We start from the raw sequence: 72,089 nt of genomic DNA on the forward strand, positions 1-72,089 counted from the left end.
CAACGGTCATATCCCAATCGATTGGTCAATCGATTGGGGAGGCTTGAATCGATCAGATGATTGATTTAGAGCGCCTCTGTGCTCTCGCTGGAAAAGGCCTGAATCGATCGTTTGATTGATTCAGCCTTCCTCGCGTCGCGCTAGAATTCCAACCCAATCGATTGACGGTGCCTAATTGATCGGTTGATCGATTGGGCTGCATTTTGTGCTCGCGATAAACACTCCCAATCGATCAACTAATCGATTGGGCTGCTGTTTACCGCAGCACTCTCCCAATCGATCGGCTGATCGATTGGCTTTGGTTCAAATGATCGGCTGATCGATTGACCACCCTTAACTTGCTTAACTCAAGCCTAAGGGTTCCCAAATCCAACATCCGATCAACCGTGACCTGTTGGAACTCCTCGTGCCAAGTGATCAGTCAACCTTGACCCACTTGGACTTACCATCTCGTGCCAAGTGTCTGGTCCTCCATGACCCACTTGGACTTACCGTTTCATGCCAAGTGTCCGGTCCTCCATGACCCGCTTGGACTTCCTTTCACCATATGTCCGGTCACCCTTGATCCATCTAGATTTCTTTGTGCCAAGTATCTGGTCACTCCTTTGACCTACTTGGACTTCCTTCCACCAGATGTTAGGTCAACCTTGACCCACCTAGATTTTCATGTGTCTGACTTCATTCACCAAGTATTTCCATCTGCTAGTTTCACTCACTAGGACTTTCCATCTGTATGACTTCACTTGTAACAACCCAAATTTCCTCATTTCGAGTCCTAATAGTACTTAAAAATATTTAGAAATGCTTTAGAAAAATTCTAGAGATTTTTAGAAATTTTTAGAGTATTTTTATGTAATTTTTGGAGTTCGTTTGGTATTTTTACCAAAAGAAACAAGTTGCAAAAAATAAAGAAAATTAGCCGAGATTCGAACCAGCAACCTCTGGCCGAACCAAGCCTTAAGCAAATCCGGCTGACCAAGTGGTCAAGCAAGCAATTCTGTTTAGAAAAGGTAGCAAAATTTATTTAAGATAGTTAACAGAATATTGGATTATAAAAGGGATAAGTTGATGTTGGATTTGTCTGTTTAGAAAAGGTAGCGAATTTATTTAAGATAGTTAACAGAATATTGGATTATAAAAGGGATAAGTTGATGTTGGATTTGTCTGTTTAGAAAAGGTAGCGAATTTATTTAAGATAGTTAACAGAAATATTAAGTTATAAAAAGGGAGAACTTAGGGATTATTTTCCAAAACCTAAACCTCTCCTCTCCTTTTCTCTCCCGACGGCACAGCGTCTCCTGTTTGGGAGAAGGAAAAAAGGGGGGGGATCTAGGGTTCCCCTCCGGCGGCCGGCCAAGGGAGATTTCCGGGAGATCTTCACATGGTTGTGATCCTCTCGTCAAAGGGAAATCATGAGCACGAAGGAGGGGTCGAAGCTTGCAATTCCCGCAAACCCTAGAAGTTTTCTTTCCGGTTGTAAGCCCAAGAACGCAAATGTAAGTGCTTCTCACCTGCAATAGGAGTAGTTTCGGACCTTTGTTCTTCTTGAATTCGAAGCATGAGGAGCGCTTATAGTGCAGATTTTAATTAAGCTTATAGTGCAGATTTTAATTAAGCTTATAGTGAAGATTTTAATTAAGCCTATAGTGCAGATTTTAATTAAGTTTATAGGTGCAGATTTTTACTTAAGCTTATAGTGCAGATTTTAATTAAGCTTATAGTGCAGATTTTAATTAAGCTCATATGCAGATTTTTATGTAAGCTTATAGTGCAGATTTTAATTAAGCTTATAGAGCAGATCTTAATTAAGCTTATAATACAGATTTTAATTAAGCCTATAGTGCAGATTTTAATTAAACTCATAGTGCAGATTTTTATTTAGGCTTATAGTGCAGATTTTAATTAAGCCTATAGTGCAGATTTTAATTAAGCTTATAGTGCAGATTTTTATTTAAGCTTATAGTGCAGATTTTAATTAAGCCTATAGTGTAGATTTTAATTAAGCTTATAAGTACAGATTTTTATGTAAGCTTATAATGCAGATTTTAATTAAGTTTGTAGTGCAGATTTCTAAGAGCTTAAAATGCAGATTTCTTTAGAGCGGATTTCTTTAGAGCTTGTAGTGCAGATTTCTTAAGAGCTTATGGTGCAGATTTCTTTAAAGTTTATAGTGCAGATTTTTGGTGAAACTTGTAGTGCAAATTTTTGGTGAAATTTATAGTGCAGATTTTTTGTGGAACTTGTAGTGTAGATTTTTTGTGAAACTTATAGTGCAGTTTTTAAAGAAAAAGATTATAGTGCAGTTTGGTTAAGTATTATAGTGCAAAATTTATGTTTGCATAGTATGCAGAAATAGTGTAGTATAGTATGCAGAATTTTGATTAGCATAGTATGTAGATTTTTGTTTAAGCATTTCAAAGTTAGAATTTGCTTAAACATTTTAGTTTCTTTTTAAAGAATCATTCTTTTAGAAGTATTAATAAGTATAAGAAAGATAAAGAAAAGAAAGAAAAAGGCCAAGGCCTTAAGTAGATCCCAAAGTCAAGACTTTAAGGATTTTGGCACATAAGGTGCTTGTTAAAATGCCGAGGCATTATATATTAGAAGTATTAAAAGATAACAAGTATTTTACTTTTATCAGTGGCACTGTGCTGGACTCTCAGTTGTCCTTGGGTTGGGCTCCCATAGTCGTCCCTAGGTTTAGATAACCTAGTAGTAACGACACGGCCGACGGTCGACGACCCGAGGGTCGCCAAATAGGTCGCGTCATTACAATAGTAAACCCTACTAGATTCGGGACTAGCTACCTTGGGTCTAGTTAGGGATGCGCGCATAGCAAGTACAGTTGTCGGGCCCAAGAAGAAAGTTGATTATTATTTTGAAGTATTATAAGTATAAGTTTTTTTTTAACAAGTAAAGTAAGTTTTACATAAGTATAAAAGTATTAAAGAAGAAGTTTTTAAACAAGTGAAATAAAATAATAAGTTTAGAACAAATGAAATAAGTTTCATTTTGTTTTAAAAGCAGCAAGTTGAGTTTTCTTTTATGCTAGCATGTTATTTAGATTAGCTTACTGTTCTTTGCTATTTTCTAAGCATGAGTAGCTTTACATGTTTAGCATTTCAACTTGTTTGATTCCTTTATTATTAGATGAGCATGAGTAGTCTTCAGTAAGTAATTAGTTAGATCATATTATAGATATATGTACATGCATATCGAGTTTTTGTGAGTTAGATAGCGCTTACTAAGCATTTTGCTTATAGTTTACATTTCCTCTTACTGTAGATACAGGAAAAGAAAAGTTATAGCAAAGGAAGGCGACAAGGAGGTGCGAATGGATGTGTGATGCCTGGACTATAGAAGCCTTGATATTTAGCATAAGAATTTATTAAGATTGTCATTTATTAAGAATGTATTAGATGAGTCATTTAGTTTTCCGCTGCTAGTTAATTGTATGTTTTGAGTTCTCTGAGAGTTTTACGAATTACTATCAACAAGTGAACAAGGATAGTTAAGTAAAGTTAATAGTCCAGTAGCGCTCCACCCTCACAGACTAGTAGCGAGGAGGGTGGGGTGTTACTGTTGGTTGCTACTCGGAAAACCTAGAGGTTCCACTGTACAAAAATTTTGTACAAAGGTCTGAACCTTTTCCTAGCTACCATGTGTTCTTTTAAATTAAATTTTGGATCGCCTGCGGAACTTAACACGTTTGATCCAAAACTTAATCTATTCGTTCTTTTAGGTTTTGACTTGGGTCTCCTGCGGAACTTAACACGTTCGACCCAAATCACCTTAAGTTATTAATTCCATTAAATATTAATTTCCATAATTGGTTCCCAGTACTGACGTGGCGAGGCACATGGCCTTCTTGGATATGGGAGCAACCACCACCGACTAGACAAAACCTTTTATAGAAAGGTAATATTTAATTTCCTAAAATAACTTTAGGTTAACCGAAAAGAACAATCAAATCACAAGGAAAAGAAAAAACAAAAGAACACAACATCGAAAAACATATTCGAAATTCTAGAATCGTAAGCCTCTTGTATTTTGTATTATTTCCATAAATAACTAGCATGATGCGGAAAGGAAAAATTACTAGTTATACCTTCTAAAAGACCTCTTGATCTTCTACCGTATTCCTCTTCTAACCTCGGACGTTGTGTGGGCAACGATCTTCCGAGATGAGAACCACCAAGCACCTTCTTCTTCCTTACAAGTTTCGGCCACCACAATTCTCCAAGAGAAGTAGAGGTCCGGCCACCACCACCAAGCTCCAAGGGATGCAAGAAACAAAACCACCTTTCTCTCCTTCTTCTCCTAGCTAGAACCGGCCACCATCAAGAGCTCCAAAAGAGAGGTTGCCGCCGGCCATAAGAAGAAGAGAAGAGGAAGAAGCTAGGGCCGGCCACCAAGGAGGAAAAGAGAGGAGAAGAATAATAGAGTTGATCACCCATGAAGGCACCTCTACCCCCTCTTTTATAATCATTGGTCTTGGCAAATAAGGAAATTTAATTAAAAACTTCCTTAATTCTTTTGCCATGGAAAAGAAAATTTTATTTAATTAAAAACAATTTTCCTATTCTCAATTTACATGGCCGGCCACCATCAAGCTATAAACAAGGAGAGTTTTAATTAATTAAAACTTTCTAATTTGTCTCCAGAAATTTATAAAAAATTTCTCAAATAATTTTCCCTTCATGGTGGTTAATAAAAATGAAATTTTATAAATTAAAATTCTTCTTTTAAACATGTGGATAATTTCCAAAAGGAAAATTATCTCTTAAAAATTAAAATCTCTTTTCAATCTACAAATAAGGAAAGATATCAAATCTTTTCTTAATCTTTTGTAGAAACTAATAAAAGAGAATATTTAATTTTTAAACTTCTCTTTTAAATTATTATCATGGTTAAAAAGGAAAGTTTTCCTTAAAAATAAAATCTCCTTTCAATCTACAAATAAGGAAAGATTTCAAATCTTTTCTTAATCTTTTGTAGAAAGCTTTTAAAAGGAAAGATTTAATTTTTAAACTCTCTTTTAAAACTATGATATCCACATAAGAAATCATTTTAATAAAAAATCCTTTTTAATATGATGTGACCGGCCACCTAAACTTGGGCTCCAAGCTATTCGGCCACCTTAAGGCCAACCTTTAGGCTTGGCCTAAGCTTGAGCTTCAAGCTTAGCTGGGCCCGCCCCTATTGGTTGGGTAAGAAGGTGGGTATGTGATGGGTATAAATCTCTATATACAAGAGGCTACGATAGGGACCGAGAGGAGGAATTGGTTTTGGTCTCCCGATAAAATTAAGCATCCCGTGTTCGCCCCGAACACACAACTTAATTTTATCAATAATAATTCATTCCACTAGAGAACTATTATTGAACTACCGCACCAATCCCAAATTACATTTTTGGGCTCCTTCTTATCATGAGTGTGTTAGTCTCCCTGTGTTTAAGATATCGAATGCCCACTAATTAAGTGAGTTACTGACAACTCATTTAATTAATATCTTAGTCCAAGAGTAGTACCACTCAACCTTATCATCATGTCGGACTAGGTCCACCTGCAGGGTTTAACATGACAATCCTTATGAGCTCCTCTTGAGGACATTATCAACCTAATATCTCTAGGACACAGTTTCCTTCTATAATCAACAACACACACTATAAGTGATATCATTTCCCAACTTATCGGGCTTATTGATTCATCGAACTAAATCTCACCCATTGATAAATTAAAGAAATAAATATCAAATATATGTGCTTGTTATTATATTAGGATTAAAAGCACACACTTCCATAATAACCGAGGTCTTTGTTTCTTTATAAAATCAGTATAAAAGAAACGACCTCAAATGGTCCTACTCAATACACTCTAAGTGTACCAGTGTAATTATACAGTCAAGATAAACTGATACCTAATTACACTACGTCCTTCTAATGGTTTGTTCCTTTTCATTTTGGTCGTGAGCTACTGTTTATAATTTATAAGGTACTGATAACATGATCCTCTGTGTGTGACACCACACACCATGTTATCTACAATATAAATTAATTGAACAACTACATTTATCATAAATGTAGACATTTGACCAATGTGATTCTTATTACTAGATAAATGTTTATACCAAAAGCTAGATTTTTAGTATACACCCTAACAATCTCCCACTTATACTAAAAGACTAAGCTGCCATATCTGCTGCCATACATCTAATTCCCAACCCTTCAACATGTCCATCAAAAGCTCTCGCCTTAAGGACCTTAGTGAAAAGATCTATAGGTCATCATCTGATGCATTCATTTACAATAAATTGTAATAATCTTTGGACAAACTAGAAATCATATCTAAGTCTATCTTGAGGTAATTAAGTTATTCAGCTTTTATGGCTTCCTCAGAGGCTTGCCATATACTAAGCTTCTATGGTGGAGTCCAGAAAAACACCTATGTTTATCACTCTTCCATAGTTATGACTTTACCTCCTAAAGTAAACATAAAACCCCGAGGTTGACTTATTATTGTCCCTATCCGATTGGAAGTCAAAATCCGTGTAACCCACAGGGACCAAATTAACTGTCTTGTAAGATAGCATATAATCTCTAGTGCCTCTAAGGTACTACAATATATGCTTTACTGCAGTCCACTGTCCTTGTCTAGGGTTACTTTGATATCTGCTAACTATGCCTTTGGCAAAACAGATTTCTGATCTCGTACATAGCATACATTAGGCTTCCAATAGCCATAGCATAAAGAACTGCCTTTATTTCCTTTATCTCCTTTGATGTCTACAGAGACATATCTTTAGATAAAGTTACTCCATCCTTAAAAAGTAAGAAACCTTTCAAGGAGTTTTGCATGCTTAAAACGAGCAAGGATTTTCCGATGTATCAAGCTTGGGATAAGTAAAATATATTTTTCTTTCGATCCCTTATTATTTTGATCTCAAAAATATATACATTCTCCCAAGTCCTTTATATCGAATTATTTGGACAACCATACCCTTACTTCTGACAACATTTTGATATTGTTTCCAACTACCAAAAATGTTATCTACGTATAGTACAAGAAATACCACCACGCTTCCATCACACCTTTTGTATACACAAGACTTATCCAGTTACTAAATAAATCCATAGATCTGGATTACTTTGATAAACCGGATGTTCCAAGACCTTGAAGCTTTGCCTCAGTCCATAGACTGATTGAGCTTACACAAGATGCTCTTAGCCCTTTGCAATGAACCCTTCTGGTTGTTTTATATGGATGTTTTCTTCAAAACTTCCATTAAGGAATGCTGTCTTGACATCCTCTTGCCAAATAGATAAAAGAATCCGGATAGACTTAAGCATAACTACCAGTGAAAAAGTTTCCTTTTTCATCAAGCCTTGCTTTGAAAGTTACTACCTTCCTGTCTATCTCTCTTTTCCTATTATAGACCTTTTTATACCCAACGGCTTTTACACCATTTGGTGATTCTACAAGCTTTCAGATTTTTATTAGAATACATATATTCTAATTCTTTTATTCATTACTCTTTGCCAAGATGCTGCATCTTTATCTTGGAGTGCTTCATCATATGACCGGAGATCAGGTTCATGCCCTCCAGGGATCGAGTCCAAAAACTCTCCCAAAACATGAACCTATTTAGGTTGCATAACAACCCTCCTACTACAATAAGACACTTTCTGTAATTGTGTATCAATTTGTGATACGTGTTTCAGTTTTCTTGTGGTATCTCATCTTGTACAGTTGGTACTAGGTTAGACATGTCCTTTTATTATTTCCTTAAGAACAAATTTACTTATGAGCACGTGGTTCATTATATAGTCCTTTTCTAAAAAATCAGTCATTGATGCTAACAATGACCTTCTGATTTTTAAGACTATAAACTTTCTTTTGTTTATCTAGGATAACTTACAAACAAGTGAACTCCTATCCAACTTATCATTGTCTCTCTTTAACATATGTGCTGGATTACCCGAATCCGAATATGCTTCAAAATAGGTTTTCACCTATTCAGCAATTCTATATGAGTAGAGAGTTCTAACTTGGAAGGTACTATGTTCACTTTCGTTATCAGAGTTTATCCTTAAAACAAATTTGATAATTTTCTAAATAACTCATCATCTATCTAATTATTTAATAAGAGTCCTTTACCTTCTTTCTACTACACCATTCTGTTGGGGTGTACCAGGTGCAGTTAGTTGGGATTGAATCCCTACTTTTGATAAGTGACTCCTAAATTCTCCCAAGAGGTACTTGCCACTACGATCTTACCATAGTGACATTTACTTTAACATTTCTCCGTATCAGCCTTGTACTCTTTGAACTAATCAAAGTACTTAGTCTTGCGATACATTAAGTAAATTTATTTGTATCTTGAATAGTTGTCTATAAAATAGATGAAATATTCAATACTACCTCTTGTCTGGATAGTCATAGGATCACACAAATCAGAATGAACCGATTTCAACATATCTTTGACTCTATACCCCTTGGACTTAAAAGCTTCTTGGTTATTTTCCTTCCAAGTAAGACTCGCAGGTTGGAAAGATTTCCACTACTAATGAACCCAAAAGTTCATCAGCTACCAATGAATCCTACTTAAGTTAATATAACCTAGCCTTAGATGTCAAAGATATAATTGGTTCATTTTTGAAGGTTGCTTTCTCTTAAGTTAGAAGATGTGTTATTAATTTCCATTTGTTGCATCATGGGAGTTATTGGATTATAAATTGTCAACCAATCATATCAGAATAGATAACTTGCCTATTTTTCTTGATAACAACTTTGTTATCAAAATAGACACAATATCTATTCTATAATAGTTTAGAAACTGAAATCAGGTTCTTTCTAAACTTAGTATGTAAAGACAATTTCTAATAATCCAAATTTTATTCCTATTAGAGAATAAACCTCTCCCACTGCAACAGATGCTACTTTTGCAATAGTGCCCATGTGGACGGTGTTTTTTATTTTCATTTAGTTGTCGGATTTCCTGGAACCCTGCAATGAATTGCAGACATGATCAGTGGCTCCCATATCTACACACCAGGTACCGGTAGATAACTCCACTAAATATGTATCAACTAATGAATAAAATACACCTATATTGTTCTTAGTTCTAAGAGGACAGTCTACCTTAATGTCCAAATTCTATTTCCAATCAATTATAATTGGGACCACTAAGTCTATCCTAAAGTATATCAACTAGGGATTGACCATCTTCCTAAGAATCACAAAAATATTTGGTTAAGACCAGCTCCTTAAAAATCCCCATGAATTTTGTATGACACGTTAGTGTGGACGTATACAAATTCAAAGAGGAAATTTTATCATTTAATTTTATTATCTCGTCAACCTTACTTTATGACGAATAAAATTAATAGTTGGTATATCTTTAATCAAATATTTGGTTAAGACTCTAAATTTAAAATAATATTGATTCCTCTAACAATACTATATAAATTTACCAACACCTCAAAACACCGTGAATTTTGCATGCCACGTTAGTGTGGACGTATACAAAATCAACATTTGTAAGAGGAGGGTTTTACCCATTAACTATCTTGTCAACGTAACTTTATGACAAATAAAATTATCTCAAACACCGTTAATTTTGTATGCCACGTTAGTGTGGACGTATACAAAATCAATCATTTGTAAGAGGGGTTTTAACCCTTTAATTTTATTATCTTGTCAACCTAGTTTTATGACAAATTAATAGTTGGTTTCATTTGGTCACACAAATAATAGCAGTGACTCCGATGGGGAGGATACTATTAGATGTGTCTAAGTGTATACCATTACTTGACACTAAGTCCATTAATAAGATTATGCCCCTTCCGTTGGGGAAGATCACACGCTCTTAATTAACTTCCTATAGTCATCCAAAAATGGAAGTCTATTCTAGTGATCCGCAAACAAGCTCATCCGTTATGGAGGAAGGCACTCAGAGCCAACGCGCAAGCTTGTTTGCATCACTTACAAACCAGTAATGGAGACCATGGGATTTACTTAAAATCCTCTCCCACTTAGTTATTTATTAATGAGGAATTTTAACTATGCTAGCCTACTAAACTTGTAAACTAACATGGCACAATATAAAAGCAATAAATAGAAAATCTAATTTTCAACTATTATGGCTTTTATCTCTAGTTGTCCTCCGTGTGTTGTCATCCCAAGCTGCTGCCATATTTGGCCACCGCCACCAGGTCTAGCTGTCGCATCCATCTTGCTCCTTGTTCCGCTGCGCCTCTGGTCCTTAGAAGGTTCCACGCTTTGCAAGATTCGATCCATGACATAAATAGAATTTTACAATTTTGATCCTATATTTCATAAAAGGAATGTACATGTATCTAGATCAAAAATAAAATCATAATAAAACTAAATACGCCTGCTGTATTTTATAATACAATCACGCACACACATATAAATGCCCTTGACATGTCCAAGGGTCCAATCACACACATAAACTATAAGCCATAATAGTTGGATCCTGCGTCCACAAAGTTAGCACATCCTACTATTATCCCGCCTAAATTATATGACATATGCATAATTAAACTAATACCAAATACAGAGGCAAAACCCTAGCTCGATACCAATTGTTGGTTGCTACTCGGAAAACCTAGAGGTTCCACTGTACAAAAATTTTGTACAAAGGTCTGAACCTTTTCCTAGCTACCATGTGTTCTTTTAAATTAAATTTTGGATCGCCTGCGGAACTTAACACGTTTGATCCAAAACTTAATCTATTCGTTCTTTTAGGTTTTGACTTGGGTCTCCTGCGGAACTTAACACGTTCGACCCAAATCACCTTAAGTTATTAATTCCATTAAATATTAATTTCCATAATTGGTTCCCAGTACTGACGTGGCGAGGCACATGGCCTTCTTGGATATGAGAGCAACCACCACCGACTAGACAAAACCTTTTATAGAAAGGTAATATTTAATTTCCTAAAATAACTTTAGGTTAACCGAAAAGAACAATCAAATCACAAGGAAAAGAAAAAACAAAAGAACACAACATCGAAAACATATTCGAAATTCTAGAATCGTAAGCCTCTTGTATTTTGTATTATTTCCATAAATAACTAGCATGATGCGGAAAGGAAAAATTACTAGTTATACCTTCTAAAAGACCTCTTGATCTTCTACCGTATTCCTCTTCTAACCTCGGACGTTGTGTGGGCAACGATCTTCCGAGATGAGAACCACCAAGCACCTTCTTCTTCCTTACAAGTTTCGGCCACCACAATTCTCCTAGAGAAGAAGAGGTCCGCCACCACCACCAAGCTCCAAGGGATGCAAGAAACAAAACCACCTTTCTCTCCTTCTTCTCCTAGCTAGAACCGGCCACCATCAAGAGCTCCAAAAGAGAGGTTGCCGCCGGCCATAAGAAGAAGAGAAGAGGAAGAAGCTAGGGTCGGCCACCAAGGAGGAAAAGAGAGGAGAAGAATAATAGAGTTGATCACCCATGAAGGCACCTCTACCCCCTCTTTTATAATCCTTGGTCTTGGCAAATAAGGGAATTTAATTAAAAACTTCCTTAATTCTTTTGCCATGGAAAAGAAAAATTTATTTAATTAAAAACAATTTTCCCATTCTCAATTTACATGGCCGGCCACCATCAAGCTATAAACAAGGAGAGTTTTAAATAATTAAAACTTCCTAATTTGTCTCCAGAAATTTATAAAAAATTTCTCAAATAATTTTCCCTTCATGGTGGTTAATAAAAAGGAAATTTTATAAATTAAAATTCTTCTTTTAAACATGTGGATAATTTCCAAAAGGAAAGTTATCTCTTAAAAATTAAAATCTCTTTTCAATCTACAAATAAGGAAAGATATCAAATCTTTTCTTAATTTTTTGTAGAAACTAATAAAAGAGAATATTTAATTTTTAAACTTCTCTTTTAAATTATTATCATGGTTAAAAAGGAAAGTTTTCCTTAAAAATAAAATCTCCTTTCAATCTACAAATAAGGAAAGATTTCAAATCTTTTCTTAATCTTTTGTAGAAAGCTTTTAAAAGGAAAGATTTAATTTTTAAACTCTCTTTTAAAACTATGATATCCACATAAGAAATCATTTTAATAAAAAATCCTTTTTAATATGATGTGGCCGGCCACCTAAACTTGGGCTCCAAGCTATTGGCCGGCCACCTTAAGGCCAACCTTTAGGCTTGGCCGGCCCTAAGCTTGAGCTTCAAGCTTAGCTTGGCCCGCCCCTATTGGTTGGGTAAGAAGGTGAGTATGTGGTGGGTATAAATCTCTATATACAAGAGGCTACGATAGGGACCGAGAGGAGGAATTGGTTTTGGTCTCCCGATAAAATTAAGCATCCCGTGCTCGCCCCGAACACACAACTTAATTTTATCAATAATAATTCATTCCACTAGAGAACTATTATTGAACTACCGCACCAATCCCAAATTACATTTTTGGGCTCCTTCTTATTATGAGTGTGTTAGTCTCCCTGTGTTTAAGATATCGAATGTCCACTAATTAAGTGAGTTACTGACAACTCATTTAATTAATATCTTAGTCCAAGAGTAGTACCACTCAACCTTATCATCATGTCGGACTAGGTCCACCTGCAGGGTTTAACATGACAATCCTTATGAGCTCCTCTTGAGGACATTATCAACCTAGTATCTCTAGGACACAATTTCCTTCTATAATCAACAACACACACTATAAGTGATACCATTTCCCAACTTATCGGGCTTATTGATTCATCGAACTAAATCTCACCCATTGATAAATTAAAGAAATAAATATCAAATATATGTGCTTGTTATTATATTAGGATTAAGAGCACACACTTCCATAATAACCGAGGTTTTTGTTTCTTTATAAAATCAGTATAAAAGAAACGACCTCAAATGGTCCTACTCAATACACTCTAAGTGTACTAGTGTAATTATACAGTCAAGATAAACTGATACCTAATTACACTACGACCTTCTAATGGTTTGTTCCTTTCCATTTTGGTCGTGAGCTACTGTTTATAATTTATAAGGTACTGATAACATGATCCTCTGTGTGTGACACCACACACCATGTTATCTACAATATAAATTAATTGAACAACTACATTTATCATAAATGTAGACATTTGACCAATGTGATTCTTATTACTAGATAAATGTTTATACCAAAAGCTAGGCTTTTAGTATACACCCTAACAGTTACATCACTCACCAGGACTTTCACCTAACTTCACTCACTAGGATTTTCACCTGACTTCACTCATTAGGATTTTCTCACTGCCCAACTTCACTCACCGGGGCTTTCACCTATTTGACTTCACTTACCAGGACTTTCACCTAGCTTCACTTATTAGGATTTTCACCTGACTCCACTCACCAAGATTTTTGCCACTGTCCGGCTTCACTCACCGGGATTTTCATCACCAAGTGTCCGGTCAACACTGACCCACTTGGATTTTTACTTTTGCCAACCTTCCTATTGGGCTTACGTTTACCTAACCTCTAATTAAGACTTTTCCAATCAAGTAACCAGTCAACCTTGACCTACTTAACTCTTTTTCACATCAAACTTGGTCAATTATTGATCAGAAGGGAATTGCACCAACAATCTCCCCAATCGGATGATTGCACCTGTAATATCCATATGTCAAATATCGAAACTCACACATCAATACTCAAGCTTGAGCCAACTCAGGCTTAGTCAACTTGGTCAACCCTAACCGAGGGATATTGCACCAACATACAGTTCTGACTTGAGCGTCATAGTGCCTACGCAAGGAACCCTTTCCCTGGTTCTCGTTCTAATGTTCCTGTTTGCTCTCTTTGTAGTGTGCATAGGTCCACGACTTCCAACTCCAGATCCTTCCTCTGTCAACATTCCTACCTTCTTATCAGCCACTCGTCTACTCAACTTCCATACGAGATCAAATTTGGCACCGTCTGTTGAGCGAAATATGGAAGTATTGACTTATTTCAAATAGAAAGTGAGGGATAGGGAAGCGCAAATCATCCTAAAGATGATCTTTGAAGAAGGCAATGCAGCTCGGGGGACGATAGCGGGGACAGTTTTGAGGGCCAGGAATGAGAATGCACAAGTTTTTAGAGATCTCCAGAGCTAGAAGGACCATCTTAAGGTCGCAGTTATCAAAATCAAAACGAGTAGACATATACCAAGGGGTAAAGATTTTTTTGGGTCATGGATAAACGAATGAGAGATGCAAAGAGATAAAAAAAAATACTTACTTAAAAGATCCCGAGAAAGGGAGCATAGTCGGTAGAAGTCGTTGGAGAAAATAACTAAAGACAAATGGATTGTTTCCTAAAACACTTAGGGTTTTTGACAAGAGCCCTGAGATATCTTTAAAGCTTAACCGTCTAATAAAAAATGGCCTAATTGATTGCAGTCGTTAGATCGGAAGAGAGGAATTACTATATATTTGTATGAAAAAATGTACGTTAGTTGTTGCATTGGAGGAAGGGGGTTGGTGGAACACATGGTGGTTGGCCTGAGATACGACCGACACCAAGATCGACACTCCCATCATAAACCCAATCGGTCCCAGTGTCGGTCGTATCTCCGGGGTTGAGCTTCTCACTTCTCATAGGTATAGATCCCAGTGTAAACTCAATCGACCCAGAATCGATTGGACCTTCGAGGCTCAGCTCCTCACTTCTCATGTGCATGACTCTCAGTGTAAACTTGATATGTCCTAGAGCCGGTCGGATCTCTAGGGCTCGAATCCTCACTTCTTGTGCGCATGCCTCCTAATGTAAACCCAATTGACCTAGAGTTGGTCGGACCTCTGGGGCTCAGCTCTCCACTTCTCATCGGCATGGCTCCCAGCGTAAACCCGATCGGCTCCAGACCCGATCGGACCTCCAAGGCTCAGCTCCCCACTTCTCATGGGCATGACTCCAAACATAAACCTGATCGGCTTCAAGCTGATCAGACTCCATCTAGGAGATAACATTGTTAGAGAATTGCAATCACTTGTTAGAGAATAGTGGTTACTTACCAAAGAATATTCCACTACTTTGACATATACACACAACGGAACCTTCCTCTGCCTAGGGGAAGACTATTGTACATCCTCCACTATCCGACATATTTTAACATCAGATATTCTCTGATACCTCATTATTGCAGAGATTATGAGAAGCGGTATAAAATGGGTTCATCTCCGTTGACCAAGTAAGCGCACTTACATGCATCCATACTAATATTCTACTGTTCATTTTTTTCTTCATTTTTTGTCAGGACTACGGATCTGACTTAAGTGTCGATGTGTCTACGCCAAGGACTCCCTTCTTGATTCTCGCTTCCTTTATGGGGTGTGCATAGATCCGCATTTCTAACTTCAGGTCCTTCATACTAGAAATAAGATCTTTAAGGACACACATAAATATTCTTATTGTATATTTTTAGTGACATTAAAGCTATGGTGACATCATCAAAAAATATATTGAAATACGGTGTTAGCATAGACTGTCTGTTATTCCTGACATTTGTATGATGTCATTATAAAACATCTATACTAACTTCAAAAGTGTCTTAATTCTAGAGATATACTAATAATCGAAAATGTCAGGAAAGATAATTTATAAGGTCATTTTAAATTGTCGCTTTAACTAATATATAGTAACATTATTAAATATCAGTTATAATAATTTATAAAGATATTAAAAATGATCACTAATATTTATTCAAAATATATAATTTCAATTCAAAATTTACACATCATCACAATTCACTCATCACATAGAAAAGAAAAATTTACATCCAATTCATCCACCACATCATCACCATTCATCACAATTTATCACATCCATCACATGTAATTTTTATTCATCCAATAATCATTTGAGTCAAATTTACAAATGCAATACAAATGTAAAAGTATTGACTCCAACACTAGCTAAATACTAATAAAATGAACTCAAAACATTAAGTTTTAGAACAAACAAAGTCTTGTAAAATAAAAACTCTAACTAATTTAATATGAATCATCTTCAACCATCATATTATAAGCAAAATCCAAGTACTTGTCACCTACAAATACAATGCATTTATTTGTGTAAGTAAAATAAACAATGAAAATATAAAATTAATAAAAATAATTTAAAAGATTAAATATCATACCAAACGAGAAATAGATGAAGTATCATTTCATATGCACCAATTGTAGTTTTATCTTATTGTCAATTGCAAATACATTTCATATTTGTTTAAAATTTTAATAACATGATAAATATAATATAAAAACTTAATAATATTTCACTAAAAAATTAAAATCATACCAGATGAAAAGACCAAACTATCATTCCTCCAAGTGCATCCTCCAGATGATAAGTCCAAGCTATCATATTTGCTTTTCTAGTTAAATGATGGTAGAGGATTGACATTCTCACAAAAAACCTTGAGATATATTTCTAGTTAAGTGATTGTCGAGTAGATTGTGATCAATCCCAGTGAAAGTGTACCTAATTTTCATAGTGTTCAATTTTCATTCTGTAGCAACAACAAGTGTTTTAGTAATCTTTGTCAAAATTAAATGTTAATGGAATATTGATAGTAAAAGATAATAAGGCATCAATAAGAACAAACTCATGACTTAATATACAATATCTTATATAATCAATATTCACATTTCACTATGTGTTACCATGTCATGGTTGTGCCAGCAGAAATATTGATGCTACTATTTTAGAATTCCACAACATCTTCCCATTGTGATATTTGTCCAACAAATATGGGCCCGAATTTAAGTTGTAAAAGCATGCATTGATTTGCAAATAAGACGTTGCTATAAGAATGTTATCAATGTGATGCATCTTAAGCCTAATAGTTATGTACTATCTACCACCTTATCATCTCCGACCAAGTTTTATAAATCTTAATGAGAAATAATCTAAAGAATTGCAAGAGTTGATAGATAGCGCACCAATTTTTGAACATCTGCTGAAGGATCTTGAGCAAGATGAAATAGGCCTTGAAAGTACTTGTCCATGGACATAAACAAAGCTTGAAAAAATGATTCAAACTAGATTATGGAAACTTCAACTAAGTCCAGCATTGAAGAACAAGTATGACATTGTATTTCACTTAGTGTAGGCATGGCTATAATAAACTGATTCATAGAACCCAATGATAGTTTCCTCAATATAGCATGTGGAGACTGAAAAAATTGTGCGAGAGATGAGAAATGAACAAATTTTCAATTGTTGTCCTAGTTATTGTTACTCATAAACACCTACAAAGCACTTCCAGGGAGGTAAACAAATCCCAATTTTCTTATAGTGCACAGGCAAGAAAATTGGGATTTCACTACAAAGATAAACAAAGGCAAACAATCATTTATATAGATAGTAATAATTATAAACAAGAGCAAACAAAGGCAATAAAAACAAAAAAAAAAAAGCAAACAAAGGCTATATATATATAGCCTTTGTTTGCTCTGCGCATCATTTATCTAATAATGACACAAGCATGACTAAATAACCAATGACATAGAAAGATGACCTAGTTAAATGGAATCATTGCACCTAGTCTTCAATAATCTCCTAAGTTCCAACAACTCTTCCCATATAGAGGACGAGAATAATCATGTAGAATTAACACTTGAGTTTACTTTTTTTAGTACCAGGATATCCTTAAATAGTGTCTAAAAAATGCATACTATTTGATCGAGGAGGTGGTCCAACAACCAAAACTTCAGATAGAAAATCATACTGAATTAATGGATGCATCAACCTTGTAGCAATGTCAGGGTATCCTTTAGCAGTGATTATAATTGATTGGTTTGGTCGAAAAACCGGTCTTCTACTAATTGTTGAAATATAGCATCATACTCAATTAAATAATATTAGTGGAATTGAGAGGATTTATCACCATAATTTGTAAAATGTCTCAGTTTGCCTTCTCTACTATGATGATATATCTCACATCATAATTAAGGACAAATATGTTCAATGCATAAAGGTCTCCGGTTATAGCATAGCCAACTTGTCCAAGCATAGAACAATCAACATTCTATTCACCAAGCTCCTATAAACATACAATAAATCAACAATCAAGTAGTTTGGATAAATCAAAAGAAAGGGAAAAAGACAACACTCATATTCCAATGTTCATTTAATAAGTGAATAGCATTCACATAAAAGGTGAATGCTACGTCATATATGACACAAGTAATATAAACTTGAAATATAAATCTGGATCACTTAAAACAAAAAGTTCCAGAGTTGCACCTCTAATAGGAATCTCCCAACAATTGTAACTTTGCTAGAAGCCATGATACCTAGACTATGTCGAGTGCACTGGAGCAATGCAACAACATCTGCAACAATTATTTGAGAAAGTTGAGCAACTAGGCGCAAAGTAAACTTAGATTATAGTTAATACTCAATACCAATATGAATGATAGAACATGGTGACCTTGTACTGCTCTGTTGACTTGATCCTAAGATGTGAAATAGCCAGGCGAGTCACAAAGAAGCTTATAGAAAAGTTTTCGTTGCGTGACAAGCTTCCCCTCCCCGACAATGCGGAAGCACATCGCCATGACCATCTATACTGCAGAGAAACTCAACAAGAACAAGAAATTCATGCTATGTGTAGAGTGCGAGATATTGGGAGTTAATTACATAAACTATATCTCTTGTGAAAGGTTTTGCATCCTGTGCTCTCATGAAAGATCTTGTGCAAACAGAGTGCGATAGAATAGATTGATGAGACCTCACTCAAGAACCCCTTGATGGAACCCGTTGTCATTAGATTTGTTGTTAATCTATCACGTCAGATGGGATTATTAGTGAGCAAACTGTGATCCCAAATCACTCAAAATAAATGACGTATAGCTACAACAAACACGATGAACCCCTAATAATGAAACTGCGGTTTAATTATAATATCAAGGAATGGATCCAAAATCAAATGGAAAACCCTAAACCCTTCACAAGCTTGCAAATCGAGAAAGAGGCACACCAATGCCAGATTTGATACGACTGGGTTGGGAGCGGTGAGGGGTTTCAGGAAATTGAGGATAGCGACTTCGATTAGTGCTCTCACCTCAGATGATTGCAAGGAAAACCTAGATTCACCGTTCGAGAAACACATATAGAAGGATAAAGATCGAAGAAAAAGCATCAAAATGTTGAAGAAGAAGAAGAAGAAGAAGAAGACAAGCGAGGTATTCAATCTAAAGACCATGCACAGAGTGAGGATTTTTGCAGACCAAATGCGCTGATCGATGAAGAAGCGCGATGATTTCAAGAGATCCTGCTCCATTTTCCACTTGAACTGGTAGGAGAAGTAATTAGCAGGCGATTTGAGCTCTCCAGAGTCGCTTCTTGCGGTGATGAGAAGAGGAAAGGAACGATAGTGGAAAGAGAAGTCTAGGTCAGTGAAAATAAATAGGTTGGATTAAATTGTAATGACATTTATAAATATTATCACGATAGATGATCTAATAAAATATTTTATTTTTATAATAATCTATTTTTAATGAGTGTCATTAAAAAATATTTTTAATTAAGTGTCACTAAGAAAATGTCATAATAGACATTATTTATAGTAATGTGCATTTATCAACATTTCTACTTTTTTTTTTTTATCGGCTAGTCATCTATTCGTCGTCGGGATGAGATCAAATATGTATCTTTTAAATAAAGAAATAATACGTGTTTCTTGAAATGCAATGTGTTGGCAAAGAGCTGGAGTAAATTTGTCAAAAGGTACTAGAGTATGTATTTTAGACCGAATAAAACAAATTGTCCTAAAAGTTTTCCCGGCACTGCTGATGGCTTTGCAAGGAATTGCTTCCCCATCTTTGCCGACTCTACAGAATAAGAATTTTCAAGTGCATTCATTCCCTTCAATTTGGGGTTTAATTCTCCTTAATTCTGCATCTTTTGCGTGGGAATCCGCATGGTGGTTGCTGCTCCAAGCAATCACCATCAACCTAATCAATTTGAACCTCACTGAAGACTTCGCGCGTCTAGTTGCTGACAGATAAATCGCCGAGCAGCACCAGGAGACACACCAGGGATATCCAAAGTTGCACGCTGTTCAAGATCGAGGCGGAGTCGCTTTCTTCCGTAGATGGAGGAACAGATGATCCATAAACGTCTGATCCCGAGGGAGAAGGATAAGTTGCGGGAGAAGGGTAAGTTGTGTTGACGACTGGCGATGGGCTCGTGCTGCTGTCAAGGGAAGTCAACTCCTTTTACAACTTAAAATGAACTCTTTAATTAGCTCTATGGAGTTTAATTTACAATTGGGACGTACCTGGTCGACGGATAATGGCATGTCGAAGTACCTGCGAGATTGAAGTTTCAGACAGGGAATGCATCCGATGAACATATAGGTTTATAATTTGGCAGCTTATAATCAATCTTATGCACCACTACTCACTCGGATCCGCATTGACAATGCTAGCTGTTCCTCCAAAATCGCAACTGGTAGGAACCGGATTCCTCTGGTAGTAATCGTTGAACGCATAGGAAGCATGGTCACGCAGGGTATCAGGATCGAAGCAGCTCCCACCTTTCTGAATCGCTGAACAATCTGCCCCTCCATATCCACAGGCGTAGTCCAGAGCCACCTGCAGCGCCGTCTGCGACGCAGTTTGGCTAGCCACGCACCAGTTTTGCCCCGACGGAGTCATCATTGCCGGTGTCGAGAACGGGTTCGTGATCGGCGTTGGAGTGACCGGAGATGATATCGTCGGAAATGGATTGTAGACAGGGGTTGTCGTCGTAGTAGGGGGCGTTATGGTAGGATTGATCACTGGAACTGTGGTTATCGGTGTCACAACATCCATTTCTGCTTCTTTTGCAAGTAGTGCTGCAGAGTGAATTAACATATATGTATATTGTATGGGTTAAGAACTAAAAATTTCTACAAATTACTGAGAAAAGAAAGGGGAAATTGCTGAAACTGATCACCGGAGCAGGAGAGAAATAATCCCAGTAGAATGATCACGCGCATCTTCATAATTATAACTCGGCTCGATCTCTTCTGCCTTTGGGAAGAGTGTTTAACAGGTGACTACTTAAGCTGTGAAAAAGGAATCATCTACCGTCCTTGATAAAAATATATAGCAGGACAGGATAGGAGCTTCCTTGGTGCATCAGTTTAAGGAGAATAAGAGGAAACTTAAGAGGGGAGAATGGGAATGTTGGACGAGCACGCAAGAGGTGGAGAAAAGGTTGGAGATCTGGGAATTAAAGCAACGGATGAATGAATGAAGGAATGAAATACATCGACGATACAACTTAATCAAATACGCTCTAGAATCTAGATCATGCTCAACATGAGCTAGCAAAATCTATTCTAGCCCGGACTAGATAATGAGTCAAGCCAAATGGCAGGGGATGCTCAGCTTGAATACCTTGGACGACACGAATTTTAAGGGTTCATGTAATTGATGTAAAGGCTGCCTAAACTTAAGCTTTATGCTTGTGAAGGGAGGGCACTTTTGCTGTTGCAAGGGACTGACTCTTGCACTTTAGAGATCTCTCTTTTTGGAGTCTAATATTTGGATTGGATATCATGTTTGTTTACTTTTGCAGTTTAAATTTCCTTCCTTGCTTCAGGTGGAGACAACGTATCAATGGCACTGAATGCTGACGCAAGTTTAAGATTGAATATATGAAAGCTCATGAAAGGATGAAGCATGAGTTTGTAAAGAGGAACATCAGCGCATGAACTACTCAGTATTAGTAAGCTAATAAAACTCAAAACAAAAAAAAATCAATTCAGCAACTCTCAAAGGTAGAAATTAATTTAACACACGGTATGATCATACATAAACATCAGAAGAGGAAGCAGCTGAATAGGAATAAACAAGTAAATAGAAGAGTACTGATAATAATGATGCAACATAGCATCTGTTTATGTTGTCATAATTTGTAACACCTTTGAAATGATCCACAAGTTCATAACCATCCAACATAAGATCATTTCCTCAGCATCACGGTTGTCACTTGAAGGATTGCATAAATATTTCAAGATTTCTTCATGGATAAATCTTCAGGACAAACGGATATGAGCAGCCTTTTATGCATTATTGAAGCATCATCACTAGCATTGGTAGATAAATGGCGTTCTTATGCAAGTTACTAATTTCCATCCTAAAATGGAGCTGCACATAAAGCATACAGGGAACTTGCTTCAATGCAACTGCACCCAACAGGCTTAGCAGGCATTGGTGAAGCTGAGAAGCCAACATCAAGATTCCCTGCGGTTGAACTTGGGGAGACCGGTAGAGGTTTCTCGGGTAGAGGTTTCTCGAGTAAATTTCGTTCAGGAATCCTTTCGACCAAAGGAAATCCAAAAAGCCTACAACCATTGTGGCTGTCATCCTGCTCCTTTTCTTTGTGCAACTTACCATCGATGACAGGATCATGGATTTTGACCAACTTGTACTGTGGATTGGCAAAATGATAACCCAGTGTCGGAGGCCAGAATCCGAAGGTTCCTTCTTTTTTACGCAATGCTTCTGCACCATTTGTCTTTGGAAAGAGCAGATTGCCACCGTGCCTGTCTGGACTTGGAATAGACCGATGTAGCGGAGACTTTGAACTTGCTTCTTGAAACATTAGGACTGATGATGGAGAAGATGCCTGAATTAATGGCAAAGATGGTTGCACTATTGTACCATTCCCCACGGATGAAGGTAAATTTTTCCGAGCATGAGATCCTTGAACACTATCGAATCCCACACCACTCCTAGCATGAGCATCTGAGTGAGCTCCAAGAAATGGTGGGATTTTCGACAAAACTTCTTGACCTTGCAAGACCCCTAGGAACCCAGCCGGTTCCCTAAAGCCTGTGTAGTTGAAGGAAAAATCAGAACCTCCATGTGGGATTCTGATCCTCCCTTCAGAAACAGATTCACTTGCTATGCATCCGTTTGCATCACTTGAATGACCCATAACTTCAGAATGTTTAATATTTCCGATATGAGCATCTAACCCAAAATCATTGGAAGTTTTGAGTCTCATCAATTCTTGACCTTGCAAGACCTTGTGGAAGCTTGCAAATTCCCTCAAATCCAGACACCCATTTCCATCTACAGGAAATTGGAGATGAAAATTTTAAACAACATAATAAATGTTTTCTTGTACTTTAGAACATAACTTCTGCAGAACAAGAAACACCTACTCAGAATTGGATAATCCATATTGACAGGGGGAAGACAAAGTTTCGCCTTCTTGCAACCTGTTGCCGACAGGGTACTGGAGCCTATAATAGAACCAGTTGATTCAATTTCCCATGGAGAAATTCGATTTTGTCTTTTAGTATCTACATCATCATCCCAGTTAACCTTCAAAGAGTAAGCACATTTTCAATCAGAATTATAAACAACAATTGAATGAAATGAAGATGATCAATAAAGAGAAGGTGAACTTTCAACCATCTTTTTAAGTACTACAAATAAAATGGATATCCACAAATGCTTACAGAAGTACAGGATCATGCAAATCCAAATAAAGATGATAAGAATCTATAGATTGAAAAAAAAAATGTAATATCAACAGGTGTCAAGTAATGATTCTCCCTAGGTCTAATCCAAGAAGCATTATGGGTCAGTTATTCAGTTGGTTGCCACCTTTCATTTTGTCAAACAAAATTCTGCCTCATGGTTGCCTATAAATTTCTCACTTTAGACTTTTTGAACTAGTGTAGATATGCGATGAGAAAAATACATCCTCCTTTTGTTCTCACAAGCAAAGCGGACTGCTTTATTATTTTTGCTAGCAAACAGTCAGTCCATATTGCATTTTCTACAGCAATCCTACTGCATCTCCGATGCATGGTTGCTGGAGTAAGTTAGTAAAATTGTAATCACTCTATGACTCAGGCCGGAGGAATTTCTTTCTCTAGTAAAGTGTATGAAATTAAGGTTTGCCTGACCAAATTGGTATGTTGAAAAGCACACATAATTGACAAAGGCTACACTCGTCTCTATGGTCTTGACTGAAACAGAAAACAGATTCTAATGATGATCTTGTGACACTTTGCAGTATATGCTACTGTCAAATTGATATCAACAGTGTGTTTCAAATAGGAGTTTACAAGAATTATACATGAGGAAAGCAACAACCAAATTTTGTTGTGGGAAGGATGCATTGGGGACTTGTAGAAATCTGTGGGGGAAGTGAGTCAACTGACAACATAATTTAAGAACCAACCACCACCTAGATCATGTTTTTGTAAATTCAATGATGCAATAACGGGGTTAAGGATTTGGTTAGTCGTCCGCGCTAATGACATAAATGTATAATTTGATTAGTTTATTGCATAATACTATGTATGTATTACTTCTAAAGTAATGAAGGTGCTCAACAAATAATAAATTATCTTGATTGTATTTTACCTTATTGTAAAATATTAAACTTTTACATAAGTTTACAAAGAAAAAAAACCCATAAAACCAAAAAAAAACCAGAAATTATGGGAATTCTTTATAAAATTGACTTCCAGTTCAGGGAATTTTTTTATGCCCCACATGAGATCTGATCGATTAGGATTTTCTTAATCGAGATTGTGCCCATGCTTAGCACTAGTTATTGAAAGATGGAGGTTTCACAAGTATTATCAAGTATAATTCTTTGGCTGGGTCTGAGCTGCAAATGTAGGTAATTTTCTGACATATAATATCAAGTGTAGATGGCCATTTAGCACAAGGGAAACTGAGTTCTATAAAATTAGCGATCTGTGAATTTTTAATATTGTAAGTTGTAACACTAGATAAAGGAGGTAGGATTAAGTTAGTTTGAACCAATAGCTGCAAGATGTGACGATAGTGACAAAAGAAATTCATTTCATTTCTACAATCAACTAGGGAATTGTTGAGTATTAAATTTAACATTTGAAAATATAGATTATTAAAAGATATTTAGTTAAAAGCTATAGAAGTCTTACTGGGAGACTGCACATTTCAAAAGATTAAATTACAAATTACAAGGAAATGACTCATGTATGCTTATACATTAACACTCCTCCCCATGTGAGCAGGTGATTTGGAAACTAATCTGGTCTAGTGTAACTTGGATACTTTTTCCTGTAGACTCATTGAGAAGCTACAAGAAAGGCCTAAGTTCATGCTTTTTATGACCATGAGGAAGCTCATTGACATCCTTAACTAATTTCTTGCAATATGAGACCTTGCACAGTTGCACCCACATTTCATTGGGAACATATAAATTACTATACTCACAGTATAATTTACAAAAATACAAAATAATATAAATAGTTGAAATCAGAGCATGAGAGAACTTTCTACTATCAGAAGAAACATAAAATGTGCATGAGCATACCGACAGACATTTCCACTTTGAACCAGGCCATCTTTGAGGGTCAATGTCGCTGATTCCAGTTATCAGCACTATAGGTCTGTAGAAGAAAAGGATAGATTTTCAAAACAATCAATTTATCATTCGACAATAATTGGAGAGTTGTGCATCAAACCTTCTTTCTGAGGCATCATCATTTTCATAAAGCATTTTAAAACTCATTCCTACACAAAGGGAACTATCCAAGCTTTTTATGAATTTCCAATATGGAATTACAAACTCCGACGTGCTTGCCCTGTGATATATAAATTTAACTTTAGAAACCTTGGTTCACTACCATTAGTATTTAACATTTTCAATATCAAAACAGAAACAGAGAGTGTATTTGGAGACACAAAAATATGAATCAAAATGCAAATGCAAACTGCATACACATAAATGAAGTTAGATAAGATAAAAACATTGGATGATTCTTTAAAGAAAAGCCAAAAAACAGTACTAGCTATGGGATTGAGATATCCTTGTCATTTTGGTTATATAAATTACACATTTCTACCATCAAACAGTGATTAACAATGGTAATTATCTTTAAAACACATTCAAAACTACCCTTGCCATAATACACAAACACTGGATGAATACTAATATAAGGATATAGGGAAAGAAGACAAATAGCTAGGAAAAGACAGGATATAGGGAAAAAATAAATTTTGATTCCTTACAAGGAAAGAAAGAGGGAGGAAAATTTAAATTTATAAATTTGGTTATTTAAAAAGTAATAATAATTTAGCAGCTTTAAAGAAAATTGAGCATTATTTTGACAAAATTTTCAAGACAAAATGATGCACCTATTGCTTTTCCCCAAACCATATTGAAGCAATGTGTACACGTAGGGGAAACATTTTCACTAGTGTTTCCTTTAGTCTCACTTAAAAAGGTGTCAGAGGGTCGTATCTATGCACAGATCCGATAGGCCCATTTTATTTCCATGTCGTATCAAGTTCAACGATATAGACAAAACAGGCAAGCACAACCTCTTTGTCCATCTATCTCCGCATCAGCCCAAGACCAAGCGCAACAACTTTCTTCCTTCTCACTTAGTGGTGTCAATGAGTCAAGTCTATGCACAAGCACGATGGACCTGTTCTATTTCCATGTCATCTTTAGAGTGGCACAAGAAAAAGGCATGTCATGTCAAACACCACCTCTTTGTCCATTTAACCCCATTCAGATCAAGCCCGATCCCATTCACCTTGGGCCCATGCTACCTGAGTCTACACCTATAGACCCAGTTTAATTAAAAAAAATAAAAACTCTTTTAGAAAAATGAAATTTAGAAGAACTGAAGAAGAAAAACCTAAAACATAATATTATAATTTTATTATAATATTTAATATTTATAATAATTAATATAAATTGATATCTAAATAATCAAATATGACTTCAAGCCGATTCGAGCCCGTGGATCAGGATCAATTGGTATGTGGTTGGCAATAGCATAGCCTAGGTCATTTGCATCATGCCAAACACAACCTAGGTCAGGTAGTTATATTGGATGTTGTCTTAAGCATTATTTGTCGTGTCCCACTCAATAAGAAAAAAATGTTGCTCAACTAGATAAGGCTAAACAATGATCCAAATTACTCAAAATCAACTTTAATGATAGTAGACTAATCTAAATGTTATAAAATATCTCAATCAAAGTGGGACTGAATTTGAAATGCTACAAAAGTAACCAAGCTTTAGAAAAAACAAAAATATTAATACTAGATCATAACTCTATTCAGCTATCACAACACAAACCAACATGGCACGAGTAGCTTTTAATTGTATAATTTAAAGTACAATGCTTCGGTGCATGAATATTTCATGTTATATTTGCACCTCACTCCAACCTATGAAATTATATGCATATGTACGTTTCTTGTGTATCACATTTTCATGGGAAAAAGCTTTTAGCATGTCCTGTTGTTCATGCATGAGTAAAAATTGCAGAAAATATAATTCCACTGTCAACCTAAGTTACCTTGGGTTATAATTTATATGAAAAACTTTTTTCATAGATACAGCACTAGCAACAACAGCCAATGTAGCTAATGCAGCATCATAATTTTGTTGCTCAGGAACTGGAATACTGCCTTTGGACTGAGCTGCTCTCCTAACACCCAATCTGAGCACACCGTCATCACCTCTATAAGCATTAAAAGGAAAAAAAGAAAATTCAGTTCTATAAAGTAGGATCGGGTACATGTTCATAAAATTGCAATATTCTGATAATAACTACCGAAGAAAGAGGACTGCATCCCCTGAAATAAGCTTCTTCCTATTGACAAAAGCACTCCATCCAGTTGTAAGAAGGTGTCTACGTGGTTGGCCTAAATTTTAAATATATGAAGCAACCTTCAGCATGTTATATAATGTCCAAGTTAAAATTTGATGACTCACTAAAAAATCTAAAATCAAATACCTGATGTGTTACTGATATTACAATTAATGCAAACTAATTCTTAAGATAAAGGTGCACTGAATAGTTCTAGGGAGTGCTAGCTTTTAGAGGCACATTTTTTAGATTTGTCTTTATGGATTTAGAGGCTTTCTTATTTTTATAGGCTTTAGAGACAAATAAGTATGTCTTTCTTTCTTTTATTTTTCTTTTTTTTTTTGGTTGGGAATCGCATGTCGAACAAGTAAGATTTAGGGATAAATAAGTATGTCATTAAATATTACTTATGGTGTAGTGAATTGGCCATGATACCTCTGTAGATATGGCGAAACCGCCACTCTGTTCCATGCAAATCTTTGGCAGTAAGCTCCTGCGAAGGTCGCTGCTGATTGTAGTCCTATTTTGAAGAGTAGGCGCAGCAAAGTCATAAGGTTGATGTAATAGTTTTTCATATCAAGAGGTAGGCACAGCAGAAAGCACTATATTAGAAAGTTAGGACTCTAAATAAAGACATTCAACCGAGAAACCAAAAAGAGAACAAATTCAATATGTCTAATTACAGTGGAGTATGGAAGCAAACACCAAGAAACTAAAAATGGAATAAATTCAAGATGTCTAATTACCAGCGGAGGAAAACAGTCCTCAGCGGCTCGACGAGGGACAGAGAATCCACCATGGGTACTGGTGTCAGAGGCAGTCAGTGTCTTGCAGAACATATGGGGCTTGGATGACCTGCTCACGGATTCAGTATCCTCTTCTCCTTCATTCCCGCCCTTGTTCACCCCTCCTTTCAATTCCTGAGACGAAATTGGCTAACCAACATCGAAACTGAAAGCAAAACGATGATGCTACACTTACAAAAACAGTGTCCAAACAGGTATGAGGAGACTAACCTCGCTTTCGGGGACAAGAGAGAGCCGGGCGTAAACTTCGTCTGTACCCGCATCAGCCTGCGCACAAGGTATAGAGGTATAGTGTAACCCAAAAAAAACTCATCTTTTAAACCCTAGAACAGAAAGCAGAGGGCTGTAGGGCAAACATGGAGATTAACATCGACCACACGGCAGAACACATGAGGCGGCACATCGAAGCGGCAGGCTCCTCGTCTCCCACCGTCGCAATCAGCGCTACTGAACCCCAGGTGCTCCAGATGTCCCTGCGGCAAGTACATCACCAAGCTCCCCCTTTTAGGCAGCCATATCCGAGGCCCCGCGCACGCGTGCCAGAGCTCTAGGCACACCGACACCGCCTGAAGCCTGTCCGGCGCAACCACAGTCGAAGCACCCAGCCCGGTTGAGTGCTCAGGCTCCTCTTCCTCCTCCTCCTCTATAGTATTCAGATCGATGCCCATGCTGTCCGAACTTAGTGAAACAAAAAGCGAGAACCAAACTGTGCAAACGAGGGACAGTGGAAGGTAAAAGGACCCGAGTGCGATGCGGATTACGGAGGGAGCAGCGAGGACATAGGAATGATGTAGAGACGCATGATGGGGGTGGATGAAAGGCTCGTGCGAGGTGTACCTAAGGCTTGAAGAAGACGAGCGTTGGAGTCGATAGACGAACAGGCGCAGCAGCACAGAGCAAACGAACAGCAAGCCGTAGAAGCAGCAGATAGTATAAATGCTAAAAGACCAAAAACTTTAGCTTTTCTTTCTCACACTTTCCTCCTACTCCCCCCTCTTCCTCGGGGCTCCCTAAACATACATACATAAGCTTTGCCAAAAGGAAACAAGTCAAAAGCGACTCCCCCAACCATGCCCCCACCGTACTCCCCCCGTAACTCTCTCTCTCCTCTCGCCATCTTTAATCCATCTTCACCCGGTGTAGGACTGCTTCCTGTTTGCGCTGCGTTAACGGCTGGATGGCGCTGCCCCTTACACTGGCTCCGAGCCAATGCCTGAATCAGATGGGAAACAGTGAGTGTGAGCGAAGAGGGCGGAGGGCTCCCATCAGGAGGTCTTCCCTTTCTCCTCGCTTTTATCGGTGGAACTGTGCTGATATTGCAGGCAGCTGCGGCAGAGTGGGGTCAGGCCAGAGATTGGGATGGCAGCAGCAGCAGCAGCGCTGCCGGGGGGCGCTTTTATTCGGCTTCACTGCCCTGTTCTGCTCCGCTGCCGCGAGAGCGACCTCTTATGCATTTACTCATCTCATTTTTCGCATTAAAAAGTTCTCCTTTCCCCTCTCTCTCTATGGTACATCAGGCGACAAGACGTAGGAGCCCTTCTGCTTTCCCCGGGTGCTGTGTGCATTATTATTTTGCTCGACGCCCGCCTCCATCCGCCCACCCTCTGCTTTACCGTGCACAGCAAAACTCGTAGAGTTCTCTCTCGTTGGCCCCTCTCCTCTCCTCCCAGAATTGTTTGGACGTGGATGAATCACGTCTCTCGCACTCACTCACCCTCTGCTGCTGTCCTGCTCCTGCGCTGCTGCTGCTGGGCGAGAGGGACCAGCTCAGGCTCAGCTGTGGATCTGCCTGTGCGAGGATAAGACTACTGCTCTAATTGGTCGGCATGCTTGGGATTTTAACACGCTGGGCCGCCCCCATGTGGCGTGCGACCTCCTCGTCGAGACAACCACGGAAAAAAAAAAGGATTTTGGAAGAAAAGCCCATCGCAAAAGCAGCTTCCAAGTGGAAAACTTTACATCGCTTGACGCATGATTCCTCCTTGCAGTGGTTAGAGCCAAGCCACCGCTGCGCGCTGCTGTCTGCATCTACCGCGCACGCTGCTGTCGATAAGGTTAACAGATTGTGTACTGAAAATTCTCCAACTTTAACAATTATGCTGATCATGGAATTACTGAAAATAAATAAATAAAAACTAATCAAATATGCTCTAAGGCCTAAGCTCAGAAATAACTTCTTTGGCAAGATTTCAGGTACATAAAATTATTCCTCCAAATAACTACAGTCGTGCTGGTCCCCGAGCACAGAGGCTCACGTGGTGGGGCAGCCAGCGGAGGCCTATGGAGGGTGGGGAACCAGAAATTTAAGTACATCGCTCTCAACCTCTCGGACCACACTAATCAGTGCAGTGCAGGCGCGCAGTGTGCTCCTCCTCCATACAAAGCTATGCGTATTGCTTTTGTAACGTTAAGGTTGGTGGCATCCCACGGCACGAAGCAAAGGACCCCCCGGATAAACCGGTGTGCGCTGGCTTTTCTGACACAAAAGCCCTTTGCTAAATTTTACATCAAAATCTATTGTAGCTCCATATGCTAATTAAAGATGATGCCAGATCAACTGAATAGGCGCGTGATTGCGATTTCAATCTTTAATCGGGGTTAATAGAGAATCGATCATTGGGTCAGATTCGGACCTGACACGTTGTCAGGTCCAAGCCCACCCCAATGGATGAGCTCTGGGGCGTGGCACAATGATTTGGTGATCTACAAGAACGACACTCGCACGCTTATGTAGGTCCACACAACACGGTCTACGTCCGGTCGCTATCAGCAAGTTGCTATTTTAACCTTTTCGAAATCTGCTCCATCTACGTTCGACGCTAAATTCTTTTTTTCACCCTGGGGTTGCTTGGACAGTCTATTTGCACAGGAGGAAATAATAATTTTTTTATTTATTTTTATTTGCTCGCAACAGATTGATTTTTTTACGGAAAGAAAATTGAAATATAAGTGGCCGTGGCATGAATAAGAGTGCATAAAGGGATGGGAGGAGCGGAATTGTCATCCCATCCTTATTTTCATTTCATTCCTTAATTATGTTTTTTTTTATCCTCACCCAATCCTTGATTCTAGAAAAAAAAATTCAACTACTTTCATAAATATATTAATACCAAAAACGAATGATATATAATAATATTAATTAAATTATATATAATAACTTTAATAATTCATTATCTAATAAATATAAAATATCAAAAAACCATCATCATCATCAAGATTGATGTACTCATATCTGTCCTAATTTAATTGTGAGGATTTGAATAATCTCCAAACTTAAATCTATAATAGAAATTTTAGATATTTTCAGGGAACTCCAAATCCTGGTTCGTTTGGGTTCGACTCGAATGAGACTTCTTAAACCGGAGAAAGAGAGAGGTAATCCCGTGAAGAGGCAAGAGAATGACAAATGAGAGCAGTGTGTCTGTTAATAGTGAGTCACAACAAGTCAACAACACGTCTTTTAACAAGACATGCCTCTTTTGCTTTCTCTCCTGCTGTGTTTGTAGAGGCTGAAAAAAAAATTATTGAAAAAATAAATTAATGATTATGCTAATCTCAAATATCTTTGACGGTCTATTTTTAGATTACGATTTATAATCAATTGTAAAGGTATTAAAGAGGGGAAAATAATTTCCGAATATGTGTCCGTCCTGTTGTAGTGGAAAAAGAAAAAGGTATTAAAGAGGGGAAAATAATTTCCGAATATGTGTCCGTCCTGTTGTAGTGGAAAAAGAAAAAGGTATTAAAGAGGGGAAAATAATTTCCGAATATGTGTCCGTCCTGTTGTAGTGGAAAAAGAAAAATAATTTTGTAAGTAGATGGAACAAGGAATTTGTAATTGCATCATGTCTGAAAATGTAGAGCTGGAAAGTTGAGATGTGACAATTTTACTGATCGGACGTGGGCTTTATTCTGTTATGTAAAATAAACAGTGTCAATATTGGATCAGGGAAGGGGTCTTGATATTAGTATTTAAATATTCAAGTTAGTCGGAATGTGAAGAAAAGCGGAGCAACAACAAAATTCTAGAATAATACGTATTTCCGTCGATGATGAATTTCCTTTATATAAAGTCCTGGTGGATAATGCGCATATTTCTCGAGATATGAGCATGTTCTTCCATGTTCCCATGAAAGGTCTTGTAAGGAAAGTATTTCTGATACCATATCTTAATAGGACATGTATATCTTTGACCCAACAGTAGAAATTTCTACGTACGATCAGACTATCAATCATGCCTTGTGTCAGCGGTACTATCTCCTAAAAAGATGTCGGGAGATACTACATTGATCCCGTTACTTGGCCGAGCGGGATAACTGCTCGACCGGGACTCCGCTCCGTCTATGGACAAGTCCTGCTGCTGGGCCGAGCGGAGTAACTGTTCGGTCAGGACTCCTCCGCTTTATCGACCTCTCCCATTTAGATCAGCTACGCAGTCTCTCTAGGTATTTTACTGCTCTGTATTGAGCGTCAACTATCTTGCGTATTGTCCCGAGTCGGAATAGAAGTTGACTCGGGCCCACCTCTTGCTGGTCGGTACCGAACTACTCGATCAATCATTGTAATTGTCTTTTATTTAGCCTTTTTATATTCAAATATTGATCACTTAATTTTAATCTCCATCTGAATAATTAATCTCGTATCACGTAGACTTTTCTCCATCACTGTATCACTCTCCATTATTTGTTACTATAATATATGTTTCTTACTTAATATATTAATTAATTTGTTTAAATAGATAAGGATAATGATCGGGTAAAAATCACAATGCACCAAATTAATAGAAATACCGTGTTGGCACTCTTTTTCTCGCATAACTCTCTCTTAAAACATAAGTACCCCTTATCTTAAAAATACCTTTGCATTCAATACTACTTTAAAAATTAGCTACTAGCTTTTTGTAAAAGCTAACTAATGGATATTACATGTTAGAAAAGTTATATACTAATTTTACGTATTTAATCATGATTAAATTATATTTATTTAAAAGATAATAATTGTCATGAAATCTCATCATTTAATGTACTCATTAGAATGTTGTTTAATTAGATTATTATTTAGAAAATTAAAATAATATAAAATCATCATTATAGAAACTAACTACTAACTTCTACAATTATAAAAGTTATAACATATAGTAACTAGCAGTCTAACTATTACACATTATAGAAGTTAATATCTAATTTCTATAATTATGGAAGCTAACAATCTAGTTTTTAGATGGTCGAATAATTAGATAATGTATTGTAAAGACTAGTGACTAGTTAATTATAAAAACGAGTTGCTAACTTCTAATAACTGAATTATCAAATAATTAAAATTATTTTAGATATATCATTCTAAAAGGATACATACGGACGTTCATTTAACTTTAATAAAAAATAGACATAAATTACAGATGCTCATTGATTCATTCAAGTTGGTATCTACCTTCGTAGTTACTCTAACAAATTTTAAAGTAAATTTCTAACCTAAGTAAAATATCTCAAAATAAACTGAATCCGTCTATGTCAATCTAAGAAGCCATCATGCTTCTCTACTAGTACTCTTAGGGAGAAGGGCATTTACTCTTCAAGTTCTATCTTAAGCTCTTCCTTGAGGACCATGACTTTTTTTTTCTTAGAATCCCTAGGCAGAGAACTCTCGGCCATGGCAACTTGTGGTTGCTCTTTCTTTTAATTGTAGCACCCAGGGTCCCGCTGATAAAAATCAAGACTGATCTCCCTGTAGAAGGCCGGGGGAAACTCCTCGAGCTACTTTCTTTTAGATCCTCGATCGGAAATATTTGTTGGATCTTTGGAAACTTCAGGCATCTTGTGCGATCGGGAAACGGTGGTTTGTTCTGCTGAAGCTGCGCGACTTTTGGCTTCTTTGAATAGATCGTATTCTCTGGCGGTCATGGTCACGTTGATTTTGCCAGTCTCATTCATCTTCACGTTCCAAAACAGGTAATGTGTTCCCACAGACGGCGCCAAATTGATCCCGTCCGGAATCTGAGTCAAATGGAGGTCGGTTGTGCTGTTGTTGACGTTGATGGAAGGCGATGGAGACTTCCTACGAGTACAGTACTTCACGAGTGGGTTCCTCGGGCTGCTGACGAGGGGCGGTGACTAGGATGACGAAGCGAGAGTTCCCTACGCACACTCAGACGAACCCCCTCCACGTTAGGAACCAAGAACCAAGGAAAAAGTCCCCGGAGCAAACCCTCCGACGCTCAAGTCAGGTATTTTTTTTTCCTATAAGAGCAGTAAAAATGTAGAAAGTAGAAGACAGATGCGAAAATGTGAGTGTGTGTACCTGCACTATGGAGATGACACCCCTTTTTATATGACCATGTGTACTTAGGGCTTCTGGCAAGTGTCAAGAAATGTCGGGTGTCAGACCAAGTCTGGCGATGGGTGACACTTGACATCCTCTTATAGATCGGAGGAAGGTTCTGTTACCAGCTGGTCACAGACCGTTGGAATATACCCTGACACACAACAGATATTTTTTGACAGGTGGTTATGATTCTCGGACTCTATTGTCGTTTTCATTTATCGGGCATGAACAAGAGAACTCCTGACAACTAGCACTCGACGAGCCTGACCGGGGTGCATCTGAGTAGTCCGTTATATCTCGACCAGGCACATCAAGTTCTTATATATAAGTTTGCTATGAGAAAACCCGACCGGTAGAGATGGTTCCTTCTCCTTCTTCCTTGTTCCTTGTGCTACTAGTCTGACTTCTCAACCTGGGCATCTTGACCGATCAACCTATCTAAATTCTCGACCTGGGCTTCTCGCCCGAGTAACCTGTCTGAATTCCCGACCTGGGCCTCTCGCCCGAGTAACATGTCTGAATTCCATACCTGGGCATCCTGACCTAACATCCTTTCTGAACTCTTGACCGGACCCCTCATCCGAGTAACCTGTCTGAATTCCCAACCTGGGCCTCTCACCTGAGTAACCTATCTGAATTCTTGACCTGGGCCTCTTGCCCGAGTAACCTGTCTGAATTCCAGACCTGGGCATCCCGACCGAACATCCTTTCCGAACTCTTGACCTCGGCCCCTCGTCTGAACATCGTTTCTGAACTCTTGACCTGGGCCCCTCGTCCGAATAACCTGTCTGAATTCCCGACCTGAGCCTCTTGCCCGAGTAACCTGTCTGAATTCCAGACCCAAGCCTCCCGACCGAGTGTTAGCTGGGTAACGGTTTTTAAAATTACAGCACCTTTGTGGGGTGATATATATCTTCTCGACTTCTGACTGTCACGTTCTCTTGACTTTTGACTGTCACGTCCCTTTGACTTATAACTGTCACGTCCTCTTGACTTCTGACTATCACATCCCCTTAATTACATCTTACCATTATGCACTCTATCAGTATTAAAGACGGGAAAACAATTTTCCCTATGAATATGTGTCTGTCCTGTTGTTGCGAGAAAAAGACAAGACGGGAAAACAATTTTCCCTATGAATATGTGTCTGTCCTGTTGTTGCGAGAAAAAGACAATTCTCTAAGTGCGTGGAACAGGGACTTTGTAATCGTATCTCTCCATTATTTGTTACCGTAATTTATGTTTCTTACTTTTTTTTTTCGTGGTGATGTTATTTCTTAATATATTAATCAATTTGTTTAAATAGATAAGGATCATGATTAGGGATGGCAATGGGGCGGAGCAGGGGCAGGTTTGTCATTCCCATTTCCGTCTTGTTATCATTTTTTCAGGTTCGAGAATTCCCCGAACCCAAACCCACGAGGATCAAATCCTCATCCCCGCCCCATCCTCGGATCATTCTCAAATTTAATTTATATTATTAGTATTATTATTTAATAATAATTATTAATGATAATATTAATATTAATATCAATATTAATAATATTATTATTAATAATATTTTTAAAAATTTTAATATTAATATTAACACTATTATTAATATTTTTTAAAAAAATCATATTATTATTTATTAATATTAATAATAATAATATTCGGGGTGAGTTCGAGGATGGGGATAATATTCTCATACCCGTCCCGAATCCACCCCATCTCCGAAAAAATAGGGATCACCATCCCCATTTCAAATTTTTCCCACAAGACTCCAAACCCACATAGAAAATTACCATCCCTAATCATAATCGGGTAAAAATCACAATGCTATCACGTAGACACTCTTTTTCTCACATAAGCACTCTCTTAAAACATTAGTAACCCTTATCTTAAAAATACCTTTGCATTCAATATTACTTTAAAAATTAGCTAGTAACTTTTACAACGCTTAAAAGCAAACTAATGGAGATTACATGTTATAAAAGTTATGTACTAATTTTTACATATTTAATCATGCTTAAATTATATTTATTTAAAATGTAATAAATATCATAAAATCTCATTTAGTTTACTCATTAAAATATTATTTAACTAAATTATCATATAAAAAATTAAAATAATATAAAATCATCATTATAAAAACTAACTACTAGCTTCTATAATTATAAAAACTATAACATGTAGCAACTAACAGCCTAACTATTACATGTTGGTGTAGAAACTAACCTCTAATTTCTATAGTTATAGAAGCTGATAATTTAGTTTTTATATGGTCAAATAATTAGATAATGTAATCTAAAAGTTAGATGTTAATTTTTATAATTATAAAAATTAGTTGCGAGCTTCTTAATAACTGAATGATCAAATAATTAAAATAATTATAACTAATAAATTGAACATGTCCTTTCATAAGATTTCATATAAAAGTAAACGCAGGGTACAGTACAACTGCAGAAACATCGACAGCATCATCCTATACATTACCTAACTCGATATGATAGCTGTCTAAAAAGATTGCATTGCATCAAACTTGCTTCGGGTCCTTTATCGACGGCTTAAGCATGTTGTCATGCGCCACCTCGAGGAGCTTCTTCACCACAGTCCTCATGGATGGGCGATTGGCCGGAAGACAGTCGGTGCAGAGGAGGCCGATGTTGAGGACCTTGCGGATCTCTTCCTTGAAACAAAGATCGAGCCTCTGATCGATCACGTTATCCACTCCTTTCTGCTCTATCACGCAGCTCACCCACTTGACCAAATCCTTCTCTCCGAACTCAGGATCCACCGGAACTCTTCCAGTTACCAGCTCAAGAATAACCACGCCGAAGCTATATATGTCACTCTTTTCAGTAACCCGCAGCGTGTACGCATACTCTGCACGACAGAAGCAGAGTCGTTGCAGTGGAACAAAGAATTAAAACAGAGCAGTGGAAATGGCCAAACCTGGAGCGATGTAGCCGCAGGAGCCGGCGACGATTGACATGGACTGTCGTCCTTTTTCAATGGCCTTCGCGAGGCCGAAGTCTGAAACTTTGGCGCCAAACTCCGCATCTAACAATATATTGTTGGACTTGACGTCTCGGTGAACGATGGGTGGAACACAGTCGTGGTGCAGGTAGGCAAGCCCCTCCGCCGCATCCATGGCGATCTTCAGCCTCGTCGGCCACTCCAGCTGGGCTCCTTTGCTACCGTGGAGTTTGTCTCCTAAGCTCCCGTTTGGCATGTACTCGTAGACAAGGAGCTTGCAGTCGTTGTGCGTGACGCAGCACCATAGCTTCACGATGTTCTTGTGCCTTACCTTCCCCAAGGTTGCCACCTCTGCTTCGAAGCCATCCCCGAATCCCTCGTGAACGCAGCCTTTTTTCGAGGCGCCCCAGAGTTTTTTCACTGCGACCGTGTCGCCGTTCTCGAGCACGACCCTGTAGACCTTGCCGGAGGCTCCGGTTCCTATCACGTTGTCTTCGTCGAGGCAATTCAAGATTTCATTCTCACTGAGTACAAGCTTATGGAAGGAAGTGAGCTTCAATTTTAGTCTGTCTACTGCTGGAAGTGCCAGATTCGGGTTCCTGTTCCTCCAATAGAAACAAACTGCCACAAGAACTAGCACGAGGGCTAAGAGTACAATCAACGATCGAAGAAGCCACATGATAATTTCACGTTCCGGATTCCTTTCGCCTTTCACACGAGGACAAAGGCCAGTGATCAAGTCCCCGCATAGGCCGGGATTGCCTAAGAAGCTGTTCTGATAAGCCTGTGCTGCAAGCAGAGGAGGAAGGCGGCCGGAGAACTGGTTGTTGGATAGGTTGAATTGAATGAGTTTTAGATTTTGCAACTCCATTGGAATCTCTCCGTTGAGTTCATTCCCTGAGAGATCGAGATAGTTGAGCACCGGGAGATCTCCAATCTCCGACGGAATGCTACCAGATAACTCATTATCGGCGAGGTTCAGCTGGCTAAGTTTCTTCCATGATTGGACACCCCTGAGGAGCTCACCGGAGAGGGAATTGTTGTGGAGATCTAACTCTCCGAGCTTAGAGAGTTTCCGCATGCTAACCGGCAGAGATCCTGAGAGGCGGTTGTTGGCTGCCGAGAACTCGTACATGTTAGACAGAGTTCCGATTTCCTCCGGAATAGGACCACTAAATTGGTTGTCGGAGAGTAGAAGCATGGATAGATTAGCCGCAGTGGATATAGCTGGCGAGATGCTGCCAAAAAAGGAATTACCGGATAACTCGAGCAGCCACAAGTGAGGCAGTCCCCAAAAGGAGTACGGGACCTCGCCGGAAAGACAATTGTTAGGGAGTCGTGCGCGAGTCAGTGTCCTACACCTGCCAAGATTCTCCGGCAACCTACCTGAAAATGAATTATTTAGCAAGAGAAGCTCCCTCAGAGCCCCGCCGTCACATAAACCGACGGGAATTTCGCCGGAGAGAAAGTTGTCGGAGAGATCAAGAAAGCTAAGAGGACAGTTCTTGCCAAAATTAGCCGGAAGAGAGCCGGTGAGGCGGTTGGAGAATAACCGGAGGTCGAAAAGATTTTTGCACCGGGAAATAGTCAGAGGGATCTGCCCTACTAGATTATTCTCGTAAAGCTGCAAATTTTCAATGTTTGGAGCGAGGAAAACGTCATCGGGGATGCTCCCGGAGAGGTGGTTCATGGAAGCGTCGAGGAACCGGAGTTGGGTAAGGTTGGAGAAGCCTACGGGAAATGGACCGGAAAGCGAATTAGAGTAGAGCTCAATTTGGACCACCGACGACAACCCAGCGAGAGATTCGGGAATACTGCCGGTGAGGGAATTATAGGCGAGGTCGAGATTCATTAGGGAGGAAAGGCGGCCGAGGTCTGGCGGAATGCGGCCGATGAGGTTACAGCCGGCGAGCCAGAGCACGCGAAGCTGCGTGAGGTTAGCAAAGGCGGACGGAACCGGAGACGGAGCGAAGTCGTTGTAAGAGAGATTAAGCTCGCTTAGAGAAGACAAATTGGCTAAGAACGAAGGCAGCGAACCGGTGAGCTGGTTCCCCACCAAGGAGAGCGATTGGAGGCGCGGGAAATTTCCAAAAGACGCCGGCACTTCGCCGGAGAAATTGTTCTGCGTCAATTCCAGGTGCAAGAGGTCGGTGAGCTGCGAAGGAAGCGAAGCCGGGAGCGGGCCGACGAGCAGATTCTGCGAGAGGTCGAGATGGGTAAGGGCGGAGCAGCCTCGGAGCGCGGAAGCGGACAACGAGGAGTTGATTCCATTGTTGGAAAAGGAGAGAAAGGTGAGATGAGGAAGGCTGCAGAGCGCAGAAGGGAAGGGACCTGAGAGAGCGAAGCCGGATAGGTCGACGGCCGTGACGGAGGCGGCGGCGCCGCAGGTTACCCCGGTCCAGTTGCAGGGGTTGGAGTCCGCAGGGTTCCAGTTGGACAGGACATTGTAGGGGTCAGAGAGGAAGCTCTTAGCGAAGAGAAGGGAGAGGCCTTCTTGGTTGAGGGAGAAAGAGAGGTGTGGAATAAAGAAGATGAAGAAGAAGAACAGAGGAAGCATGGAAGAAGAACGCATGCTGCAGCGTTGCACAAACTGAACCGACTATTTGGCACTTGTGTCCGTTTTCATTAGGGAGTGTTAAAGAGGGAGGGGAAAGCATTGGAAAGGGACTGAGTGCAACAGTTGGTTGGAGCCAGGAGGCTTTTAATTCAGTTGCCTTTTCTCAATGCAATGCATGTTTGCAGCCTGATTTAATACGGTGAAATGAGTAAAGAGAAGGAAAAGTTGGCGTTTCCGAGATTGCACAAGAACCCGAGGAGATTGCACAAGAACCTTTAGGAAGGGTTTGCGTAGAAGTTTCATGTGGGCTTGTGTCTATCTGGTGGACGATTCTGTTCTCCGGACAATTTGCTCGCAACGTGGTGGTGAAGTGATTCTGCTCATACATCATACATGATGTAGTGCAGGGGCTCGAAGAATATGAGCAAGCAGAGTTTTTATGCATGGTTCCTGAACCGGTCTCTTTCGAATCCAGCATCCCGCCAAGCAGAGTTTTTATGCTGGACAGAGCCAATTGGCAGTGGAACGAAGAACTGCTGCTCGCCTGCTCTCGTGGATCCAACTCCCGACACGAATCTCTTTCCGATTGGAGTTGATCGATCGCTGCTCTATCTGTCAGAAAAAGGCTGAAAAAACTTCCCACACCACACTTTTTATAAAGCGAAAAAACAAAAGAGTGAAGTCCGTGCCATCGATATTGAACTGGAATCTGCTGCTCTCTGTTTCTGTTAGTTTCAGATGCATCAAATAAAGAGCATTAGGAAGGGTTGCCACATGAATTGTGCTGCGCGGGGAGTCATGGATTGCACTGCATGCAAAGCAACGAAAAGGGGAGATGGAGACGAGGATAAGACAGATTGCAGGAGACATTGACGTGGGCCGGTGGGGGTTGGAGAGGGAGAAGAAAGACAGTAAGCTCGTTTTCCATGCGATGCCAAGGCCATCGAGGAAGCTTGATTGAATGGGATCGATGCTTCAGCAGGGGCCATAGTGGCTGGTTCCTCTTGGCTGATGCTACTCGTGATGGAACATCAGGCAACGCGCGCGATGAGCCATTCGTGGCGTTGGTGCTCCATCCCATCGTTGAGATTGCAGTGGCACTGCGCACGAGCACTGTTGGGTGGACATTGAATCGGCTACAGGGAAAAATATTTTTGTCGTTGGGTGCTTAAGAAATCAAGGATGACGACTGTAGCGATAGATAGTTCATCCTATAGCTACTGGTCTTCTCTTAAAAATGTTCAGATTCTTTGTTCTGAACTCCTGTGTCCCCTCTATATTGCTCATTGATTGAACGGTCCAAATTATATTTTAAAGATGTTATATACATCACAAGGATCGTCTGATCGATAAGAGGACCCGGAAACACGAGAGTTTAGGATAGAAAATCTGAACTCCTAAAGGTAGTGACTAGCAGTGCCCCTAGTCTGTTGTCGACCGCCGTCCGCCACCGGTAGCCGACCTTCGTCGCCGGCGGCCGTCGGTCGTCGGCCACCGCCAGTCGCCGGTCGCCGCCGCTGGTCGCCGGCCACCGCCGGTAGTCGGCCGTCGGCCACCGCCAGTCGCCGGCCGCCGCCGCCGGTCGCCGGCCGCCACCGCCGCTGGTCCCCGGCGGCCGGTCACCGGCCGCTGATCGCCGACGGCCGCCGCCGGTCGACGGCCGCCGGTCGTCGGTCGCCACCATCGTCGGCCGGCCGTCAGCCGCCGTCGTAGTCGGCCGACCGCGGCCGTCGCCGTCGTCGGCCGACCGCGGCCGCCGATCGTCGGCCGTTGGTTGCCGATGACTACCGCAAACTCTGGCAGAGGTGTGGCGACCGCCAATAGAGGTCACAGGATATTTTTGTCATTTTTTAATAATATGAATTACATTCCTTATAAAAAAATAATGGACACCAAACAAAAGAACGTAATCACCTTTATAATCAAAGATTACATACATTACATTACCAAACGTAGTAATATAATCAAGATTACATTACATTACATTACAAATTTAATTACATTACAAGCTATATTATATTATACCCAACCAAACGTAGCCTAAATGTCCAGTTGATTGGAGGATGGAGGATTATAATTTTATTATAATACATTAGGGATCAATTTTTGATAAATATATATTCATAAATAAAAATCTCTTCCTACTCTATTCATCTTCCTTCATCTAATGCGAGGAACTATGAAATACATTTATCTTTTGCTACTATTACATTAAAACCACTGAGACGGCCAATAATTGTCCATTTTAGCTCTTTTTACGATAGGAGTGTAAAGAGGATGTACCTTCCCAAGCGTCGATTACTATAAATAAAATTTTCATCATGAGTATCACAAAAAAAACAAAAGTGACGTTTTTTTAAGCCAAAAAAGGATGTGACATATGAAGATTATTTTATTAAATTAGTTGATAATGATTTAGAAATTAGAGTTTAAAATACTAACTATATCTTTATATCTTTTTATATATATATATATATATCACGTGAGATGGTACGACTCTATCGCAGTTGCAATGTTATCAAATCTCGTTGGTTGCTTGCTCACGTTGGTCTCCATTACATCCATTACATGTGTAATGCATGAACGTGTAGCCATGGCCGGCTTTAGGCATAGGTCATTAAGGTCTATGCCTAGGACCCCAATTTTTATTAGGGCCCATTATTTTTAATGTATTAAAAATATTTGTTAAAGATAATGAAAAAAATAGGTCCACATAATAAAAGATTATGCAATCTCATCATCTAAAAATTATGATCATTATTTTTTAATATATTAAATATATTTTTATGTATAACTTTTAAGAAAATGGAAAAAAATAGGGTCCGTATGATTAAATAAATATTTGTATAATCTCAATCTATCAAAACTTCAGATTTCACAAGGATCTATTATAACTCCAATAGATAGAGTCATAAAGAGACTCTTTTTTTAACAAATTATTTTTTTTAAATTATGAATGTTATTTTATAAAACTTAATCTATTCCTCTTCAATATCTCTCAATCATAGCCTACTCTCATTACATTTCTCATTAGTTGGTGATGCTTTCTCTTTAATCAATAAGAACATGAATTAAATTTTTTTTATCTTATCCATACAATACAAAATAAAAATGTTAGTTTTTTTTTGAAGTTTCCCCTCTTCTTTTCCAACTCTCTCTCTGTGTGTGCTTTTCTTGCTCATTGAGATTCGAGAAGAGAAACTTCACATCTCCACCTAACACTAACACGTTGATTTAGTCGGTACTACTATGCTCCTTGATTAAATTCAAATGTTCATGCATTCATCCATATTGTGTCAGATCAAAATGGAAGATTTTATTATTTTTTAGCAATAATGAGTTAGATACCTTTGCCATTTCGCTTTCTTGATAGATTAAGTTTAATTTTTATTTAGATATATTTACAATCATAAATTATTCAATTTTCCTATGTCTTCATTCTATCATTTATAATTGCTCTGGTTTAAGTAATAAAAAATATGGTTTATTTTTTCTTTTGCTCAGTTGTTAAAATGGTTTCAATTTAATTGTGATCTTTATTTTCTAAGGATTGTATTTAGTTTTGTCATTTTGTACATTATTTTTTCTTGATTTATTGTTTGTACTTCGCCGATGAGTTGTTCTCTCCGCCTTACATTTAAATAATTAGACATACTTCTATCTTCTTCATTTTAAAACAATTTTGAATACACTTATTTTTAGTTAAGTGAATTGTAAACTTATTATCTACTTGAGATATTATTATATCTAATAATACTCTATTTAATACCGTAAAATTTATATTTATCGGTTATCTTGAATATAAAAATTTAATTAATAATTTTACATCTAAAAAGTGAGAAAATTAAATTGTATAAAAAAAATATTTTATAAAATTAATATTTAATTTGTTAAAAAATTTAAACCATCATTTTCTATCAAATCTAAATGAAAAATGGCAAGGTATATTTTTTTTTAAAACAACGTCAAAAGCTTTAAAAAAAATTTTCTGCTTAGGGTCTCAAATAGGCTTGAGCCGGCCCTACGTGTAGCAATAGAAATTAATAGTTATTATAAAAAAATCGATTTTGTATATATATATATATATCACGTGAGATGGTACGACTCTATCGCAGTTGTAATGTTGTCAAATCTTGTTGGTTGCTTGCTCACGTTGGTCTCCATTACATCCATTACATGTGTAATGCATGACCGTGTAGCAATAGAAATTAATAATTATTATAAAAAAAATCGATTTTGGTTCCTCATCCTTACAAAATTGGTGATAGGACATGTACTCGGGTAAAAGCCGATCTTTGATGGACGGCACTTTATCTTTTACCATCAAAATATAACCAAATATATAAATATGGAATCGATGGTAACAATTAAAGGTAATAAGATGATTATGTTCGTACTCAATGTCTTCGTTAATCTATTCTAGGATTAATATAACGAAAATAAATCATGACTATTAATTTTTGTAATAATAATTAGCACATAAGGAAGATATTAATCTTAAATATACTGATATTTGAACCTAAATCTCACAATTGTAACCATTTAAGTATATTGATATGAAATCTTAGATATACTGATATTTGAACCTAAATCTTACAATTGTAACCATTTAAGTATATTGATATGGACGACTATGAATGAATTAAGTTATGATATAACAGTCAAAATTAAAGAGATATAATAATTAAAGTTAAGATGAAGTGGCATGATAAGTTAAGAGGAGATGGTAATTAGATGTCACTTGTAATAAGACTTGGTTCCTCGCTTAGCACGAAGACCCTAAGTGCCAAGACGCCTAGCCAATAAATTGATCGAGCCAAAAGGGCCTAGCGCTAAGTTCAAGAGAGTTTCGCCTGACCATAAAACCTGTCAGATGTAGTTTTTGAGTAAGACCCGAGGACTTATAAGCATCCCGCTCTAGGTGCCTACTATACAATGGACTAATTTGACAACCGATCAAACATAAGGGTCTTCGCTGTTCATTCTCCCGTCCTGTGTAGATGGGTGGTTGGATAAACAATTAACTTATCTTCACTAAGTAAACATATAAGATAAATCTTAAAAAAAAAACCTGACTAGATTTTCAAAGCTCAAATATCACTTCAAGGATAAGCCGCCTCCTAATATAAAGACGATCGACTGAAAGTACCGTTCGGACCTCTCGGGGGCTCAGTTCTCCATTCTTCAAAAACAAACATCCTGCATATGGTCGGTTGGTCTTAAGAACTGTCCAAACTTAGGGGATTTAACTTTCCATTATTTCATAATCAAATTTCGAGCATTACACAACATGTATCCTTGCGGTTTTAAGGGCCATTCATCTTACCATACTCAGTATTATGCTCTTATATATGCACCTAGTTGGCTAAATATCTAGCCGGGATATCTTCGAGACCACATTGCCAGAGAATCACAATAGTCTGTCAAAGAATAATAACCGCTTGTCAGAGAATATTCTTCTCCTATTATATGGGCATTTAATAGAACCTTCCACGTAGGTGGCTCTACATTTTCCATTAGCTGACACTTTATACTTTATAACAATATATTTCTTCAACCGCCTCATTAATGACATCAGTTATAAAAAAGGGTGCACACGGATAACAAAAGATTCCTCGGACGATAACTATATGTCTCCCAAAATACATATTCCCTTACTCGACAACTTTTGATACCCAACAACCTCTGCCACCTTATAATTACGAAAGTTATAAAAGGTGGTATATAAAGGAAGTCCTCTCCGATAACAAGGTATACTTTTGAGATGCTTTACACTTCAATACGCCTTGACACGGTTTGTTACAAAGCTACTGCTCAATTTCTTGCTCGGGTATCACATTGACTTGAGCATTGTAGGGCTTTCACCAGGAACCGTTTCCTTGATTTTTGACGCTGGCATTTGTTTGCTTTCTCAAGTGTGCGTTGGAGCTATTTTCGTTCTCGTTCGTAGCCCCTGCGGCAATCTAAAGGCTTCATTTAGTCAACCTTCCAGTCACCTGCCCAGCGCACTGATAAGCGAATCTGTCACATCCGCTAATCAAATTGTACAAATGTATTTCCACTGAACCCCTTAATTTTGCAATAACGTTGTAGTAACGAGCCCAAGATCGATCTCTCGAGGAACCAACGGTAGGATGTAATCTAAGATTGTCTTTTATTCCTATTTTTGGGGTTTTAATATGTAAGTGGGGGTTTAATGCTTTGAATCTAAATCTAACAAATGAAAGCACAACAAATAAAGAGATTACTCTAATGCATAAATGAAATCTACTTGTGTGCCAATAATCAAACCCAAACGCATTGCCACTCTACGTTGTGATTAAATTATTAACACACACTTAAACTAAGATTGAAATGACAAATATCAAATTGAATCTGATCTAAAGCAAAATGTAAACCCTAACTTAAAACTCAAACACTAAACAATTAACCAAACATCAAATAAAACTTAAACTAAGCTTTAACAAGGTAATAAAATACTAAATTACTTGCTAAAATCATAACAAACATCAAATGAATCTGTTCTAAGCTATAAAAATAATAACAAACGAAATAAACCCTAACCAATCCAACTCACAACCAATCTCACCAAACTTCACACTCTTGCCGTCACACAAGAGTGTCAAAGTCGAGACCACCCAACTCTGGACCTCAGTGGAGCATCTCAGTGGCGTATCAGTTCAAGGAATGCTCAAGAACACCGACGGACAACCCCCGGCGAGGTAAGTGTAAGACCGATGCGGCCGGGTAGAAGGGGGGTTGAATAGCCTTGAAAAATCAAACACAACCCTTTCTCGTACGATTAAGCTAACACATAAAAAATAGATTAAACAGAAAATAAAGCATAAAAACGAGGCACCGAATTTGACTTGGTTACAACCGGGGAGGTTGTTAATCCAAGGATGAAGATCGCACTAAGAGCTCCTTCAGGCGGAGAAGCCTCGCAAATGAAAGCGCAAAAAGAACTAAGCTAATCTATAAGGAAGCACACAAGTGTTGTTTACAATTTCTGAACTGATAAAGCTTCCGGACCAAGGCTATATTTATAGCTTTGGTGCCCGGAAGGGTTCCGGCACTGGGGATAAAGTTTTATCCCAACGCTCAGATCACGTAAATCGCGATCTTGGTCAAAATCAGGTCCGGGCGCCCGGAAGGGCCCCGGAGCAAAAAGTCAACTACGGTTGACTTTTGTCCGGGACCACTTCTCCGTTAAGTCCCTGTCTCGGTCCGGCTCCGGATCCGCTTGATTGGGTGATCTCGACATCCGAATAGGGCTCACCCGACCCATCTTCCGGTCTTCTCGAGCGTGCTTCCTCCCGGCTTCTCCCTCGTAATTGCCGCGTGTCCCTTCTCGCCCACCAGCTCATCCACAGACTTCGTCCCTCGATCGCACCCGTGCCGACCTTCGCGCTACGTCTCTTGCTCCCGAGCAATCTTCCGCTCCGGCCTTCCCTCGGAACCATCGCACACTTCCTTCTCGTCCGTCGGTATACTCTTCCGTAGCGCCTCGGACGCACTGCCGTCCTTCTCGCTAGCTCCGTCCGAGTACCTGTGCTCCTAAGCTCCCGCACACTTAGACACAAGGTTAGAAAACAAGAACCTAACTTAACTTGTTGATCACACCAAACCAACCTTGGGGTTCCAACAATCTCCCATTTTGGTGTGATCAACCCAAGTTAAGCTAGGGTTAACTAGACAAAAAATAAACTAACTAAATTTACAATTTAGTGCACAAAGATAGAAAAAAATAGTTTTAGGCTACCTCCCCCTAGACTTATACTTATCCTTCTCCCCCTTTGATCACAAAAAAATGGGGTTCCAAAAAAAATCTAAGGGTTAAAGACTTAGAAAATTTTGAAAAGCTACCTTAAAAAAAAATTTCTAAGTCAAAAGATTCTAAGTTAGAAAAAGAATTTTGCAATCAATAAAACTTAATTATATATTTTGAAAAATATTTTTGAATCAATAAAAGCAGAAAAAACTCTAATTAAAAATTATTTTTGAAAATAGAATTTAAAAAAAAATTAATTATTTAAAAAAAATTTATGTCAAAATTTTGAAACATGTTTGAATAACTTTTTAAAGCATTAAATAATTCTAGTATTAATGCTTTATTAATTAAACATTTATTTCAATATTTGGCTTCCAGGCAGTGGCGAGGCACTAGGCCTTCTTGGTTATTGGAGCAACAACCACTTTCTAGTCAAAGCCCATAAAGAAATTTTTGTTTAATTTTCTCACTTAAAGCGCTAACTTTGATTTTAAAATTTACACTAAGCAAGATTTAGGAACCCAATAAAGGTTCCAACCTACTGGATTAACTAAAAATTTCTTAGGGACATATTTTCTAGAGATATTTTTAATTTGTCCCTGGTGATATCTATAATACCAATTCAAATTATTGAACCTTCTAAAATTGGTTTTAGATGAGCAAGCAGAGTTTTTCAAGTTTTCTACTTGAATTTTTAAATTTTGAATTTCTAATTTTAATTTTTCATTTTCTAAATTTGATTTATCTAGCATTTCTAACGGACAAGATGTAGCTAATATTGCTTTTAAATCTTTATTTTCATTTTCTAATTTACAGCAATCTTTTGTTAAAATTTTAATGAATTTAAACATTTTATCAGGAGGAAGAGATCGTACCTCACTTACCTTGTCGATCTCGTTGTCGGTTTCTCCCCCTGAACTGCTGCTCTCTTCGGACGTGGCTCCCCCTTCATCGATGCTTTCGATGCTCATTTCGGAAGAGCTTGACTCGCAGTCGTCGTCTTGATGACTCGCCATTAACGCGATCCCGGAGAACTCCTCGACTTCCGATTCCGACGACGTATCGTCCCACGTCGCTTTTAGGGCCTTGCGCTTTTGGATAGGCTTCTTACCCTTGTCCTTCCCTTTGTTCTTCAGTTTAGGGCAATTGTCCTTGACATGCCCTTCTTCATCGCAATGGTAGCAGCGGATGGTTCTTTTCTTTCTTCCCTGCGGATGGTTAGATTTCCTAGATTTACAAATATTTTTAAATCGTCTTACCATCATTACCATTTCCTAGTCGTCGAGAGAAGATTCTGACTCAGGTTCGTCTCTCGAAGCTTTAAGAGCGACATTATTCTTGGGCTCCTTCGGACCTGCACATCTTGACTCATACACTTCAAAAGTTGAAAAGAATTCGTCTAATGAATTTTTTTCTAGATCTTTTGAAATGTAAAAGACATCTACTAGTGATGCCCATTTTGAGTTTCTAGGAAAGGAATTTAGGGCATACCTTAGCGAATCTCGGTTACTTACCTCTTCTCCGAGATTCGTAAGTCTAGTGATGAGTTCCTGAATCCTCGAGTGTAGATGTGCAATTGTTTCACCTTCTTCAAATCGGAGGTTTGTAAGCTGGTTACGAAGTAAATCCCATCTTGCAAGTTTGGCTTCGGATGTTCCTTCGTGTAACTCCAGGAATTTCTCCCAAAGCTCCTTTGCCGAGTTGTAGGTACCGACTCGATTGACTTCTTGTGTTGGAAGTACACTTAGCAGATGGAATTCTGCTTTCTTATTTGCCACGTGGTCAGCCTGCTCCTTCTTTGACCATTGATTTCTTGCTTTGCCCTCTGGTGCTTCATAGCCAAATTCCATTGTTAGTAATAAATCATAATCTGTTTCAAGAAATACCTCCATTCGATTTTTCCAGCTAGCGAAGTCCCCTTCAAATTTTGGTGCGTGGATGTTGGATCCGGCCATCTTATTGCTTCGTTCGGCGGTTAGTCCTCCTGAAGCGCCTCGGCTCTAATACCACTTGTAAGACCGATGCGGCCGGGTAGAAGGGGGGGTTGAATAGCCCTGAAAAATCAAACACAACCCTTTCTCGTACGATTAAGCTAACACATAAAAAATAGATTAAACAGAAAATAAAGCATAAAAACGAGGCACCGAATTTGACTTGGTTACAACCGGGGAGGTTGTTAATCCAAGGATGAAGATCGCACTAAGAGCTCCTTCAGGCGGAGAAGCCTCGTTTACAGCAGTGTAAGCACAGAAAAACAGAAGCTAATCTAAACAGTGGAAGCACACAAGTGTTGTTTACAATTTCTGAACTGATGAAGAGCTTCTGGACCAAGGCTATATTTATAGCCTTGGTCGGGGCGCCTGGAAGGGTTCCGGGCGCCCTGGGGGGATAAAGTTTTATCCCCCGACGTTCAGATCACGTAAATCGCGATCTTGGTCAAAATCAGGGTCCGGGCGCCCGGAAGCATTCCGGGCGCCCCGGAGCAAAAAGTCAACTATGGTTGACTTTTTGTCCGGGACCACTTCTCCGTTAAGTCCTCGTCTCGGTCCGGGTCTTCTGCTCCGGATCCGCTTGATTGGGTGATCTCTGACATCCGGAATAGGGCTCACCCGAACCCATCTTCCGGTCTTCTCGAGCGTGCTTCCCTCCGGCTTCTCGTCCCTCGGAATTGCCGCGTGTCCCTTCTCGTCCACCAGCGTACTCATCCGCAGACTTCGTCCCTCGATCGCATCCCGTGCCGACCTTCGCGCTAGCTGTGTCTCTTGCTCCCTGAGCAATCTTCCGCTCCGGCTTTCGTACCTCGGAACCATCGCGCGCACTTCCTTCTCGTCCGCCGGTGTACTCTTCCGCAGCGCCTCGTCCCTCGGACGCACTGCGTGCCGTCCTTCTCGCTAGCTGCGTCTTCCGCTCGAGTACCTGTGCTCCTAAGCTCCTGCACACTTAGACACAAGGTTAGAAAACAACAGAACCTAACTTAACTTGTTGATCACACCAAAACCAACCTTGGGGTTCTAACAGTAAGAACAACCCGAAACCCCATGAATGGCCGGAAATCTGGATTTCTGCTACCCGGAGCTCTATGGATCTGGGATGATGTTTCGGACTGCGGATGGGCATCGGATGAAGCTCAATAACGCCGACGGACCACCTCCAAGCGTCACTGATGGGAATCGGAACCTCAGATTGGAAGACCACCTCCAAATCTGAGGTGAAACAGAGAAACGTCGCAAGTAGAAAACGCGCCGGAAAGAACACTCTCCGATGGCTCCAGAAGATCGGGATGATGCCGCCGAGAAGTCCTCCACTAACTTTGAAGCTCGGGAAATGGATTGGAGAAGGAAAGGGGCCGAAATCTGGAAGAAGACGCGCGCCGGGACGAAGCTGCGCTGTGGAGGATCGACGAAGAAGCTGGGTACTGCAGCTTCTCATTTAAATCAGATCTGGATCTGGAATGGACGGTTGAGATGATTCCGGGCTAAATCAATGGTGAAAAGTCATCCAAAATCTGATCCGAAGGTACTGATGTTGATCTAGGGTCTGGATCTACCCTCCCGTAGGTCGGATCGATCAGATCATCACTGGATGGCCCAGATCGACCCAGTCTTCATTGAGCGACCCATAATGCTTCAAAGCTTGATCTTCTTGTTTGAACTCTGATTTGAGCCCAATTTTGGTCCAAATAGATCCAAATTCAAGATCCTTTGATGCCTACAAAATAAGAATCAAATATTAACATCAAATAATATAAAAATAAAGTAATTTGCAATTAAGTCCAAAAATACACACAATGCACAAAATGTGATGTAACCATGATTTTAACCTATGAAATCAACATCAAACCATGCATATATGAATCAAAATAATGTAGTAAAATCATGGTTATCAAATCCCCCACACTTAGTCTTGAACGTCCCGTGTAAGTAAAGAAAACTAAAAATCATCTCCATAGAAATTTTCCTAGCAATACCTAAAAATGGTAAAAAGAATTTAACTAAGACCATCTAAAGATCACAAACAATCATGCATACCATTCAAACAATAATCAGTAGGTACGGTAGTTTCAATCCAATTGAAAAATTAAGCAAGTTGTAATCTCACAAGGAATTTACCTATTCTAGCTCTCACACTCAAAAATGTGTATAAGTGGAGCTCACTCAATGCAACTCACAACATTTCACTACCATAAGCTTGCTTATTTTCTAATTCTCCACCACTATAAACATATCATACATGAATCAAAAGGAATTTATCATCAATAAGAATTGAAATGGAATCAAGAAAAACAATAGAAGTGGATGAAATAGGCAAAAGAAAAATATTTAATGGAAGAAAATGAGAAGATGAGAGTATTGGAGGAATATACTTGATGAGTTGACCAATTTGATGTGTAAAGAGATGAATACCATTTATTTTTAACAATTCAACAAACCAAGCTAACCTCCCCTTCAATTTGATGGAAATCCAAGAATTTTGATACTCTTCCTTCACACTTGATACTCTTGATTTGCCCACAATTTGTTTATGTTTTTCACCATTTTTCCACTTAAATTTCAGCATTTGAAATAATCAATCAACTAACAAAGAACTCACTCCCCCACACTTAAACTTTGGTCGTCTCGGACAATGCCACAATCATGTATCCAAAAACTTAACACACTCTAACCATTGTTTTATTCCTTTCCTGCTACAGCTTCTGTTTTATCTAGCTTGAGTTCAATTCATTTCTGATCATCAATTAGCTTGAAATATTTGGCATGAACTTGCTCATATCCTGAATATTTCCTCACTGCAACAGCTTACAGCATACTTCATTTACTTAAAGACTTCATGGATCAATTCTACATCAGCTGTTAGCTTCTCCATTCCAACAGCCACTGTACCATATCTAAATGACCTCCCAAAGGTTTACTTTGATATCAGCATTGTAATGCAGCTGGAAAAATCAGCAATTTCAATAATCTACAATTCCAGTAAGCTCAAGAAATTGAATTAAATATCAGATATAAAGCAATTAGAAACTCTTCACAATTTCACCAAATCAGTCACTCCCAGCAGTTGCAAGAAAGCTTTAAGGTTTGAATACATCCATGTAAGTTCCGAATTCAAAAACAAACTCAAAAATTTTCTAGATGATACATCAATACAACACTAGAACCCTTCCTGAATCCAAACTGTTTTGGCAGAATTTTCCAGTAGCTGTCTCTGCAACCCACTACAATTTATCCTGACATTGTATACCTTAATAACTTAAATCATCATCTCCTCAAATCTGTTCCTTTCTGCAATTCTGCAATCTTCTAGCATTTCTACAACAATTCAGCATTCATTTATGCAGATTGTACAAAATTCCAGCATAATAGTATGGCACACAGATTATAACAACTAATATATCACAACTGCATATGTCATAATGCTGACCATTCAGCACTCTATTTTCTGTTCTGTTGTAAATGAGATTCCCGGATTTGCAGATGTTGTTTCACAAGACATTTGGAAAGAAGAGAACATCAAAGGTCACAACTTCTGCAGTTACCACTTCTAAAACTACAACAAGAAATACAATTGTTTTCAAAAGAAGCTAAAGTAAATCTATTTAGTTCTTTGAATTGAGAAGCAGCAACAACTTTTAATTTCTGAAACTCTGGTTTCAATGAATTGCAGATTTTGTTATATTCAGAAAGCTGCACAAAGAATTAAGGACACCACATATTGCAATTAGCACTCAACACTTCAGTTGATACACATTTTTCCTCATTCCGATTTAAGTCTGATACAAACTCCATCTTGGTATTTAAGTTCCTATCTCTTCAAAATCAGCACATCTGCAAGCTTCAATTTCCTGCAGATTCTTGATCTTCATCTGCAAATATCTGCAGAATTTGGAATTGGCCAGTCGCACATCTCCTGTATATTATCTCACTGCTACAGCTTACAACTTTCTTCATTCTTAAACTTGTTACCTGATGATTACAACTTAATTCCCTTGGAACCATGAGATCCATATCCTTGTTTTCATCAGCCTTTAAAATATGAGCTGCTGTGAAAAATTCCAGTAACCATTCTAACATCAGCAGCACCTACAAAACAAAAATTTGTACTTCCTTTTTACACCATTCCGGACTTCTCTGAATACTTAATTTCCCCATAAACTCAATCAATGAAGAATAAGCAATCCTGAATTATAATTCCTGAAATCCAAAATTCACTTGCTGATTTTTGCACTGCAGTTCCCAGTAGATTCTTCAATGCATTCCCCTGCCTTATAAATTCTAGATTTCACAACAACATCCCCTTCATCATTGTAAGGTCTTCACTGCTGTCAACAACCACTTTGCAAGAACTCATTACACACTTGCAGATTCTGCATTTTATTTCTGCATTTCTGCTATCCAGAATTTTTAGAGGTCTTGGAAGGCAAGAACAACATTTGTTGCTTCACAAAACAGGACTCCACTTGAGTTTCTCACTTATTAACATTAGTAACTGAATTTTGATACACCATGTGATACACAACAACCTCAACTTCCTTGTTTTTGCACTTCTATGTTCTGCAGATTGTATTCTTGAAGTCAAATGCTGAAACTTTAAATTCCAAACAGCTGCTCTAATTACTAGCATTGCAGTTAAGTCTTGTAATTTCAAAAATTGAAATTCAAGTACTGGCAGGAATTCCAACACCATTTAATCTTCAACATGATGTTTAAAATCTAGAGGCATAATTCATATTCAATCCAATACTGGTTTAGCAGGAGCTCTCATTTACTACTGACAAGATAAACTCACATTGAAGGAATCCATGCTTAAACCATAATTCAGCATCTCTTCCTTTTCTTGTTCTATTTTTATAACTTTGTAAGAGGAACTCTTCTCCATAATTCAGCATAACATCTGTGCATTCTTAGAAATCAGAAGTGAACCTCTGAAAACCTGTGATCCAGGATCCTGTAACTGCACATTCAGAATTCAGGAAATTAGATTCAGCTTCATTAATCTTCACTAATCACCACGAAATCCAGCAATCCAATAAGTTGTGGACACTCCTTTCCACTTCACTTGAGAATTTCAACAAAAATTGATGTGTTCCAGGTGTGTTGTAAGCAAAATCTTGAGGTTGCAACTGATACTTCAATTTCAGAAATGTTCTTTGCTATAAATTAGTTTCGGCTGTTCTTGTTTCAGAATGGCTCTAGCTCATCATAAGCATGAAAACAATGAAAATTTTATAAGAAGGAGAGTAATAGCAGACCTGTGATTACAAGAAACCAAAGGTCTGCAGCTTGATACAAGAACTAGCACACACAAATAAGAAGGTTGTAGATTCAGCTTCTTAGTTCCAGATTTGGTCCTGCAGGAACTCCAGAATTACAGCAATTAAACATTTGTTATCCTTCAGAAACTCCTCAATCTCTGAATTATAATTCTGAAAATGAATTTAGCTGGAATTTTACTGAAGCTGTGTGCTGATTCCTTGCATTTGTTGTGTCTGGACAGTTTCAGAAAATCAGTCACATTAAATTTCATATGATCCTGTCCGAATCGCTGAACCAACGGACGCTGGGCACGTGGCGCTCTCCTAGTCGATGACGTAGGCCTTCGTCTGGTCGCACGAATCTCCGGCGAGCCTGCACAAAAGTCGGGCCGGGAAGGGGTTCCCGGCGACGACCCTCCGACGCTCAAGTTAGGCAAGCAAGCAGTGAAAAAGTGGCTCCCAAAATATTAGAACGCGTACCTCCGGCGAAGGATGAGGGCCTTTATATAGGGCAGCGGAGAAGCGAGTGTACACATACCGAGGTGTACACGTGTCCGCGGCCCATACCCCCGTAAGGGCTTGTCAGCGAGCTTACCTGACCCATACTGCTACAGTCCAAGCATGCCCTCGATGGGACAGCGGAACCCCCTGTCATAAGATTTGGAGTATGACCTACATGTGGAACATACCCGCTGTCAGAAAAAGATATCACTTGTCCTTTTGCCCTTACTCCCTGGAGGGCGTCCGGTCGGCCAGCTTCCGCGACATCCGGCCGGACGTATACGGTGGTTTACTTGGGGAGATTCTCAATCACGTGCTTTGTGGAGACTATCAGCAGTATGCTACCTGATGGCTTTGGCCGAGCGTGCAGTCCGATCGGCCCTGCGATCTTGTTCGTTGAGCGCCGGAACCCTGACTTTCAACAGGGCGCCTTTAACCATCCACTAGACACCGACCGGCCGCTCGGCCGGTCGAACCCACCCCTCTCCGGCCGGCCACCTTCCACTTTGACTTCCACGTGGTGTTGACTCCACCGGACGGGGGGCCCCTGTTCTTACAACCGGATCACTTGCCTCCCCTTCAAGTGTAGTCGAAGGAGGCGATTAGTCCGACTGACTGGACTGTTAGCCTAGCCGGGCGGCGCCTTTAGGCACACCTAATCCGCTCGGCTTTTCACAGGGATGGCCTTTAAGGTTAGTCAATAGCAACCTTCCTCGGATCTCTTCGTAACCCGTGCCAATCTTCGACATTAAGGCTGAGCATGCGCTCATTAAATGCATCGAATGACCAAACGCCACGTGGCGAACTGTCGTCATCGTACGGCGGCGGCGGTGTGGTGCTTCGATGGGATCGAGGCGGTTCGAAATGGACGCCGCAATGTGCACTTTGATTCCCGTGACCTGGATCCAACGGCGGAGGCCGCCCAGCCCCCGCTATATAAAATCTTCGCTCTCTCCTATTCCCCTCACTTGCTTTCGCGATTTCTACCTTTGTCTCTGGTGTTTCGGTGCTCCGACGATTCCATTCCTGCTTTCCGACGCTCTCCGGCGCCTCTTCCTTGATCCTTTTTCCTCGCAGTAAGGCTCTATACCTTTTCTTTCTTGTTTCCGGTGTTTACTCTGTATTTCTCTCCCCAGTTTCAATCCTTGAAACCTCTTTTCGCTTGCTGTTGTTTTTCCCCTGCCTTTTTACCTTTTTTATTTCTTCGGATCGGCCCATGGCTAGCTCTTCCCATCCCGAAGACCAGTCCCTTGGCCCTTGGTATACTACCATGCAGTCACGATTTGATCAGCGTGACTTTGACACTCTAACCGATAATTTTGAAATCCCCGAAGATTTTGAACTTCTTTTAGCCGGTCCTTCCGCCCGGCAGCACAGGCCGTCGCGCGGAGCTTTCTGTGTCTTCTGCGACCAGTTTACCACCGGTCTGCGTTTCCCTGTACATCCGTTCATCATAGATGTTTGTAATTTTTTCGGTGTTCCGCTCGGCAGTCTGGTACCCAACACCTTTCGTCTCCTCTGTGGTGTTGTTGTTTTGTTCAAGATTCACAACATCCCCCTCCGACCGGAGGTCTTTTTTTATTTCTATTATCCCAAGCAAGCCGAGCTGGGCACCTTCATGTTCCAAGCTCGGCCCGGCTTAGTCTTCTTCAACAAACTACCTTCTTCCAATAAACATTGGAAGGATTATTTTTTCTACATCCGCATGCCCGATCAGGCCAACTTCCCGACCAAGTGGCAGGTCAACTTACCCCTCACTCCCGAGCTGAAGAAATTCAAGACCCGACCGGACTACCTCCATGCTGCAAATATGCTAGCCGGTCTGCGACTTGACATCAATAAGCTTCTTCACGAAGGAGTGATGTACATCTTCGGCCTGAGTCCCATACGGACTCCTCTTCCGACCGGCTTCGGTAAGAATTTTACTTGGGCGTTTGCTTTGATTGCTAACTGATTTTTCTCCTTTCCTTTGCAGCGGACATCGTCATGGAGTCGGTGATGGCCGACATTCTGAAGAGAAAGGCGGCGGCGCTCGAAGCCGCGGCAGCCAAAGAAATGGAAGCGCTGGGTATCCAGCCGGTCGGATCCCATGAAGGAGAAAGCGGGACTCAGGCTGAGTCAACCGCTCCGGCTTCTCAACAGAACGTGGCAAGCGTAGCCACTCCCAGCGGAGGACAAACTGCCCCTGAAGAAGGTTCCGCTCGGGAAGAGGGACAACCTCTACAAAAGAGGCGCCGAGTGGAGACTCCCCTTCGGTCGGCTACCTCCGCGGTCCAACCATCCGAGCGGGTCACTGCGACTGCTCGGGGCAAGGCGCCAGAGGTCGAAGCCATTTCGTCCGACCGGACGCCTTCTGAATGGGACGAGCCGGCTGCTCCAATTGAGGCTACTCCGGTCAGCACCCTTCCGCCCGCTCGTCACTCAGTCCAGCGCTCAACCATTCATTCCCAGTTTTCTGCGCCGGCTTCTGATCCCCTTCCGACCGCCGGTCGGACGACCCCCGGTCATGGCCGCACGATTCGGGTCACTCTTCATCTCCCGACTGAAGAGCTGCTGCCAGAGGCCGACCGACCAACCGCGCCCGAGCACACCATTACCTTGAAAGGGCCCCTAGCTGAGATGTGGGCTGATGCTCGGGCGCGCATCGCGCTGATCCCCCTCCGAAACTTGGCCAATAGCCACATGCAGGAGGCCACGGGGGTAAGTTCGCTTTCTCCGAAGTTTTGTATGCATTCTTTCCGATCGGCCACTAACAATTATAATTTTCTTTTGCCAGAGATGGGTGGAGGAGATTGCAGTCTCCAACCGCCTAGCCATGGTGGATGAGGAGTTAAGGCAGCTGAAGGCGGCGTGCGGTCCGTCCGGCTCTCAAGGCCCGTCGTACTCCGAGCTGCAGAAGAAGCTTAAGAAGGCTCAAGATTTGCTGGCGGCCGAGCAAAAAAAAGACGACCGATCAGGCCCACGCCCTGGCCGAGTCCAAGCGACAAGTCAAGTCGCTCGACACAAAAATAACCTAGGCCACCACTCGGAAAAACACGGCCATTTCCGACTTAGAAAAGAAGAACGTAGAGGCTAGGGCCTGGAGCTGAAGGTGAAGGAGCTGACGGAGCAGCTTGACAAAGAGAAAGTGGGCCGCTCGGCCGACGCCACCAAGCATAAGGACGAGCTGACCACTTTGCAGGAATCCCTCGCTGCATCTCAATTGGCCTTCAAAGAGTACCAAGAGGCCGAGCCGAGTCGGGTTGCTGCTCTGAGACAGGGCTACATCCGCTCGCCCGAATTCTCGAAAAAAATCTGCGAGCGGATGTACACAGCCTTCGACCTGGCTATGACCGCCACCATGACATATCTGAAGTCTAAGGGCCTTCTTCCGGAGTCCACTACTATTCCGGCCGGCGAACAGGTGGCGCTCCTGGAAAATATCCCCAAGACCCTTTATGATTACATTGAGTAGACGTTGGTAGATTTAGTTGGCCCGCTAGGCCAAAAAATGATCTTTTCTGTACTTAGGTCGCTCGGCCTAAAGTTTTAATTTTAATGCAATGTTCTTCTTTCGCGTACTTTGTCCTTTTGCTAGTTAATGTGTGTTGTCCGCTCGCCTATTATGGGATGTAAGTATTTGGCGTTGCCCTTCCGCCCGACTAAATATGTAATATTTCCAATATGCAACATTCCGCTTTGATAACAGAGATCGCTCGCTAGACACCGATGAAGTACCTTTGAGTACTGGGCCGAGCGGAACATAGAGACGATCGAACGATATTGACGGCGAGTTTCTTGGACAATTGCATCCTTTTTATTGGTCTCTTCCGCTCGAATGTTTTATAGACGTCGGCTCGTCTCTCGATATTTAACATCGGAGCTCGACGGTCTTCCGCTCGGAGAGTTTATAGACGCCGGCTCGTCTCTTGATATTTAACGTCGGAGCTCGACGGTCTTTCGCTCGGAGGGTTTATAGACGCCGGCTCGTCTCTCGATATTTAATGTCGGAGCTCGACGATCTTCCGCTCGGAGAGTTTATAGACGCCGACTCGTCTCTTGATATTTAACGTCGGAGCTCGACGGTCTTCCGCTCGGAGAGTTTATAGACGCCGGCTCGTCTCTCGATATTTAACGTCGGAGCTCGACGGTCTTCCGCTCGGAAGGTTTATAAACGCCGGCTCGTCTCTCGATATTTAACATCGGAGCTCGATGGTCTTCCGCTCGGAAGGTTTATAGACGCCGGCTCGTCTCTCGATATTTAACGTCGGAGCTCGACGGTCTTCCGCTCGGAGGGTTTATAGACGCCGGCTCGTCTCTCAATATTTAACGTCGGAGCTCGACGGTCTTCCGCTCGGAGGGTTTATAGACGCCGGCTCGTCTCTCGATATTTAACGTCGGAGCTCGACGGTCTTCCGCTCGGAGGGTTTATAGACGCCGGCTCGTCTCTCGATATTTAACGTCGGAGCTCGATGGTCTTCCGCTCGGAGGGTTTATAGACGCCGGCTCGTCTCTCGATATTTAACGTCGGAGCTCGACGACCTTATAGGCTAATCTTTAACACAGCCGCTCGGCTGACACACTAGCCATCCTTTAATTCATTTCTGCTTCCTGCATTACAAGGACATGGGCGACTAGAATATACACAAAAATGAGTTACATCAGTGCACCTCTCATCCGGCTCGATAAGGCTGGAGATGATTCGCGCTCCATGGCCGATCCAGCTGTCGTCCGTCTTCATCCTCCAAATAGTAAGCGCCCGAGCGGAGCTTTTCGATAACCTTGAAGGGGCCCGCCCAGGGAGCTTCCAGTTTGCCGACGTCGCCGACCGGCTTGACTTTCTTCCAGACAAGGTCGCCGACCTGGAATGATCTGGGGATTACGCGCCTGTTGTAGTTTTGCTTCATCCGTTGACGGTACGCCATCAGCCGGACGGACGCCTTGGCTCGCTCTTTATCAACCAAATCCAGCTCCATGTTCCTCCGCTCGGCGTTGCCATCATCGTAATTCTGGACCCGAACGGATTCGACACCGACTTCGACGGGAATCACCGCTTCGCCGCCGTATACCAGATGAAAAGGCGTGACGCCCGTTCCTTCCTTTGGAGTCGTTCGGATGGCCCATAGGACGCCCGACACTTCATCCACCCAACTTCCTCCCAAATGGTCGAGCCGAGCGCGCAGAATGCGAAGAATTTCCCGATTGGCTACTTCGGCTTGACCGTTGGTTTGGGGATAGACTACAGATGTGAAGTGTTGCTCGATGCCATAACTTTTGCACCAATCTTCAAGCAATTTTCCTGCGAACTGCCGCCCGTTATCGGAAATAAGTCGTCGGGGGATGCCGAACCGACAGATGATGTTCTGCCAGATAAACTTCTTGACCATATGCTCGGTGATCTTGGCTAGCGGCTCGGCCTCCACCCATTTGGAAAAATAATCGACTGCTACTAGTAAAAATTTCCGCTGCCCGGTCCCCATGGGGAATGGACCAACAATATCCATTCCCCATTGGTCGAAGGGGCAGGACACAGTAGCGGCCTTCATTTCTTCCGCCGGTCGGTGAGAGAAATTATGATACCTTTGACAAGAAAGGCACGTCGCGACGGTCCGAGCGGCGTCTGCTTGTAAAGTTGGCCAGAAGTATCCGGCCAGTAGTATCTTTTTAGATAGTGATCGCCCGCCCGGATGTCCCCCGCACGACCCTTGATGCACTTCTTGGAGGATGTACACCGCGTCTTCCGAGCTCACGCATTTCAACAGTGGGCGAGAGAAAGCCTTCTTGTATAGTTGGTCTCCAATGAGCGTGAATCGACCGGCTCTCCTCCTTAGTAGCTGGGCTTCATCCCGATCGGAAAGTGTAGCACCCGAGCGGAGAAACTCCATGATGGGTGTCCTCCAGTCGCTCGGAAACGTGAGACCCTCCATACGATCGACGTGCGCCACCAACAATACTTGTTCAATCGGCTGCTGAATGACGACCGGTGTTATTGAGCTTGCGAGTTTGGCTAAGTCATCGGCCGCTTGGTTCTCCGCTCGGGGTATCTTCTGGATAATAACCTCTCTGAAATCGGCCTTGAGTTTCTCGAAGGCTTGAGCGTGAAGCTTGAACCGAGCGTTGTTGATTTCAAAGGAGCCTGAGAGTTGTTGAGTGGCCAATTGGGAGTTTGAATGTAGCATCACCCGTCCGGCCCCTACATGCCGAGCAGCCTGCAAGCCGGCTATAAGGGCTTCATACTCTGCTTCATTATTCGTAACTCTATAATCAAGCCGGACGGATAGATGCATCTTTTCTTCTTGGGGAGAAAGCAACAATACACCAATACCGCTCCCGAGCCGAGTGGCCGATCCGTCCACAAATATCTTCCACATGGCTTCAGGTTCTGGCCTTTGCACTTCGGTGACAAAATCCGCCAAGGACTGCACCTTTATCGCCGACCGGGGCTGGTATTGGATGTCGAATTCGCTCAACTCCGTCATCCATTTAATGAGCCGTCCGGACGCTTTGGGATTCAACAGCACTCTTCCCAATGGGCTATTCGTCCGGACGATGATAGTATGAGCCAAGAAATAAGGACGGAGGCGCCGAGCGGCGAGGACCAAAGCGAAAGCTAGTTTCTCGAGCCCAGTGTAGCGAGATTCAGCATCTTTTAAAATATGGCTCAGAAAATATACAGGCTCTTCTCCGCTCGCCCTTACTAGTGCCGAGCCGGCGGCTTGCTCGGTTGAAGATAAGTAGATACAAAGTGGCTCACCCGCAGCCGGCTTGGCTAATACCGGGAGAGAGTTCAGATATGCCTTCAAATCTTCGAACGCCCGATCGCATTCTTCGTCCCAGTGAAACTTAGTGGCCTTGCGCAAGATCTTGAAAAAAGGAAGGTTCCGGTCGGCAGTTTTGGAGATGAACCTGGACAGAGCAGTTATCCGACCGATCAAACGCTGCACTTCCTCGTATTTCTTGGAGGCGACATGTCTTGCAGGGCTTTCACCTTGCTGGGATTTGCTTCGATACCCCGCTCGGTCACTATGTAACCTAAGAAACGCCCTCCTTTTGCTCCAAACAGGCACTTCTGGGGATTTAGCTTGACTCCATATTTCCGTAGCGTTCGGAAGGTTTCCTCCATGTCTTTAAAGAGATCGGCCGCTCGGACAGACTTGATAAGAATGTCGTCCACATAAACTTCCAGATTCTGCCCGATCTGTTCCTTGAACACTTTGTTCATTAAGCGTTGATAAGTGGCTCCCGCATTCTTCAATCCGAACGGCATCACATTATAGCAGTAGGTGCCGTCGGCCGTCACGAAACTAAATTTTTCTTAATCTTCCCGGGCGAGCGGCACTTGATGATATCCCTGATAGGCGTCGAGCATGCATATCAACTCGCAGCCGGCCGTAGAGTCCACCAGTTGATCGATTCGGGGCAAGGGGTAAAAGTCCTTTGGGCACGCCTTGTTAAGGTCCCAGAAATCGATGCACACTCTCCACTTGTTGTCGGGCTTGGAAACTAGCACCACATTCGCCAGCCAGCTCGGGAACTGAGCCTCGCGTATATGGTCGACCTCCAAGAGTTTCTCCACCTCCGCTCGGATGATGGCATTCTGCTCGGCGCTGAAGTCCCTTTTTCTTTGCTTTACTGGCCGAGCGTCCGGACGGACATGGAGCTCATGCTGCGCTATGCTTGGTGAAATTCCGGGCAGCTCATGCGTCGACCAGACGAAGACAGCATGATTTTTTCGGAGGCATTGGATCACTTCCTCCTTCTGACTCGCTTCCAGATCGGACGCGATGAATGTCGTGGCCTCCGATCGGGTCGGGTGTATCGGCACTTCCTCTTTTTCTTCATAAACTAAAGAGGGAGGCTTTTCAGTTATAGCATTCACCTCGATCCGTGGTGACTTCCGAGCGGAATTTGTTTCTGCTTGGACCATCTCGACGTAGTATCGCCGAGCTGCCAGTTGATCTCCCCGTACTTCTCCCACTTTGTCTTCGACAGGGAACTTGATCTTCTGGTGGAAGGTGGAGACGGCCACTCGGAATTCGCTGAGCGCCGGTCGTCCCAAAATGACGTTGTATGATGAGGGAGAGTCAACCACCACAAAGTTTGCTGTACGCGTCCTCCTGAGCGGCTCTTCTCCCAGTGAGATAGCCAGTCGGATCTGTCCGACCGGCAGGACTTCATTGCCCGTAAACCCATAGAGGGGGGTTGTCATGGGCAGCAGCTCGGCGCGTTCAATTTGCAGTTGATCGAATGCATTTTTGAATATGACGTTGACCGAGCTTCCTGTGTCAATAAAAACGTGGTGAATAGTGTAATTGGCTATTACCGCTTTGATGAGAAGAGCATCGTCGTGGGGGACTTCGACTCCTTCCAAATCCCGAGGCCCGAAATTGATTTCGGGTCCACTTGCCCGTTCCTGGCTGCAGCCGACCGCATGGATCTGGAGCTGTCGGACGTTCGCCTTCCTTGCTCGGTTAGAGTCGCCTCCGGTCGGCCCGCTAGCAATAATGTTGATCTCGCCTCGGGAAGTATTGCTCCTATTTTCTTCTTCCCGAGCGGACGGTCGGGACCGTTCTCTAGACATTCGGCGATTCTCCCGCCTCGGAGAGCGATGCCGATCTGGAGTCTGTTGTTTTCTCCTGTCAGCTTGATTCTGATCGGCTTCATGAGTTCTCTGTCGCCTATCGGATGAGGGCGATCGTCGACCACCACTTCGGGAAACGGGATGAGCAATCAAGGGAAGATTTCGACAATCCCTTGGGTTGTGCGTATCCGTCCGGTGGAAGGAGCAGAACATTGGGGTCCATTTCTTCTTTGGTTGGGCCGAGCGGCAGCTACCTCTTGCACGTGGGACCTAGCATGGGGGGAGCGGATTGCTTCGGCCCTCGGTCCTCTGGGTGGTTGAGCAGCGTGCGGCTTCCGCTCGGCAGGAGGACCCCGCTCGGTTGGAGTTTCTTTTTTCCGGGCTGCTTGGGCTTCTTCCACGTTGATGTATTCGTTGGCCCGGTGTAGCATGTGTTAGAGTGTATACTAAAAGCCTAGCTTTTGGTATGAACATTTATCAAGAAATAAGAATCACATTGGTCAAATGTCTACATTTATGATAAATGTAGTTGTTCAATTAATTTATATTGTAGATAACATGGTGTGTGGTGCCACACACAGAGGATCATGTTATCAGTATCTTATAAATTATAAACAATAGCTCACGACCATAATGGAAAGGAACAAACCATTGGAAGGTCGTAGTGTAATTAGGTATCAGTTTATCTTGGCTGTATAATTACACTAGTACACTCAGAGTGTATTGAGTAGAACCATTTGAGGTCGTTCCTTTTATACTGACTTTATAAAGGAACAAAGACCTCAGTTATTATGGAAGTGTGTGCTCTTAATCCTAATATAATAACAAGCACATATATTTGATATTTATTTCTTTAATTTATCAATGGGTGAGATTTAGTTCGATGAATCAATAAACCCGATAAGTTGGGAAATGATATCACTTATAGTGTGTGTTGTTGATTATAGAAGGAAACTGTGTCCTAGAGATACTAGGTTGATAATGTCCCCAAGAGGAGCTCATAAGGATTGTCATGTTAAACCCTGCAGGTGGACTTAGTCCGACATGACGATAAGGTTGAGTGGTACTACTCTTGGACTTAGATATTAATTAAATGAGTTGTCAGTAACTCACTTAATTAGTGGACATTCGATATCTTAAACACAGGGAGACTAACACACTCATAATAAGAAGGAGCCCAAAAATGTAATTTGGGATTGGTGCGGTAGTTCAATGATAGTTCTCTAGTGGAATGAATTATCATTGATAAAATTAAGTTGTGTGTTGGGGGCGAACACGAGATGCTTAATTTTATCGGGAGACCAAAACCAATTCCTCCTCTCGGTCCCTATCGTAGCCTCTTATTTATAGAGTTCTATACCCACCTATACCCACCTTCTATACCCACCCAATAGGGGCCGGCCAAGCTAGCTTGGGAACCAAGCTAGGGCCGGCCTAGGTATAAAATTGGGTGGCCGACCCTAGCTTGAACCCAAGCTAGTGGGGCCGGCCAAATTAAATTAAAAAAGAAATTTAATTTTAATTTTTATTATTATGTGGAAGATATAATTTAAAGAGAATTAAAATTAAAATATCTCTCTTGTAAAAGATCTACAAAAGATTAAAGAAAGAGATTAGATCTCTTTCCTTATTTGTAGATTGGAGAGATGTTTTATTTTCTCTTTAAAAATTATTCACATGTTGATAAAATTAAAATTATAGAAATTTCCTTTTATCAACCATGAAGAGATTTTAAAGAGAAATTTTATTTTTTAAAATTTCCGGAAACAAATTAGGAAGTTTTAATTGTTGATTAAAACTTGTCCAATTTGTTCTCCAATGATGTGGCCGGCCATGAGATTGTAATTTGGGAAATTTTATTTTTCTCAATTAAATCATGTTAAGGAAATTGAGGAAATTTTATTGTAATTAAATTTCCTAATTTGCCTAGGCCAAGGAATATAAAAGAAGGGGTAGGGGTGCCTTCATGAGACACAACATCTATTATTCCTCTCCCTCTTTTGTTCCTTGGTGTGGCCGGCCATCCTCTCCCTCTCTTCCTCTTGTGGTGGCCGAACCCTTCTCTTCCATTGGAGCTCTTGTGGTGGCCGGATACTACTCGGAGAAGAAGAAGAAGAAGGAGAGAAAGCTAGCATCTCTTGGAGCTTGGTTAGTATTTTGGTTTTCCTCCTTGGTGAAGTTTTTCCTTTGTGGTCGAACCTTGCTTGGAGGAGAAGAAGGTGGTTGGTGGTTTCTCATCTCGGAAGATCGTTGCCCACACAGCGTTCGAGGTTAGAAGAGGAATACGGTAGAAGATCAAGAGGTTTTTTCTACAAGGTATAACTAGTAATTTTTCTTTCCGCATCATGCTAGTTATTTATGGAAATAATACCAAATACAAGAGGCTTACGTTCTAGAATTTCGAATATGTTTTTCGATGTTGTGTTCTTTTGTATTTTCTTTTCCTTGTGATTTGATTGTTCTCTTTGGTTAACCTAAAGTTATTTTAGGAAATTAAATATTAGCTTTCTATAAAAGGTTTTGTCTAGTCGGTGGTGGTTGCTCCCATATCCAAGAAGGTCATGTGCCTCGCCACGTCAGTACTGGGAACCAATTATGGAAATTAATATTTAATGGAATTAATAACTTAAGGAGACTTGGGTCGAACGTGTTAAGTTCCGCAGGAGATCCAAGTCAAAACCTAAAAGAACAAATAGATTAAGTTTTGGATCAAACGTGTTAAGTTCCGCAGGCGATCCAAAATTTAATTTAAAAGAACACATGGTAGCTAGGAAAAGGTTCAGACCTTTGTACAAAATTTTGTACAGTGGAACCTATAGGTTTTCCGAGTAGCAACCAACAGCATGTGGTCGTAATATCGGGGCGGCTTCCGAATGAGTGATCGGAAGAAATCCCCATCCACGAGGCTTTGTGTGAAGGCATTCATCATGGTCTCCGAGGTGGCCGTTGGAATGTCCATGGCCACTCTGTTGAACCGCTGGATGTAAGCTCGGAGCGATTCGCGGGCTTCCTGTTTGATGGCAAATAGACTAACGCTGGTCTTTTGATAGCGCCGACTGCTTGCAAAATGATGGAGGAAGGTCATTCGGAAGTCCTTGAAGCTTGTGATGGATCCGTCCGGCAGCCTCCGAAACCATCGTTGAGCCGATCCGGAAAGGGTGGTGAGGAAAACTCGACACTTCACCCCATCTGTGTATTGATGCAGAGTTGCAGTGTTATCGAATTTACCTAAATGATCATCCGGGTCGCTGGTTCCATTGTACTCGCCGATCGTCGGAGGCACATAGTGCTTGGGCAGAGGGTCTCTTAGAATAGCCCTGAAAATTGGCGATTAATTCGCTCGGGCGATGCGTCCGCTCGGGGGGCTTTCCCTTTTCTGTCGTCTCGTCTAGGTATTTCATCGGAAGAAGATCCTCGATCTCGATTAGTTGCTGCTGCTTCGGGGGTGCGGAATAAGGCCCGATGGAATGGAACGGTGGCCTGTGGTGCTTCCGCTCGGCCACCGGATGCTGACGTTGCTTGCTGTTCAGGCCGCTCGGCTGGTGCTTTCTGTTTTTGCTCCACAAGCTTGGCGGCCCTCAACTCGATCAGAGCGTCGAGTTCCTCTGTGGAAAGCATCACCGTGTGTTGTCGTCCAGCTTCGTCCATTGCTTCCGCTCGGATGCAGGAGCGTTCCCACAGACGGCGCCAAATTGATCCTGTCCGAATCGCTGAACCAACGGACGCTGGGCACGTGGCGCTCTCCTAGTCGATGACGTAGGCCTTCGTCTGGTCGCACGAATCTCCGGCGAGCCTGCACAAAAGTCGGATCGGGAAGGGGTTCCCGGCGACGACCCTTCGACGCTCAAGTCAGGCAAGCAAGCAGTGAAAAAGTGGCTCCCAAAATATTAGAACGCGTACCTCCGGCGAAGGATGAGGGCCTTTATATAGGGCAGTGGAGAAGCGAGTGTACACATACCGAGGTGTACACGTGTCCGCGGCCCATACCCCCGTAAGAGCTTGTCAGCGAGCTTACCTGACCCATACTGCTACAGTCCAAGCATGCCCTCGATGGGACAGCGGAACCCCCTGTCATAAGATTTGGAGTATGGCCTACATGTGGAACATACCCGCTGTCAGAAAAAGATATCACTTGTCCTTTTGCCCTTACTTCCTGGAGGGCGTTCGGCCGGCCAGCTTCCGCGACATCCAGCTGGACGTATACGGTGGTTTACTTGGGGAGATTCTTAATCACGTGCTTTGTGGAGACTATCAGCAGTATGCTACCTAATGGCTTTGGCCGAGCGTGCAGTCCGATCGGCCCTGCGATCTTGTCCGCTGAGTGCCGGAACCCTGACTTTCGACAGGGCGCCTTTAACCATCCACTAGACACCGACCGGCCGCCCGGCCGGTCGAACCCACCCCTCTCCGGCCGGCCACCTACCACTTTGATTTCCACGTGACGTTGACTCCACCGGACGGGGGGGGCCCCTGTTCTTACAACCGGATCATCATACATCCATGATTCACTTTCACATAACACTTTTGACAAATTTTTTTTTCTGTTATTTCCGTTTCCCATTTCTAGAAATGCTGATTAAATATAAGGAACAATAGGTTTTTTAGCATATATCATGCTTATCCCTTGCTGTACTTAGTGGGTTGGCACCAATTTCTTGAAGTTCCAGATTTACTTGATATCAGAAAATAGTTTCACGAATCTGAATTCAGAATATCAGCTCTAATGATAGCAGGTCAGCCTTGCTCATAGGATTTAGCCACAATCATCATGGAAATAATTAAATACAATAACACTTCAAGCACTCTTGTTTTCATTTGTTTCTGAATTTTTCTTTTCTTATCCTGCATATTCCATGAAAAGTAAGCATACCATTTGTTTCCAGCACATTCTTAAAATTCAATTAAGCTTCCCTCAATTGGATACTGCAATCTGAATTCTGATACAAATTTGATGCAGAATTTTTCAGCTATGCACTTCAATTTCTGCAGAATTCCAAAGCTCAATAAAAACTGACCATAGCATCAGTTTCCGATTTCCAATTTGTTCACAAGACTTCTTTTCACAATCAAATGTATTCACTTATATGTTTTATTGAATTGGAATTTCTGAATTCAAGAACATATTAAGACATAATTGAAACTGCAGAATTTAAAATTTCCATTAGCCTCTCTGTTTTGGTCATTTGTAACATTAAATATTTCCATCAGAATTTCAGATACGAAGATTCACTTTTTGGTCAACTTCTGCATGTTATCAGCTTCACTTCCAACTACTCAAATGCTTATCAATTACTTCCAATAACTTCATTAGCATTCCAAAGTGAAATTCATTCTGTACAATTCCAATTTTTTCAAGTTCAATACATATCCAAAAATTTGAGGAAGAATTATGCACAAGAAAAGACTTCATTTAGCCCTGCAATAATCAGAACTTGAAATTTAAACCTTCCCATTCAGAAACAACATCACAAATTGGCATAAATAACTCTCACAAAAACAATTCTGATTCTAAGATTTGAGCTGAATTCTTACATCTCTACTTGAGCTTTCTTCATTTTACTTCAAGTAATCAAAAGGTTGTTTCATAAAATACAGATCTGATTAATGAAGAGTTCCCTTGCAAATAATAAAGCATCATTCAGCCCTTAAATTGTTGGTGCAACCTTAGGTCAAGGTTGACCTGGTTGACCTGACTCGAGTTGACCTGACTCGAGTTGTATATTGATGTTTGACTTAGGAAGATTGTTGGTGCAACCTTAGGTCAAGGTTGACCTAGTTGAGTTGTATTTTGATGTTTGACACTCGTGGAAGAGTTGTGTTCTTGATATGGGACAAGAATAGATGTTTGAGAGATTATTGGTGCAACCGTAGGTCAAGGTTGACCTGGTTGACCTGATTCGGGAAAAAGTCCAAGTATGGAGACTTGGCAACGGAAAAGTCCAAGCAGGGAGCTTGGCACGCGAAAAGTCCAAGTATGGAGACTTGGCACTGGAAAAGTCCAAGCAGGGAGCTTGGCACGCGAAAAGTCCAAGTATGGAGACTTGGCACGGGAAAAGTCCAAGTATGGAGACTTGGCACTGGAAAAGTCCAAGTATGTAGATTTGGCACTGGAAAAGTCCAAGTATGGAGACTTGGCACGGAGAAGTCCAAGCAGGGAGCTTGGCACAAGGGAAAGTCCTAACTGGGATGTTAGGCAGTTGGAAAGTCCTGGTGAGTGAAGCCAGACAGTGAGAAAGTCCTGACTGGGATGTTAGGCAGTGTGGAAAGTCCTGGTGAGTGAAGCCGGGCAAGGGAAAAATCCAGATGGATCAAGGGTGATCGGACATCTGGTGTGGAGAAGTCTAAGTGGGTCAAAAGGATTGACCGGACAATTAGCGGGAAGTGCTAGCAGGTCAAGGGAGTGACCGGATGCTAGGAATGATGTACCAACGGGTCAAGGTTGACCGAATGTTGGTGTGGAAGCCTTAGGTCTAGGGCTGAGAAGTTTGGATCGGTCTGGTGACCGATCCAGTGATACTGTGTTTGCCCTGATCGGTCTGGAGACCGATCAGGAGGCAACGCAACCTCGCGAGAAGAAAGCCGTGGATCGGTCGGCAAGACCGATCAGGCATAAGCCTGATCGGTCTGTGGACCGATCAGGGCTTCGATCGTGACACCTGATCGGTCTGGGGACCGATCAGGTGACAAACAGAAGCTTCATGTGCCTAGGTTGATCGGTCTGCAGACCGATCAGGGTTCTAGCCGTTGCGACGCAACGGCTAGTTTCTTCGCTGTCTTCTTCGCAGGTATAAAGGGGTCGAGGGCTGCTGCTGCACGTCTACTTCTTCTTCTTCTTCCTTCCTGTTGCGAAGTGCTGTTGTGCTTGAGCTTTGTTGAGCTCCTCCTTGTCGAAGCTTCGCGTGAGCTTCATTCCACGACTGGATCAGCTGCTGCTGAGTTTCTTGCTGCATCTGTCCGTGAAGTTGCTACTTCATCCGGGACCCCAGTCGACGAGAAGGCAAGCTACTGTGTTTACATTCCTGTTGTATTTTGTTCTTGCTATTCTCTTGTACTTTTAGCTTGCTGTTGCAAGTGATTGTGGCGAGGTTTCTCCACCCACAAGGAGTTTGATTTAGCCGGTTTTCCGGGGACTCATCCACCGACGGATTGATAGGCTTTGTCCACCTTACGGACACGCCGAGGAGTAGGAGTTTCATCTCCGAACCTCGTTACATCCTTGCGTAGAGGTTTGATTTCTTCTCCTGTTTTCTTTCTGCATTTAGTTTCCGCTGCGCTAACCCTAGTTTGTAGAAAGAAACGCGAGCAATTGGGGTCGGCTATTCACACCCCCCCTCTCTAGCCGTACGAAGAGATCCTAACAAGTGGTATCAGAGCAAAGGTTTGCTCTTCATCGGATTAACACCCGGGGAGCACGAGCTAGAGGATGGATCTACTCGGAGAAGATGTCACCATTCCACCCTTCTACGAATGCGGTGACTTCACGTATTGGAAGGTAAGGATGAAGTACTTTCTTATGACTAACATAATGAATTGGTTTTGTGTACAAGAAGGTTTTACTCCTCCGGTGGATAAGGAAGGAAAACCTCTTGAGAAGAAGGAGTGGACCAGAGAACAAATTCACAAATCCGAAATCAACAAAGAGGTAACGAGAATAATTGAATTTTCATTGCCTACTAACATCTTGTGTAAGATAGGTTACAACAATGCCAAGGAATTATGGGATAACTTGGCCAAGTACCATGAGGAGAG

General features: G+C 40.9%; 3 protein-coding genes and 1 long non-coding RNA gene across 8 annotated transcripts; all 4 read right to left on the reverse strand.

Moving 5' to 3' along the window:
• Positions 1-15,821: 15,821 nt before the first annotated feature.
• Positions 15,822-19,393, reverse strand: LOC122031042. 3 transcript variants are annotated; one of them, XR_006125713.1, is made up of 4 exons: positions 18,432-19,393; positions 18,245-18,333; positions 16,295-18,041; positions 15,822-16,046 (listed from the first exon to the last, which is right to left on the reverse strand). It is a non-coding gene; the product is annotated as an uncharacterized LOC122031042 (long non-coding RNA). The 3 variants fall into 3 exon arrangements; XR_006125712.1 differs by having other exon boundaries at positions 16,295-16,505; positions 16,939-18,333; XR_006125711.1 differs by having other exon boundaries at positions 16,295-18,333.
• Positions 19,394-19,650: 257 nt separating this feature from the next.
• Positions 19,651-21,329, reverse strand: LOC122031041 (PLASMODESMATA CALLOSE-BINDING PROTEIN 3-like). 2 transcript variants are annotated; one of them, XM_042590093.1, is made up of 4 exons: positions 20,942-21,329; positions 20,409-20,840; positions 20,283-20,313; positions 19,651-20,194 (listed from the first exon to the last, which is right to left on the reverse strand). In XM_042590093.1, the coding sequence occupies exons 1-4, from the start codon at positions 20,988-20,990 to the stop codon at positions 19,993-19,995; spliced, it is 714 nt and encodes a 237-aa protein (XP_042446027.1). In that variant the 5' UTR covers positions 20,991-21,329; the 3' UTR covers positions 19,651-19,992. The 2 variants fall into 2 exon arrangements, with proteins under 2 accessions (XP_042446027.1, XP_042446026.1); XM_042590092.1 differs by having other exon boundaries at positions 19,651-20,197; positions 20,942-21,281.
• A 424-nt stretch (positions 21,330-21,753) lies between these two features.
• Positions 21,754-30,242, reverse strand: LOC122031039 (auxin response factor 3-like). Of its 2 annotated transcripts, none has more exons than XM_042590087.1 (10): positions 28,780-30,242; positions 28,634-28,690; positions 28,364-28,552; positions 28,053-28,137; positions 27,582-27,672; positions 27,324-27,488; positions 25,473-25,592; positions 25,322-25,397; positions 23,163-23,325; positions 21,754-23,070 (listed from the first exon to the last, which is right to left on the reverse strand). In XM_042590087.1, the coding sequence occupies exons 1-10, from the start codon at positions 29,089-29,091 to the stop codon at positions 22,130-22,132; spliced, it is 2,199 nt and encodes a 732-aa protein (XP_042446021.1). In that variant the 5' UTR covers positions 29,092-30,242; the 3' UTR covers positions 21,754-22,129. The 2 variants fall into 2 exon arrangements, with proteins under 2 accessions (XP_042446021.1, XP_042446022.1); XM_042590088.1 differs by having other exon boundaries at positions 28,364-28,537; positions 28,780-30,238.
• A 6,859-nt stretch (positions 30,243-37,101) lies between these two features.
• LOC122031037 (receptor-like protein kinase HSL1) lies at positions 37,102-40,651 on the reverse strand. The gene is made up of 2 exons (XM_042590085.1): positions 37,679-40,651; positions 37,102-37,609 (listed from the first exon to the last, which is right to left on the reverse strand). Exons 1-2 carry the CDS (start codon positions 40,272-40,274, stop codon positions 37,260-37,262), a joined length of 2,946 nt encoding a protein of 981 aa, XP_042446019.1. The 5' UTR covers positions 40,275-40,651; the 3' UTR covers positions 37,102-37,259.
• Positions 40,652-72,089: the final 31,438 nt, after the last annotated feature.

The sequence above is a fragment of the Zingiber officinale genome, chromosome 11A (assembly GCF_018446385.1).
Source record: "Zingiber officinale cultivar Zhangliang chromosome 11A, Zo_v1.1, whole genome shotgun sequence".
NCBI classification, from domain to species: Eukaryota; Viridiplantae; Streptophyta; class Magnoliopsida; order Zingiberales; family Zingiberaceae; genus Zingiber; species Zingiber officinale.

Bases quoted from the DNA above. Each gene is read 5' to 3' on its own strand.
- LOC122031041 (XM_042590092.1), bottom strand. From the start codon at position 20,990: ATGAAGATGCGCGTGATCATTCTACTGGGATTATTTCTCTCCTGCTCC. The intron at 20,841-20,941 runs GTGATCAGTTTC...TTCACTCTGCAG, and splicing joins ATTATTTCTCTCCTGCTCCG to CACTACTTGCAAAAGAAGCA. The intron at 20,314-20,408 runs GTGAGTAGTGGT...TCAATCTCGCAG, and splicing joins CATTGTCAATGCGGATCCGA to GTACTTCGACATGCCATTAT.
- LOC122031039 (XM_042590087.1), bottom strand. From the start codon at position 29,091: ATGGGCATCGATCTGAATACTATAGAGGAGGAGGAGGAAGAGGAGCCT. The intron at 25,593-27,323 runs GTAACTTAGGTT...TATATATCACAG, and splicing joins CATATAAATTATAACCCAAG to GGCAAGCACGTCGGAGTTTG. The intron at 23,326-25,321 runs GTATGCTCATGC...TACTCTTTGAAG, and splicing joins CAAAGTGGAAATGTCTGTCG to GTTAACTGGGATGATGATGT.
- LOC122031037 (XM_042590085.1), bottom strand. From the start codon at position 40,274: ATGCGTTCTTCTTCCATGCTTCCTCTGTTCTTCTTCTTCATCTTCTTT. The intron at 37,610-37,678 runs GTTTGGCCATTT...TCTGTCGTGCAG, and splicing joins CTGCGGCTACATCGCTCCAG to AGTATGCGTACACGCTGCGG.